At 36.7% G+C, this 72089-nt stretch overlaps 2 protein-coding genes and 1 long non-coding RNA gene across 4 annotated transcripts; all 3 read left to right on the forward strand.

The window, feature by feature from the left end:
* Positions 1 to 27051: 27051 nt before the first annotated feature.
* LOC145109311 (uncharacterized protein At4g17910-like) lies at positions 27052 to 31189 on the forward strand. Of its 2 annotated transcripts, XM_079046456.1 has the most exons (17): positions 27054 to 27253; positions 28167 to 28251; positions 28382 to 28445; positions 28524 to 28569; positions 28705 to 28820; positions 28903 to 28982; positions 29078 to 29156; positions 29264 to 29353; positions 29439 to 29512; positions 29591 to 29684; positions 29754 to 29880; positions 29955 to 30059; positions 30131 to 30239; positions 30473 to 30524; positions 30608 to 30652; positions 30773 to 30862; positions 30939 to 31189. In XM_079046456.1, exons 2-17 carry the CDS (start codon positions 28202 to 28204, stop codon positions 31089 to 31091), a joined length of 1374 nt encoding a protein of 457 aa, XP_078902582.1. In that variant the 5' UTR covers positions 27054 to 27253; positions 28167 to 28201; the 3' UTR covers positions 31092 to 31189. The 2 variants fall into 2 exon arrangements, with proteins under 2 accessions (XP_078902584.1, XP_078902582.1); XM_079046458.1 differs by lacking the exon at positions 30608 to 30652 and having other exon boundaries at positions 27052 to 27253.
* Positions 31190 to 33710: 2521 nt separating this feature from the next.
* Positions 33711 to 34494, forward strand: LOC145169392 (uncharacterized). The gene is made up of 3 exons (XR_013742466.1): positions 33711 to 33906; positions 34044 to 34276; positions 34362 to 34494. It is a non-coding gene; the product is annotated as an uncharacterized LOC145169392 (long non-coding RNA).
* A 20167-nt stretch (positions 34495 to 54661) lies between these two features.
* RPK2 (receptor-like protein kinase 2) lies at positions 54662 to 58355 on the forward strand. Its single transcript, XM_079046459.1, has one exon. It carries the CDS (start codon positions 54856 to 54858, stop codon positions 58186 to 58188), a length of 3333 nt encoding a protein of 1110 aa, XP_078902585.1. The 5' UTR covers positions 54662 to 54855; the 3' UTR covers positions 58189 to 58355.
* Positions 58356 to 72089: the final 13734 nt, after the last annotated feature.

A 72089-nucleotide genomic window follows, 5' to 3' on the forward strand; every position in this document is an offset into this window, starting at 1 on the left:
GATTGTGAGACGATAATATCTTATATTCTTGAAACAAAGATATATGAGTTACAGTTTGCAAATCGGTTGCACATTGATAATACGTAAACGCACCAGTAACTTGGTGTTATAAAATGTATTGTTGTGTGTGATTTGATGAGTAAATAGAGCAAGCATATGAGTCGATGTTTATCCGTTCCTTTTACCCAAAGTTGGATAAAAGCGATATCTATGGGCCCCTCGATGATTTAGTGATGACACCATAAAGTGCTTGGCCAAGCCGGGACTGATTTGATTTGTTCAATTAGTCAGTCGTCATAAATCGGAAATCGGGAAACAGAACATAGACAGAGAGAATGATTAAAATCCATGTCTCGTGTCTATACGATATCTAGAATGAAGGAATATATGATCCCTTATCTAAGGACACGTCACTGACTAGGTCAGAGTTCGACAACGGCTTTTGGTAGCTAAAATTTGATAGTCAATTTTTGAAGTTATACTTGTAATTATAGTTATTAGACTTATCCAAGTGGGAGACTGTTGGATTAGGTGTCTAAGCCCATAACTATAATTGTTATGTACTTGAATTGATAGTAGCAATGTCCTTTTGGGTTGCATTCAAACCTGGCAATTGAATAGGATAATTGTTGGAGAGAGAAGAATGATTTATTAATTTATTGCTTGGTTAATAAATTAATAATCAAGATAAATGATTTATTAATGTATTATGGATATAATATATTAATTAGAAATCATATTGTTTAATTAATATTTAATCAGAAATTAATTTGGAATTAATTTTGGGATTAAAGTAATTAATTGAAACTGCAGGGACTAAAGGTGACAATGTTCAAAAGTTGTGCATTGAGCATTCTAGAACCTCCCTTAGAGGTGGGGAACGAAATCTAGAGTGTCCTAGGGTTTTCTTGGGCTCTAAGGGTGCCTTGGAAGCCTTAGGGAGGAAGTTAAGGGATTAGGGTTATCTAAGATACACCTGCCTTATCCTAAACCTTCCTTATCACCTATATAATCCCTATAGGGTTGGATTTCGTCCAAGGCACTCCAAGAAAGTCTAAGGTCCGAAATTCTACTCTACTTCTCTCTCTCCATAGTAATCCTTGGTTGCTAGGTTTGTTTGTGAGCCATTAGAGGCGCGACACTTGTGGCGCTTGCTACCAAAGTTCAAGATCTTCAAGGATTTGATTGTTATTACAATATAACAATCAAGGTATGTATCTTAACCCTAATTATATGTTAATTTCGAAAATTACATGTGCCTCCTAGGGTTTCTAGTTTTTGTGTTCAATGCTTGTATGTCTAATAGTGAAAACATAGATCCTCACCTTAGGGTTGCATGCACACATAGGATTGTTTGTTATGTACAAAACCCATCAAGATATTCATCACTTTCCTCACACTGATCTGAATTGTCTGGTTCACTGATGTGCTTCATTGCTTCCTTTCGAGACACTAGATTAATATACTTTTTCTTGCTTGATTCCTTCGTGATTTCTTTACGAAGAGCTTTAGTCTTTTCATAATTTCACAGATTACCAAACAAGGAGTTCAGATCCATGGTGTCGATCTTTTCACCATTCTTAAGAACATTAACATGATGTTCCCAACTTTCCCAAAGAGAATCGAGAAACTTTAGAACTAACTGAGATGAATGCTTGACGATTTACAACTTGCGTATATCATTACCAAGCAGTTAAACCTATTGAAGGTTTGGGTAAGTGACTCACCTTGTTGAGCAAAGAAATTCTCATATATCCGATTGAGGTTGTTGATGGTTGTGACCTGGACTTCCACGATGCCTTCATAAGCCACTGTCAACGTATCCATCATCTCTTGAGTTGACTCACAATTTTGTACGAGATGATACATGTGGTAGGGAAAAGAGTTTCCAACAGCAGCCCTAGCTTTCACATCAAGACTAAGCAGTCTATTGTCATCGTCATCATAACTCGTCTCTGACTTTTGCTTCAGGGGGCCAACGAGAGTGTTTTTGGCCATGGGTTGGTACATAGGAACATGGGGACGTTTTTTAACAATATTTCTCATCTCATAGTCAATGGTTTCAAGAACTAGGGGTGAGCAAAAACCGAACCCCAAACCGAAAAAACCGAGAAAACCGCATTAACCGAAACCGAAAAACCGAAACCGAAATGAAAACCGATGGTGTGGTTTTTAGTTTTGCGAAAACCGTAAATTTTCGGTGCGGTGCGGTTTTTAGTTTTACAAAAACCGCAAAAAACCGAACCGCACTGCATATATATATATATATATATATATATATATATATATATATATATATATATATATATATATATATATATATATTCTACATAAGTATTAATCAACTATTTATTTACTATTCCTTTGAAATTTTAGATAAGTATTAATCATATATTATTGTTGTTTTCTGTTTAGTTCATGCATATGAATTTTTTCTTCATTGTTTTTATAGTGATAAAAAGATACATACGGGATTCAAGAAGTTATCCCACATCGTGATGTACTGAGAGATATATTTGTGCTATGTCTATATAAAAGAAACCATATTGAAGCTTATCGTACTTTGTGGTATCCCTTTCCGGACAATGTAATTTTTTTAAGCTTCTTAACAAAAATAAAATGGACAAATATAGTGATAAGTTGCAACAAAAGTCTCAAAATAAATAAAAGGCAATACAATTATGCGCTATTTTAAATGAAATTCAACAAAAATCCGATTTGGACATGAAAAATCGTATTATTTTAACCGCAAAACCGCACCAACTCGTTTTTTGGTTAAAAACCGAAACCGCACCGAAATAACCGCAAAAAAACCGGAAAACCGCACCAAATAAAAACCGCAAGTTTTGGTTTTTCAATATAAATAACCGCAAGTTGCGGTTTGCGGTTCGGTTTTATGCAAAAACCACACCGTACCGCACCATGCTCACCCCTATCAAGAACAACCATGGCCTTTGTTTTCCACATAGTGAAATTGTGTTCATAAAGTGGAGGAATTTTATTGAGACCACAGGATTTAGGATTTGACATGATTACTTGAGTGTATCACAAACCTGCTCTGATACCAATGAAGGTTTGTATCGATCAGATACACTTCAAGTATAAAGCGAAAATAAGAAAACAAAGAACAAAAAGTAAATAACACAGAGAGTTCTCCAAATTGTTCTTTCACCAAGAAAGAGTTTTTGTCTTCACCAAGAAGACGGGTTGTCACAAAGACTATTGACACAAAGCCGAACTCTCTACATTATGGTTTACCCAAATGCAAATTATATACTAATCTATACATGTGTATCCCATGATTTAAGGGATTGTATCTTATCTATACTAAGAACTAATCTTCATAACAAAGATACCATATCTGTTATATATTATATACTTATCTATATCATTACCTAATATACAAAAGATTACATAGAATAACTATACTATGCGCTGACGCTAATAAGCTTGATACATTGGCGCTGGTAGTTGAGAAGATGCTGACGCTGAAAGATAGCTTGTATGAGTGTTTGACTCATCAGATCATAAGATGTGACCTTACAGGTTCGTTCCATGATGAGTCAAGCTACTCTTCACATTTCCTTCTAGGGGTATGCCTTAGAGACAGTCGCCCATATCCTCAGTCTTGTCCCAACTAAAAAAGTTGCCAAAACACCTCATGAGATGTGGACATAGAAGGTTCCGTCGTTAGCACATATCAAAGTCTAGGGTTATGAAGCTTTCATTAGACGAGAGACTCATAACAAGATAGAATCCATAAGTGAAAGGTGTATTTTCATTGGCTACCCACAAAAGTCTTTTGGATATTTTTTCTACAGACCTAGTGAAAAAGTTGTCTTTATAGCACGAAGAGGAGTCTTTCACGAGAGAGAGCTCATATGCAAAAAGGACAGTGGGAACACAATTAACCTTGATGAAATTCAAGAGCCAACCAATGGAGGAACCTTATATGATACTAGCGGTCAACCAGAGGACGAGACTCCTGTTGAACCCATTGACAATTCGTTACCTCTTAGACGTTCTAGTAGAGTTATCATGACACCAACGTTCTATGGTTTCCATATAACGTCAGATAGTGACACGTTTATCATCAAACACTGGTAAATTTAGATGATCCAGATAGCTACAAGGAAGCGATGGCAGGTCCAGAGGCTGCCAAGTAGAAAGAGGCAATGGGGAGCAAGATCAAGTCCATGTATGACAACCAAGTTTGGAATTTGGTTGATCAAGAACCTGGTCGAAAGACAATTGGTTGCAAATGGATCCTCAAGAAGAAGACTGACATGGATGGAAATGTGCACACATTCAAGGCACGACTGTTTGCGATGGGTGTAACGCCTGTAGATTTGGGCTAGACAATTTAGAGATAATAAGCATTAAAAATGACTTTTTGATAGAAGATTATTTAGGACAAATAATCTTAAAAAGTTATAGTATATGTGACAAGGATTCCGTACATATAAATAACGCTAAAATCCAACTTCGAATGAAGAAGTTATGTTTCTTCAAAGTTTCACGATTAAACCGGCACGACTCTGCGTATCGTAAAAAGTGAATTTTTGATAAATTACTTTTTAGCCTTAGTAATGTAAACAAAAGTCATAGTATTCATTAAACCGAGAGTGTGCATATAGAACACTTTTCCACCGAACAACAAGACAAGGTCACGACTCACGACCACCTTTACCGTCTTCTGTCGCCCACAAAACGAACCGAATCAAAGTCACCCACTTTGACGTCTTCCCGTCCATTTATTCTGTGCCTCCGGTTAGTCTCTCTCTACCTTAGAACATGCCCGATCAAGAGAAATTGGGGCTGCTGTTGAGATGCTTCAACGCGCGCTAAAAAAACAATCCACGCACCCTTAAACTGAACCTGGTTCCCGTTGCGTCTGCCCTGCAACAAAGGGGTACACTTTTCTTAAAACCGACTCTCAAACCGGACCTTTTCAACCTTCGCGAGCCCTAGGCTTAGGCTCTGATACCAAGTGTAGGTATACCACCTAATATTACCTTGGTGCCCAAGGTATGAACTGAACAAAAAAGAAGAAAAAAACAAGAACAAGGAATTACTTGGTGAACTTTATTGCTGGAAAAAGTTAACTTAAGCATTCTAAACATTAACCTTATTTATACTAATAAAACTAGACTCTACTCTAATACAAAAACTGCATAAAAGGAATGTTTCCGAAAATATCCCTAGAACTAAAATTGTCCCAAATTTCCTCTTATGATAAACCGATTAATCGAACAATCATCCCCTTAATCGGTTTATCCACGCCTATCACTTACAACTGTGTTTCTCTGCCATTAACCACCGACGAACACCACCATATTTACAACCTTTGTTCACCGTCTTCCCGAACCATTCCGACCTCCACCTCGGTCACGTCCAAAGTCCTCCATACCGTTTTGATTGTTCATAACACACGTAACATGTAACATGACATCCCGTTGGATACGTTCATTACCATCTATACTTTTCCCGGATTTACGTCCTCTCCCCAGCCAGATCCAAAGCATCCGGTTTGAACTTCCACCGCCATAATGTCCACACAGTGTTGTTTCTCTAATCTCTTCCTCTGTTTTGATTACCATTTTTCAAAGAGGCATCTCCATCGACTAAGAACACAAAGCCATCCGCTCCACCATTTTCTTTTAATCTGGCAAACGAACTGAATCCAAAGCTACCTGCTTTGACGGATCCTTCCCGCCCGCTTTTCACGCACCTACGTCGGTATCCCCTTATCATGAACAAACCTATCAAGACCTATGCAATCCCTTTGACTTTTATGTCTTTTGATTTTAATCGATCAACATCCTATTATCTCTTTTCACCACCCCGACCTCTATAATCAAGCTTGTTCCGAGAGCACTTTTCCACCGAACAACAAGACAAGGCCACGACTCACGACTCACGACCACCTTTACCATCTTCCGTCACCCGCAAAACAAACCGCATCAAATTCACTCGCTTTAACCTCTTCCCATCCGTTTATTTCGCGCCTCCGGTTAGTCTCTCTCTACCTTAGAACAAGCCCAATCAAGAGAAATCGGGGCTGCTGTTGAGATGCTTCAACTCGCGCTCAAAAAACAATCCACACCCCCTTAAACCAAACCCGGTTCCCGCTGCGTTTGCCCTACAACAAAGGGGTACACTTTTCTTAAAACCGACTCTCAAACCGGCACTCTTCAACCTTCGCGAGCCCTAGGCTTAGGCTCTGATACCAAGTGTAGGTATACCACCTGATATTGCCTTGGTGCCCAAGGTATGAACTGAAGAAAAAAACAAGAACAAGGAATTACTTGGTGAACTTTATTGCTGGAAAAAGTTAACTTAAACATTCTAAACATTAACCTTATGTATACTAATAAAACTAGACTTCCACTCTAACACAAAAACTGCATAAAAGAATGTTTCCTAAAATACCCCTAGAACTAAAATTGTCCCAGATTTCCACTTAGGATAAACCGATTAATCCAACTAGGGATGCAAGTTTTACCCACGGATTCGGGTACCCGCGGATACCCGAACCGAACGGGGCGGGTGTTCTCCGTCTTATACTCTTGTGCCTTTACCTGTAATGCAAAGAAAACTACTGATCTATAATCCAAAATCTCTCATCAAGTCCACCAACTTATACTCTTGTGCCATTACCTGTAATGCAAAGAAAACTGAGTGGGTCAGGCTTGGGGGCCTGGTGAGCATATAGGGTTTTCAACCCACAATAATATAATTATTATATTTAATCATCAAACAATCAACCCAATTACCCATCCCCATTATCTTCTTTAATTCTTAAGGTTTTACCCTAAGAATCAACTATCCTTCATTCATTCATTCCTAAGGATTGACCTAAGGAATTGGCACAAAGTCCATTGCTACCACGGTTTACACAACAGGCACTACGTCTCATAGTCACCAGGGTTTATACAATAGGCACTACGTCGCATAGTCACCAGGGTTTACACAATAGGCACTACGTCGCATAGTCACCAGGGTTTATACAATAGGCACTACGTCGCACAGTCACCAGGGTTTATACAATAGGCACTACGTCGCATAGTCACCAGGGTTTACACAATAGGCACTACGTCGCATAGTCACCAGGGTTTACACAATAGTCGCTAACTCCATAATCACCAAGGTTTATACAATAGACGCTAACTCCATAGTCACCAACTATCCCATCTACCCATGTTCTACCCAAAATTTTCGTAGATATAAATACTTACACAGTTTTAAATCATTTAACACCTGTATAAAACATCCATTCCATGCCCATTTCAAATAGACAAATAATATATAAACACATAGCACGTATTTCATAGCAAATACTTCTATTTATGTGTTAGAAGAAAGTAACTACACACTCACACCAAACGTATACTTAATACATTCAAACAATACTTGTATTAAAATCGTGTTTATGAAAGGGACTATACACTTACTTGATAAGAAAATGATCGGACAACACCTCGTCTCTTAAAATAAACTTTTCCGATAAAACCGGGATGTTTTCCTTGAAAACCGGGCCTTTCGCGGGCAGAGTTTCGGCTCGGAAACTTCGCTTCTCGGGATCTTCGGGGCTTCGGGACTTGCTTCGGGGCTCGGGAATGATACCGGGGCTTTGGGATATCTCTTGCACGAAAATCGATGCAAAATGGGAGAGAGAGATGAGAAAATGAGCAAAGGAATCGGCTGCCCTCGCATTCTATTTATAGGGTGAATTTTCTGAGTTCACCTCGTGAATTTCTAATATTCACCTCGTGAACTGGCTCACCTCGTGAGTTTCTAATATTCACCTCGTGAGCTCGATACGTCATTGAGTTCGTCATGGCCACTTGCCCTGGAAGACGTCCATCATCTGTTCACATCGTGAGTCACTAATGCTCACCTCGTGAACTGACACAGCCTTGGGGTTCACGCCCCGAACTTCAGAAATTCATAACTTTCGCATACGAGCTCCATTTAACGTATTCTACGACTTTCGTTTAGATCGCTAAATCCAAATATCGCTCTATCGTAAATTCATATTTTACGTCACTCAGCGTCGTGCCGGTTCTGTCGCGAAACTTCGACAGGTCATAACTTCTTCGTTATAACTCGGATTTCAACGTTCTTTATATGTACGGAATCCTTGTAACATATACTACAACTTAGTTAAGATTATTCATTCTAAATAATATTCTATCAAAAGTCATTTTTGACGCTTAACGTCTCTAAATTGACTAGCCCGGATCTACGGGCGTTACAATTATCTCCCCCTTAGGATGATTACGTCCCGGAATCATCAACGAAATAAGGCTTGTATAATGATTCCATACGTTATTTCTTCATCCTAGGTAATAATCGTAGCTCCTATGTTTCCTCGAAAGAGCATCTAACTCTAGGGCTTCTTGACTGCAGACGATGCTCAATCTTGCATCTGCTTTTCGTACTATGTTGGACTTTCAACCATAACCTTCAGGTTACAAAATAAGTCCTTATTGTGGGCTCCTTCTTCTTCTTAGGATAAGTGCTTCCCCTTATCTATTGTAATAGATCGATGGGTCATGTTCTAATGACCTCTCATCGTATGATGCAACGCTTTGACTCAAGTCTCTTAGAGTCAAATTCCAAAATGGAATATACCTTCCTTCATATTCTAATGTGATATGATCACATTTTAGCATGTAGCATTTCAATCTTCTGACTTAAGTCAAATGCTACATCGAACTTGGTCCTCTGAACCATGTAACAAACTCATCGTAGTCGGACTCAATTTGATATGACCACTAGGGTCGGAATAACAACCATCTTACTAGTCATTACCGAAACAAGGGTAATGACAGACTTGAATAAAACGGAATCAATTACTAGTTTCTTGGTAACCTTGTGACTTTCCCTGATCCAAGTGTGAGTCCTGTGCTTCCAGTAGTATAGATCTCTACTACTATTCACACCTACTCATACTCGTCCCAAGTATTGTCTCGCAGTCCCCAAGTCCTAAAATCACAAAACAATTTAACACATACGAATGTTTTCAATTAATCATAAAAATTTTCCTAGACTCTACTAGGACTTCTTCGATGCGTATCTTCAATGATCAATTCTACTTCGACTCGGTTGGTGATGGAAATTCCAGACGATGGGACAACTTCAAGAATTACACCAATCGTTCCACCATCCTGCCAACCGGAGGTGTACCTCAGACGTACCGTACTCCCCTAAACGTTCCGTTATTTTATCAGACATATTCTAAAGGCAAGATACCACTCTTAAGATATCTTCCGATAGGTGTCATTCACTATCATAAGCCTTTCATTTCCTCCATTTACTCAATTCTCTACGAGTCTCCACCATAACATTTTTTACACCCAAGCAGACGTTCGGTGTACCGGGCGAGAATTTAAGACAAGAAAGCTTTATTTACGATAGATGTATAAATCTCCTTATCACTCCGAAACGTTTACATGCTAGTTCTAATGCCGTCGTCATACGCTTAGAATCCTAAACACATAAGGTTTCCAGATCCGGTCGGCAACAGACCATAGATCCGAAAAGATAACATCATATATCGCAAACATATAACATTTAGCACATAAAAGCATTTTAGGCATCATTCCTAAAATATACTAGTGCTTGTATCAATTTAGGTGTACTACCTAACATATTTTGGACACACTCCTCACAATCATTACTTAGCATTCTAAGTTTAAGTCTAGAAATTTCCTACAAATTCCTAGTTCGCTTAAACTAATGCTTTGATACCAACAGAAAACAGTTGCGGAATTTGTTCCCAAAACAAAATGTGATAAGAATTTATCAAAGCATTTCTTTAAAGAAATGTATTTTCATTAAATAACAAAATATCGGGATGTCATGTTCCGATACAGACCAAAAGCATAAACAGTATAAAATAGACCTTACAACAGTTATTTATAACTACTGATCTATAATCCAAAATCTCTCGTCAAGTCCACCAACTTATACTCTTGTGCCATTACCTGTAATGCAAAGAAAACTGAGTGGGTCAGGCTTGGGGGCCTGGTGAGCATATAGGGTTTTCAACCCACAATAATATAATAATTATATTTAATCATCAAACAATCAACCCAATTACCCATCCCCATTATCTTCTTTAATTCTTAAGGTTTACCCTAAGAATCAACTATCCTTCATTCATTCATTCCTAAGGATTGACCTAAGGAATTGGCACAAAGTCCATTGCTACCACGGTTTACACAACAGTCACTACGTCTCATAGTCACCAGGGTTTATACAATAGGCACTACGTCGCATAGTCACCAGGGTTTACACAATAGGCACTACGTCGCATAGTCACCAGGGTTTATACAATAGGCACTACGTCGCATAGTCACCAGGGTTTATACAATAGGCACTACGTCGCATAGTCACCAGGGTTTACACAATAGGCACTACGTCGCATAGTCACCAGGGTTTACACAATAGGCGCTAACTCCATAGTCACCAAGGTTTATACAATAGGCGCTAACTCCATAGTCACCAACTATCCCATCTACCCATGTTCTACCCAACATTTTCGTAGATATAAATACTTACACAGTTTTAAATCATTTAACACTTGTATAAAACATCAATTCCATGCCCATTTCAAATAGACAAATAATATATAAACACATAGCACGTATTTCATAGCAAATACTTCATATTTATGTGTTAGAAGAAAGTAACTACACACTCACACCAAACGTATACTTAATACATTCAAACAATACTTGTATTAAAATCGTGTTTATGAAAGGGACTATACACTTACTTGATAAGAAAATGATCGGACAACACCTCGTCTCTTAAAATAAACTTTTCCGATAAAACCGTGATGTTTTCCTTGAAAACCGGGCCTTTCGCGGGCATAGTTTCGGCTCGGAAACTTCGCTTCTCGGGATCTTCGGGGCTTCGGGACTTGCTTCGGGGCTCGGGAATGATACCGGGGCTTCGGGATATCTCTTGCACGAAAATCGATGCAAAATGGGAGAGAGAGATGAGAAAATGAGCAAAGGAATCGGCTGCCCTCGCATTCTATTTATAGGGTGAATTTTCTGAGTTCACCTCGTGAGTTTCTAATATTCACCTCGTGAGTTTCTAATATTCACCTCGTGAGCTCGATACGTCATTGCGTTCGTCATGGCCACTTGCCCTAGAAGACGTCCATCATCTGTTCACTTCGTGAGTCACTAATGCTCACCTCGTGAACTGACACAGCCTTGGGGTTCACGCCCCGAACTTCAGAAAATCATAACTTTCGCACACGAGCTCCGTTTCGACGTTCTTTATATCCACGCGTAGGTTAGATTATGCTCTACAACTCTCGTTTAGACTCCGTTGGCTAATTTTGACTTTATTTTTAATATATTATAAATATATTATTTTTAGTGGCCGGGACAGGAAAACTCCGTTATAAATTCATAACTTCTTCATCCGACGTCCGTTTTCGTCTGTCTTTTTACCGTTGCACTACCATTGACGAGATCTTCGATTCTCGTTTAGATTGTTTCGGCTAAAAAGCGCTCGATCTCAAATCGAGTATTCGGGCTGCACACTGCTAAGTCGAAACTTCGGAAAATCATAACTTCCTCATACGAAGTCAGATTTGGGCGTTCTTTTCATGCACGCTCTCGGTTTAACGTATTATACGACTTTCGTTTAGATTGCTAAATCCAAATATCGCTCTATCGTAAATTCATATTTTACGTCACTCAGCGTCGTGCCGGTTCTGTCGCGAAACTTCGACAGGTCATAACTTTTTCGTTATAACTCGGATTTCAACGTTCTTTATATGTACGGAATCCTTGTAAACTATACTACAACTTAGTTAAGATTATTCACTCTAAATAATCTTCTATCAAAAAGTCATTTTTGACGCTTAACGTCTCTAAATTGACTAGCCCGGATCTACGGGCGTTACAGTTATCTCCCCCTTAGGATGATTACGTCCCGGAATCATCAACGAAATAAGGCTTGTATAATGATTCCATACGTTATTTCTTCATCCTAGGTAATAATCGTAGCTCCTCTGTTTCCTCGAAAGAGCATCTAACTCTAGGGCTTCTTGACTGCAGACGATGCTCAATCTTGAATCTGCTTTTCGTACTATGTTGGACTTTCAACCATAACCTTCAGGTTACAAAATAAGTCCTTATTGTGGGCTCCTTCTTCTTCTTAGGATAAGTGCTTCCCCTTATCTATTGTAATAGATCGATGGGTCATGTTCTAATGACCTCTCATCGTATGATGCAACGCTTTGACTCAAGTCTCTTAGAGTCAAATTCCAAAATGGAATATACCTTCCTTCATATTCTAATGTGATATGATCACATTTTAGCATGTAGCATTTCAATCTTCTGACTTAAGTAAAATGCTACATCGAACTTGGTCCTCTGAACCATGTAACAAACTCATCGTAGTCGGACTCAATTTGATATGACCACTAGGGTCGGAATAACAACCATCTTACTAGTCATTACCGAAACAAGGGTAATGACATACTTGAATAAAACGGAATCCATTACTAGTTTCTTGGTAACCTTGTGACTTTCTCTGATCCAAGTGTGAGTCCTGTGCTTCCAGTAGTATAGATCTCTACTACTATTCACACCTACTCATACTCGTCCCAAGTATTGTCTCGCAGTCCCCAAGTCCTAAAATCACAAAACAATTTAACACATACGAATGTGTTCAATTAATCATAAAAATTTTCCTAGACTCTACTAGGACTTCTTCTATGCGTATCTTCAATGATCAATTCTACTTCGACTCGGTTGGTGATGGAAATTCCAGACAATAGGACAACTTCAAGAATTACACCAATCGTTCCACCATCCTGCCAACCGGAGGTGTACCTCAGACGTACCGTACTCCCCTAAACGTTCCGTTATTTTATCAGACATATTCTAAAGGCAAGATACCACTCTTAAGATATCTTCTGATAGGTGTCATTCACTATCATAAGCCTTTCATTTCCTCCATTTACTCAATTCTCTACGAGTCTCCACCATAACATTTTTTACACCCAAGCAGACGTTCGGTGTACCGGGCGAGAATTTAAGACAAGAAAGCTTTATTTACGATAGACGTATAAATCTCCTTATCACTCCGAAACGTTTACATGCTAGTTCTAATGCCGTCGTCATACGCTTAGAATCCTAAACACATAAGGTTTCCAGATCCGGTCGGCAACAGACCATAGATCCGAACAAATAACATCATATATGGCAAACATATAACATTTAGCACATAAAAGCATTTTAGGCATCATTCCTAAAATATACTAGTGCTTGTGTCAATTTAGGTGTACTACCTAACATATTTTGGACACACTCCTCACAATCATTACTTAGCATTCTAAGTTTAAGTCTAGAAATTTCCTACAAATTCCTAGTTCGCTTAAACTAATGCTCTGATACCAACTGTGACATCCCCAAAATCACGGCTAGAAAAGACCGATTTGTTTATGCTTTGTTTTATAAATCAGAGTAATCGTTTACAGAAAACAGTTGCGGAATTTGTTCCCAAAACAAAATGTGATAAGAATTTATCAAAGCATTTCTTTAAAGAAATGTATTTTCATTAAATAACAAAATCTCGGGATGTCATGTTCCGATACAGACCGAAAGCATAAACAGTATAAAATAGACCTTACAACAGTTATTTATAACTACTGATCTATAATCCAAAATCTCTCGTCAAGTCCACCAACTTATACTCTTGTGCCATTACCTGTAATGCAAAGAAAACTGAGTGGGTCAGGCTTGGGGGCCTGGTGAGCATATAGGGTTTTCAACCCACAATAATATAATTATTATATTTAATCATCAAACAATCAACCCAATTACCCATCCCCATTATCTTCTTTAATTCTTAAGGTTTTACCCTAAGAATCAACTATCCTTCATTCATTCATTCCTAAGGATTGACCTAAGGAATTGGCACAAAGTCCATTGCTACCACGGTTTACACAACAGGCACTACGTCTCATAGTCACCAGGGTTTATACAATAGGCACTACGTCGCATAGTCACCAGGGTTTACACAATAGGCACTACGTCGCATAGTCACCAGGGTTTATACAATAGGCACTACGTCGCATAGTCACCAGGGTTTATACAATAGGCACTAAGTCGCATAGTCACCAGGGTTTACACAATAGGCGCTAACTCCATAGTCACCAAGGTTTATACAATAGGCGCTAACTCCATAGTCACCAAGGTTTATACAATAGGCGCTAACTCCATAGTCACCAACTATCCCATCTACCCATGTTCTACCCAACATTTTCGTAGATATAAATACTTACATAGTTTTAAATCATTTAACACCTGTATAAAACATCAATTCCATGCCCATTTCAAATAGACAAATAATATATACACACATAGCACGTATTTCATAGCAAATACTTCATATTTATGTGTTAGAAGAAAGTAACTACACACTCACACCAAACTTATACTTAATACATTCAAATAATACTTGTATTAAAATCGTGTTTATGAAAGGGACTATACACTTACTTGATAAGAAAATGATCGGACAACACCTCGTCTCTTAAAATAAACTTTTCCGATAAAACCGTGATGTTTTCCTTGAAAACCGGGCCTTTCGCGGGCATAGTTTCGGCTCGGAAACTTCGCTTCTCGGGATCTTCGGGGTTTCGGGACTTGCTTCGGGGCTCGGGAATGATACCGGGGCTTTGGGATATCTCTTGCACGAAAATCGACGCAAAATGGGAGAGAGAGATGAGAAAATGAGCAAAGGAATCGGCTGCCCTCGCATTCTATTTATAGGGTGAATTTTCTGAGTTCACCTCGTGAGTTTCTAATATTCACCTCGTGAGTTTCTAATATTCACCTCGTGAGCTCGATACGTCATTGCGTTCGTCATGGCCACTTGCCCTGGAAGACGTCCATCATCTGTTCACCTCGTGAGTCACTAATGCTCACCTCGTGAACTGACACAGCCTTGGGGTTCACGCCCCGAACTTCAGAAATTCATAACTTTCGCATACGAGCTCCGTTTTCGACGTTCTTTATATCCACGCGTAGGTTAGATTATGATCTACAACTCTCGTTTAGACTCCGTTGGCTAATTTTGACTTTATTTTTAATATATTATAAATATATTATTTTTAGTAGGCCGGGACAGGAAAACTCCGTTATAAATTCATAACTTCTTCATCCGACGTCCGTTTTCGTTTGTCTTTTTACCGTTGCACTACCATTGACGAGATCTTCGATTCTCGTTTAGATTGTTTCGGCTAAAAAGCGCTCGATCTCAAATCGAGTATTCGGGCTGCACACTGCTAAGTCGAAACTTCGGAAAATCATAACTTCCTCATACGAAGTCAGATTTGGGCGTTCTTTTCATGCACGATCTCGGTTTAACGTATTCTACGACTTTCGTTTAGATCGCTAAAGCCAAATATCGCTCTATCGTAAATTCATATTTTACGTCACTCAGCGTCGTGCCGGTTTTGTCGCGAAACTTCGACAGGTCATAACTTCTTCGTTATAACTCGGATTTCAACGTTCTTTATATGTACGGAATCCTTGTAACATATACTACAACTTAGTTAAGATTATTCATTCTAAATAATCTTCTATCAAAAAGTCATTTTTGACGCTTAACGTCTGTAAATTGACTAGCCCGGATCTACGGGCGTTACAATTATCTCCCCCTTAGGATGATTACGTCCCGGAATCATCAACGAAATAAGGCTTGTATAATGATTCCATACGTTATTTCTTCATCCTAGGTAATAATCGTAGCTCCTATGTTTCCTCGAAAGAGCATCTAACTCTAGGGCTTCTTGACTGCAGACGATGCTCAATCTTGCATCTGCTTTTCGTACTATGTTGGACTTTCAACCATAACCTTCAGGTTACAAAATAAGTCCTTATTGTGGGCTCCTTCTTCTTCTTAGGATAAGTGCTTCCCCTTATCTATTGTAATAGATCGATGGGTCATGTTCTAATGACCTCTCATCGTATGATGCAACGCTTTGACTCAAGTCTCTTAGAGTCAAATTCCAAAATGGAGTATACCTTCCTTCATATTCTAATGTGATATGATCACATTTTAGCATGTAGCATTTCAATCTTCTGACTTAAGTAAAATGCTACATCGAACTTGGTCCTCTGAACCATGTAACAAACTCATCGTAGTCGGACTCAATTTGATATGACCACTAGGGTCGGAATAACAACCATCTTACTAGTCATTACCGAAACAAGGGTAATGACATACTTGAATAAAACGGAATCAATTACTAGTTTCTCGGTAACCTTGTGACTTTCCCTGATCCAAGTGTGAGTCCTGTGCTTCCAGTAGTATAGATCTCTACTACTATTCACACCTACTCATACTCGTCCCAAGTATTGTCTCGCAGTCCCCAAGTCCTAAAATCACAAAACAATTTAACACATACGAATGTGTTCAATTAATCATAAAAATTTTCCTAGACTCTACTAGGACTTCTTCTATGCGTATCTTCAATGATCAATTCTACTTCGACTCGGTTGGTGATGGAAATTCCAGACGATGGGACAACTTCAAGAATTACACCAATCGTTCCACCATCCTGCCAACCGGAGGTGTACCTCAGACGTACCGTACTCCCCTAAACGTTCCGTTATTTTATCAGACATATTCTAAAGGCAAGATACCACTCTTAAGATATCTTCCGATAGGTGTCATTCACTATCATAAGCCTTTCATTTCCTCCATTTACTCAATTCTCTACGAGTCTCCACCATAACATTTTTTACACCCAAGCAGACGTTCGGTGTACCGGGCGAGAATTTAAGACAAGAAAGCTTTATTTACGATAGACGTATAAATCTCCTTATCACTCCGAAACGTTTACATGCTACTTCTAATGCCGTCGTCATACGCTTAGAATCCTAAACACATAAGGTTTCCAGATCCGGTCGGCAACAAACCATAGATCCGAACAAATAACATCATATATGGCAAACATATAACATTTAGCGCATAAAAGGATTTTAGGCATCATTCCTAAAATATACTAGTGCTTGTGTCAATTTCGGTGTACTACCTAACATATTTAGGACACACTCCTCACAATCATTACTTAGCATTCTAAGTTTAAGTCTAGAAATTTCCTACAAATTCCTAGTTCGCTTAAACTAATGCTCTGATACCAACTGTGACATCCCCAAAATCACGGCCAGAAAAGACCGATTTGTTTATGCTTTGTTTTATAAATCAGAGTAATCGTTTACAGAAAACAGTTGCGGAATTTGTTCCCAAAACAAAATGTGATAAGAATTTATCAAAGCATTTCTTTAAAGAAATGTATTTTCATTAAATAACAAAATCTCGGGATGTCATGTTCCGATACAGACCAAAAGCATAAACAGTATAAAATAGACCTTACAACAGTTATTTATAACTACTGATCTATAATCCAAAATCTCTCGTCAAGTCCACCAACTTATACTCTTGTGCCATTACCTGTAATGCAAAGAAAACTGAGTGGGTCAGGCTTGGGGGCCTGGTGAGCATATAGGGTTTTCAACCCACAATAATATAATTATTATATTTAATCATCAAACAATCAACCCAATTACCCATCCCCATTATCTTCTTTAATTCTTAAGGTTTTACCCTAAGAATCAATTATCCTTCATTCATTCATTCCTAAGGATTGACCTAAGGAATTGGCACAAATCCATTGCTACCACAGTTTACACAACAGGCACTATGTCTCATAGTCACCAGGGTTTATACAATAGGCACTACGTCGCATAGTCACCAGGGTTTACACTATAGGCACTACGTCGCATAGTCACCAGGGTTTATACAATAGGCACTACGTCGCATAGTCACCAGGGTTTATACAATAGGCACTACGTCGCAAGTCACCAGGGTTTACACAATAGGCACTACGTCGCATAGTCACCAGGGTTTACACAATAGGCGCTAACTCCATAGTCACCAAGGTTTACACAATAGGCGCTAACTCCATAGTCACCAACTATCCCATCTACCCATGTTCTACCCAACATTTTCGTAGATATAAATACTTACACAGTTTTAATTCATTTAACACCTGTATAAAACATCAATTCCATGCCCATTTCAAATAGACAAATAATATATAAACACATAGCACGTATTTCATAGCAAATACTTTATATTTATGTGTTAGAAGAAAGTAACTACACACTCACACCAAACGTATACTTAATACATTCAAACAATACTTGTATTAAAATCGCGTTTATGAAAGGGACTATACACTTACTTGATAAGAAAATGATCTGACAACACCTCGTCTCTTAAAATAAACTTTTCCGATAAAACCGGGATGTTTTCCTTGAAAACCGGGCCTTTCGCGGGCATAGTTTCGGCTCGGAAACTTCGCTTCTCGGGATCTTCGGGGCTTCGGGACTTGTTTCGGGGCTCGGGAATGATACCGGGGCTTCGGGATATCTCTGGCACGAAAATCGACGCAAAATGGGAGAGAGAGATGAGAAAATGAGCAAAGGAATCGGCTGCCCTCGCATTCTATTTATAGGGTGAATTTTCTGAGTTCACCTCGTGGGTTTCTAATATTCACCTCGTGAACTGGCTCACCTCGTGAGTTTCTAATATTCACCTCGTGAGCTCGATACGTCATGGCGTTCGTCATGGCCACTTGCCCTGGAAGACGTCCATCATCTGTTCACCTCGTGAGTCACTAATGCTCACCTCGTGAACTGACACAGCCTTGGGGTTCACGCCCCGAACTTCAGAAATTCATAACTTTCGCATACGAGCTCCGTTTTCGACGTTCTTTATATCCACGCGCAGGTGAGATTATGCTCTACAACTCTCGTTTAGACTCCGTTGGCTAATTTTGACTTTATTTTTAATATATTATAAATATATTATTTTTAGTAGGCCGGGACAGGAAAACTCCGTTATAAATTCATAACTTCTTCATCCGACGTCCGTTTTCGTCTGTCTTTTTACCGTTGCACTACCATTGACGAGATCTTCGATTCTCGTTTAGATTGTTTCGGCTAAAAAGCGCTCGATCTCAAATCAAGTATTCGGGCTGCACACTGCTAAGTCGAAACTTCGGAAAATCATAACTTCCTCATACGAAGTCAGATTTGGGCGTTCTTTTCATGCACGCTCTCGGTTTAACGTATTCTACGACTTTCGTTTAGATAGCTAAATCCAAATATCGCTCTATCGTAAATTCATATTTTACATCACTCAGTGTCGTCCCGGTTCTGTCGCGAAACTTCGACAGGTCATAACTTCTTCGTTATAACTCGGATTTCAACGTTCTTTATATGTACGGAATCCTTGTAACATATACTACAACTTAGTTAAGATTATTCATTCTAAATAATCTTCTATCCAAAAGTCATTTTTGACGCTTAACGTCTCTAAATTGACTAGCCCGGATCTACGGGCGTTACAGTTATCTCCCCCTTAGGATGATTACGTCCCGGAATCATCAACGAAATAAGGCTTGTATAATGATTCCATACGTTATTTCTTCATCCTAGGTAATAATCGTAGCTCCTATGTTTCCTCGAAAGAGCATCTAACTCTAGGGCTTCTTGACTGCAGACGATGCTCAATCTTGCATCTGCTTTTCGTACTATGTTGGACTTTCAACCATAACCTTCAGGTTACAAAATAAGTCCTTATTGTGGGCTCCTTCTTCTTCTTAGGATAAGTGCTTCCCCTTATCTATTGTAATAGATCGATGGGTCATGTTCTATTGACCTCTCATCGTATGATGCAATGCTTTGACTCAAGTCTCTTAGAGTCAAATTCCAAAATGGAATATACCTTCCTTCATATTCTAATGTGATATGATCACATTTTAGCATGTAGCATTTCAATCTTCTGACTTAAGTCAAATGCTACATCAAACTTGGTCCTCTGAACCATGTAACAAACTCATCGTAGTCGGACTCAATTTGATATGACCACTAGGGTCGGAATAACAACCATCTTACTAGTCATTATCGAAACAAGGGTAATGACATACTTGAATAAAACGGAATCGATTACTAGTTTCTTGGTAACCTTGTGACTTTCCCTGATCCAAGTGTGAGTCCTGTGCTTCTAGTAGTATAGATCTCTACTACTATTCACACATACTCATACTCGTCCCAAGTATTGTCTCGCAGTCCCCAAGTCCTAAAATCACAAAACAATTTAACACATACGAATGTGTTCAATTAATCATAAAAATTTTCCTAGACTCTACTAGGACTTCTTCTATGCGTATCTTCAATGATCAATTCTACTTCGACTCGGTTGGTGATGGAAATTCCAGACGATGGGACAACTTCAAGAATTACACCAATCGTTCCACCATCCTGCCAACCGGAGGTGTACCTCAGACGTACCGTACTCCCCTAAACGTTCCGTTATTTTATCAGACATATTCTAAAGGCAAGATACCACTATTAAGATATCTTCCGATAGGTGTCATTCACTATCATAAGCCTTTCATTTCCTCCATTTACTCAATTCTCTACGAGTCTCCACCATAACATTTTTTACACCCAAGCAGACGTTCGGTGTACCGGGCGAGAATTTAAGACAAGAAAGCTTTATTTACGATAGACGTATAAATCTCCTTATCACTCCGAAACGTTTACATGCTAGTTCTAATGCCGTCGTCATACGCTTAGAATCCTAAACACATAAGGTTTCCAGATCCGGTCGGCAACAGACCATAGATCCGAACAAATAACATCATATATGGCAAACATATAACATTTAGCACATAAAAGCATTTTAGGCATCATTCCTAAAATATACTAGTGCTTGTGTCAATTTAGGTGTACTACCTAACATATTTTGGACACACTCCTCACAATCATTACTTAGCATTCTAAGTTTAAGTCTAGAAATTTCCTACAAATTCCTAGTTCGCTTAAACTAATGCTCTGATACCAACTGTGACATCCCCAAAATCACGGCTAGAAAAGACCGATTTGTTTATGCTTTGTTTTATAAATCAGAGTAATCGTTTACAGAAAACAGTTGCGGAATTTGTTCCCAAAACAAAATGTGATAAGAATTTATCAAAGCATTTCTTTAAAGAAATGTATTTTCATTAAATAACAAAATCTCGGGATGTCATGTTCCGATACAGACCGAAAGCATAAACAGTATAAAATAGACCTTACAACAGTTATTTATAACTACTGATCTATAATCCAAAATCTCTCGTCAAGTCCACCAACTTATACTCTTGTGCCATTACCTGTAATGCAAAGAAAACTGAGTGGGTCAGGCTTGGGGGCCTGGTGAGCATATAGGGTTTTCAACCCACAATAATATAATTATTATATTTAATCATCAAACAATCAACCCAATTACCCATCCCCATTATCTTCTTTAATTCTTAAGGTTTTACCCTAAGAATCAACTATCCTTCATTCATTCATTCCTAAGGATTGACCTAAGGAATTGGCACAAAGTCCATTGCTACCACGGTTTACACAACAGGCACTACGTCTCATAGTCACCAGGGTTTATACAATAGGCACTACGTCGCATAGTCACCAGGGTTTACACAATAGGCACTACGTCGCATAGTCACCAGGGTTTATACAATAGGCACTACGTCGCATAGTCATAAGGGTTTATACAATAGGCACTACGTCGCATAGTCACCAGGGTTTACATAATAGGCACTACGTCGCATAGTCACCAGGGTTTACACAATAGGCGCTAACTCCATAGTCACCAAGGTTTATACAATAGGCGCTAACTCCATAGTCACCAACTATCCCATCTACCCATGTTCTACCCAACATTTTCGTAGATATAAATACTTACATAGTTTTAAATCATTTAACACCTGTATAAAACATCAATTCCATGCCCATTTCAAATAGACAAATAATATATACACACATAGCACGTATTTCATAGCAAATACTTCATATTTATGTGTTAGAAGAAAGTAACTACACACTCACACCAAACGTATACTTAATACATTCAAACAATACTTGTATTAAAATCGTGTTTATGAAAGGGACTATACACTTACTTGATAAGAAAATGATCGGACAACACCTCGTCTCTTAAAATAAATTTTTCCGATAAAACCGTGATGTTTTCCTTGAAAACCGGGCCTTTCGCGGGCATAGTTTCGGCTCGGAAACTTCGCTTATCGGGATCTTCGGGGCTTCGGGACTTGCTTCGGGGCTCGGGAATGATACCGGGGCTTCGGGATATCTCTTGCACGAAAATCGATGCAAAATGGGAGAGAGAGATGAGAAAATGAGCAAAGGAATCGACTGCCCTCGCATTCTATTTATAGGGTGAATTTTCTGAGTTCACCTCGTGAGTTTCTAATATTCACCTCGTGAACTGGCTCACCTCGTGAGTTTCTAATATTCACCTCGTGAGATCGATACGTCATTGCGTTCGTCATGGCCACTTGCCCTGGAAGACGTCCATCATCTGTTCACCTCGTGAGTCACAAATGCTCACCTCGTGAATTGACACAGCCTTGGGGTTCACGCCCCGAACTTCAGAAAATCATAACTTTCGCATACGAGCTCCGTTTTCGACGTTCTTTATATCCACGCGTAGGTTAGATTATGCTCTACAACTCTCGTTTAGACTCCGTTGGCTAATTTTGATTTTATTTTTAATATATTATAAATATATTATTTTTAGTAGGCCGGGACAGGAAAACTCCGTTATAAATTCATAACTTCTTCATCCGACGTCCGTTTTCGTCTGTCTTTTTACCGTTGCACTACCATTGACGAGATCTTCGATTCTCGTTTAGATTGTTTCGGCTAAAAAGCGCTCGATCTCAAATCGAGTATTCGGGCTGCACACTGCTAAGTCGAAACTTCGGAAAATCATAACTTCCTCATACGAAGTCAGATTTGGGCGTTCTTTTCATGCACGCTCTCGGTTTAACGTATTCTACGACTTTCGTTTAGATCGCTAAATCCAAATATCGCTCTATCGTAAATTCATATTTTACGTCACTCAGCGTCGTGCCGGTTCTGTCGCGAAACTTCGACAGGTCATAACTTCTTCGTTATAACTCGGATTTCAACGTTCTTTATATGTACAGAATCCTTGTAACATATACTACAACTTAGTTAAGATTATTCATTCTAAATAATTTTCTATCAAAAAGTCATTTTTGACGCTTAACGTCTCTAAATTGACTAGCCCGGATCTACGGGCGTTACAACGGGTATGACACTATCTGCCCCGTTTAATACCCGATTATATATATACATATATATATATATATATATATATATATATATATATATATATATATATATATATATAAACTATTAGGATATTTTATTTTTATTAGTGTTGCATTTAAAACTTAAGAAGATGATCAATATAGTATCAACCTAACATTTTTTTAAACGCTCGACACTTCGGCTTATATTTATTTCATAGCCTGTATATGATAGTTTACCCAATTCCTACTTAATAGCCTTTTAGATAATTTTGATATTTCGATTTATGTATGTTCAGGAAGAAGATTTATTATGGAAGTCTCAAATGTTAAAATATAATATCCAATAGAATAGAAAGACTGGAGTCGGCTATTTTTAACGTATACAACAGTGAGCAGCTTGGGTGCCTGTGTCACCAATGTGCCTGCTTGCTTGCTTACCATCATCTTCCAATTAGAGGGTTGCTGCCGCCCATAGTTTCCATCATACTCTTCCGATCATTTACAAAAGACTTACGGGGGTTTTTTCTCCTAGACTTGCCACCTCCTGGTTTATAGCCTTGCCACTTTGCCAGAGATGCTTTAACGTATGCTATGTTCTTCCGTTATGCCCAACATCATCCTACATTCCTATCGTTAGGTGCTTGGCTGCCTGCATCACTTGCCTGTTTGTCATCCTTGCATTGACACAACAGACTTCAAATGCGGGTTTGCTTAATTGCTTCTCTGCCAGCGTTTCCCCCAAAGCTGTTTGCCGCCTTAATTTACCATCTTAAGGTGAGTCACTCTCTCTTTTCTTTGGCGCCACCTCCTGCTTCGTTTTGGCGCCTCCATATGTTCCCTCGGTACAGCTGACGTTGTGGATGGACGTCCCTGATTCAGCCACCGCTGACGTTTCCGGTCCAGGTAATAGGTTCTTTCTTTTTAGTTCTTATTTGTAGCAGAAATGATCAATTGAAAGTAACTCAATACATTTGTTTTTGTTTTTGGTTTCATGGGTTTTAAATTTTTAAGGTTCTAGCTCTAATTTTTTACTCTTGAAATTGATTTTGGATTTTTTTTTCTTTGTATACGTTTCAAATTAATGGTGAATGATCAATAAAAGATCTCTCCTGATTTGTTTTTGCTCTTATTTGTCGCTCCTTGTCTGATACAGATCACGTCTTCCCGTCTTCCCTGTTCTTTCTCTCCTACAAATCGCAGGTATGCTTCTGGTTTCTCTACTGTTACTTACTTCTGGTCTCAGTCTCACTCTCACTCTACTTTATAAAAATAAACGACAATGATGTAAAGAGGGTTTAATCGAAGGGTAATGATGTAAAAAAAAAAAAGAGGATAACAATCTCGTGTTCTTCATTTCTTGTGGGCTTGGTTGGTTTTGAAATAATATCAGATGATATGGCTAATGCTTCTTGTACATAGTAAGTGTTTGACTGTGATTTTGTTTGAATTTGCACGATTTTAAAGTTTTCCATTTTATGATCTACCAACCTTTTATTTTATGGGTTTATGGTGTTCTATTTAACTGTTATAAAAGTCTTTATTTTGAAAATGTTGAATCATCCCAATATAATGAATCTGATGGATGTTATTCAATAAAAGTTCTTTATGATTGATTGGGTTAACTCGGACAGCTGACCAAACCATGTATCAACACAAAAGGTGGTGTTCGTTCAGGGGAGATGATGGGAGTATGAAATCTACAATCATATTTGAGAATCTTAATTTTAAAATTCAACCACATGATACATGTGAGTATATTATATTTTTTTTTTAGATCAGTTGATCAGAGGGACAAGTTTTATAGTGTACAAGTGTGTGTAAAATTATTAAATGGGGATGATGCTACTTCTATGAACAGAGAAATAAGCAAATCTCACTTCTTTGTGATTTTTCACTACGCCTTCTCCCCTCTTTGCTGGAGAAATGATACCAGTTATTAGGAGGCGATTTCTTTTTTCCCAGATGAAATTAAATAATTTCATCTGTTTCATATATAACTGAACCTTAACTACTTGTGTTTATTTTGCTTAATATCTTTGATTGTATCAATTTCTTACTGTCTGTAGTTTGTCTTGGATTTTCATTTTCCAACCAACTGTTTGATAAGTTGCTTGACTGAATATCATAGAGGTAATTTCTGATTTTTTATAGTTGATGTCAGTTAACTAAGAGTCTTTTACTTGATCTGATTTGTGTCTTTTAGGTGCTACTGGAATTGCAAGAGTTAGGGATGGTTTTTGTTTTGTAAATTCTGTGGATTATTTCAGGATTTGGGATCGTAAGTGCTTTATATGCCTTAAATCATTTTATTCCCATCAAATTGTTGACCAATAAACTTGGATTTTAATACAAGTGTTTATGACTTGATGTACAAGACTAACAAGTAAATATACGTTTTCAGTTCATCGGATTTTGGCAATATTTTTGGGGTTTTAAACTTAATTGGCTAATATTTCCATATGAAAAGTCCATTTTGTTCCAAGTTCTTTTATTATTATCAAAAAATTGTTGTTAGATATACAAAAACTATGTCCATTAAAATTTAATATTGGATTACTGGTATATAAATAACAAATGTGCTGTTTTATGTAGTCATCTTATTTTGGCAGTTTTCAAATGATGCTTTGTTTTTTTTAGAAGTTTGATTTTGTATGACCATATAGAAACATAGTTTTCTTCTCTGTCATGCTTCAACAATAGAAATTGTTGACATGAAACTTCTTGCTCAACATAGTATACTTATTAAATGACCTACAAACTAAATAAACATAAATTGACTGCATCATATTCAGAAGAGTTATGTGAGTGTGCTTTTTGAACAAATATTTACATTAATGCCCTTTAACTAAAAATATTCTTGTTCTTCAACAATAGAAATTGTTGACATGAAACTTCTTGCTCAACATAGTATACTTATTAAATGACCTACAAACTAAATAAACATAAATTGACTGCATCATATTCAGAAGAGTTATGTGAGTGTGCTTTTTGAACAAATATTTACATTAATGCCCTTTAACTAAAAATATTCTTGCTTTTTCCTTTCAAATGTAGTTAGTTTATCTATATTTCAATAAATATATATACCTGAAGTATAATATTTTCTTTTCAAATTACCTGAATATGGATATTACTTTAAATATAATGTTTCTTTTGAATAAATGTTAAAAATGTATTTTATCTAAAAAAATCATGTAAAAATAGCTTACTGATTAATTGACTAGGGGCGTGATTATCACGACCCCATTAAGTTTCCTAGTATATATATATATATATATATATATATATATATATATATATATATATATATATATATATATATATATATATATATATATATATCATACATTAGTGATAATGTCATGCTTATTGTATTCAAGTTATGCTTCTAAATGGAAGAATGCAAAAAACACATTATGTTTGTTTCATAAGACTCGTATTTTTTATTCAACAATTGTTTGAATTAAAAGATATATATATATATATATATATATATATATATATATATATATATATATATATTGAAAAACAAACAGTGAGAATAGACGGAAAAAAAAAAAAAAAAAAAAAAAAAAAAAAAAAAAAACAAACGCATTGGGCTTGGCTCTTCTAACCTGATAAACAAAAAAAACGCCCTAAACAAAAAAAAAAAGAAACACGGAAGATCGCTCCAGCCGTTCTCCTTCTTCGTTCTCAGCTCTATATATTATATAATATTGAAAAACAAACAGTGAGAATAGACGGAAAAAAAAAAAAAAAAAAAAAAAAAAAAAAAAAAAAACAAACGCATTGGGCTTGGCTCTTCTAACCTGATAAACAAAAAAAACGCCCTAAACAAAAAAAAAAAGAAACACGGAAGATCGCTCCAGCCGTTCTCCTTCTTCGTTCTCAGCTCTCTCTCGTCGATCGCCGACTCCAGCCGCTCGTCGGTCGCCGCTGCCCCTCGCCGGTCGCCGCTGCTACTGTCCGGTGCTCGTTCTTTGCTGCCATCGTCTTCAACATCGACAGGTTAGGTTTTTTTTTTTTTTTTTTTTTTCTGATTTCTTATTTTAGTACCGATTTTATGCTGTGTAGTACCAAATTTCTGCTTTGAGTACCAATATTGTTGCTGAGATGTGAAGAATCTTTGCTAAAATCTTTGTTGAATGTTGATTTATGATATAATTGTTCTTATAACAAATTTTCTGCTAAAATTTATGTTTTGGTTTATGAATTTTTGTGCTGAATTGGTATGAATGTTTGGTAAAATCATAAATCTTTGCTGAAATCATATATTTATATGCTGAAATCATAAACTTATATGCAAGTTTATATGCTGAAATCATAAATCTTTGCTGAATATGTTAAAGTCTTTGCTGAAATGAGTTTTCTTAAACTTATTTGCTGAATTGTTATCACTTGTAGTGCTTGAATGGAGATCATGTTTATGCTTATATGCAAGTTTGTGCTTAAATCGTTGAATATGCTAAACTTATTTGTTGATGGTGTTGTATAATCTTTGCTTATATGGTTTTTTTTGTTCATTCATGATGTGTTGTTGTTGATGATGCATATGTATGTGATTATTCTGTGTTGTGTAACCAATATGTATGTGTTTATGACTAATGACTTTATGTGCTTCTTAGTTTGTTTAAAGTGTAAACTTGTACATTCTGAGTTTATTTGTTTCCTGGATGGATTTATTGTAGTTTATGTGCTTCTTGATCATGCATTATTCTAGAAATGTTGAAAACTTGGAAGATGATTTGGATTTAGAAGAGAGAGAGATTAGATAGCATTTGACAATTTGGTATGACCAATGTTTTAAACTTATAAGTGTCATTTTTGTATGCACCTTACCTATTTAGGAGTAGGTAGTTAGGTGATGGAAATTTATTTTTTCATGTTTTAAAAATATAACTGTCATTTTCATTTTTGTTAGGATCTTGCAAAGGCAAAAACGATCTTGACTCAGCAATGGATTCTTCTGCGAAATCTTTCAATCCAAACAAGCATTTGAAAGAAGAGTAAAATCCTCTCTCTTCTTCTTCTTCTTCTTCTTCTTCTTAGTATATATATAAAAAAAAAAACAGAAGTATCATTTTTTAGGTTTACGAAACTGTAAGAAATGACATGTGTGTAATTAATGTTTATCAGATTTGTGAGCAACCTAACTGGATCTTCCATGGCTGAAGTTTTTGTACTTTCAGCAATATTTTCTGTACGTATGTTTTCTTATTCTTCCTCAATCAAATTAAATAAAATGGTAATTGAGCTTCTAACATTTTGCTTGATTCAGATGCTTATTCTCCTGCGACATACCATCGGCATCTACAACAAAATAGGTTAACATTATTTCAGGAAATATGTTAATGTTATTCAGTTGTTGAACAAATAGCATTTACTAAATTCTTGTTTGCGTTTTCCTGTTTCTTTTTCTTTTAGTAAAATGGATTGATTAATTTGGTTTGCATCTCCAGATGAAGAAACTTCATCAAAGAAAAAAACAAAAACAGTTGGGTCATGGGGGGCTTACATCATCAGAATGATAGTAGATTTCCTCTCCATTGTTCTTCCTATCACTCTCGTTTCTACAGTAAGTAAGCCTGTTCTAGATCTTCTCTTGTGTAATTGTGTTAGAATAGAAAGACTTGTATAATAAATAAAATTCTTGACAGGTTCTATCAGAATGGAATTACATCATTGGGGTTGTATTTGTATTTGTATTGGTGTTGTTTTTGTATTTTGCATATAAGAGGTAATAATATGTCTTCTTAAATCTTTCTTCTGTTATGTTATTTTTCCAATAAATCATTATCCGACACAAATCTTCCATTCCATATGATGCAACAGAGATGGATGTTGGTATCAGGAAGAAGGGGTTCATATTCATTCTCTTAGGGAATGTGTATCATCATACAGGGTTTCATTGGTAACATCAAAAATCATTATATATATATATATATATATATATATATATATATATATATTTCATTTTTCTGTTGCTCTAAAATAAAATTTTGATTGTGTTTTGTGCAGATGCTTATCACATGTGTTTGTATTTTGGCTGTTGACTTCAACATATTCCCTAGAAGATATGCTAAAACCGAGACTTATGGGACTAGTTTGGTAAGGTAATTATTATATATTTATAACAATATATTTTTATCTTTTTATTGATAAATAAAAAAAATCTATATATTTATATTTTTAGATGGATGTTGGGGTAGGTGCATTTGTTTTTGCAAATTCATTGGTTTCACGTCAAGCTCGGGGAGTTTCTACAATGTGAGTGAGTCAGAGTCATCAATTAAATTATGTTTCTGAAACAAATACTTATTTATTTATTTATTTTTGGTATTTTAGGGGTTTAAACTTAAAAAGTGCACTCTCCTCTACTAGCCCACTACTAGTGCTAGGTTTTGCTAGACTTGTTTTTACATCTGGTGTTGACTATCAGGTACATAATAAAGTCTGTTTCTGTTTCTAGACTGAATAATAAATAAATGACTATTCTACCCCCTTATAGGTTCATGTGGGAGAATATGGTGTTCACTGGAACTTCTTCTTCACACTTGCTGGTGTCGCGGTGCTGACATCACTTGTCAATGTCTCTCCAAACTATTGTGGGCTTTTAGGTTCATTGGTACTAATAGGTATAATTTTATTTTCTTAATTAATAATTATCTTCTTTTTATAAATTATAATTATATTTTCCATTTGCTTTTAGGCTACCAAATTTGCCTAATGACTGGATTGAACGTGTATCTGCTATCTGCTGAAAGAGGAACAGACATCATCAGTCAAAACAAACAAGGAATCTACAGCATATTCGGTGAGGTATTTTTGGAACAGGGGTAAAATTGTCTTTTTGGTAATCATTTAGCTGTTTTGTTTCCTGTTCAGGATATTGGGGGCTACATCTTATTGGTGTTTGGTTAGGCAACAATCTTTTGTTTGGGAAGAATAATGATTGGGCAAGAAAGAGAGTTTGGATTCTATTTCTTTTCTTCTGGTATATATAATATAAATTTTTTAGAGTAAATTACAATTTTGGTCCTTGAGTTTGTTCAAAAGTTTCAGTTTTGGTCCCAAATAGTTTTCTTTTGCATTTTTGGTGCCTAATTTCAACTGTTGTAACGATTTTGGTACGAAAATATCAAATTGGGACAAAAACTGCAATTTTTGAACCCAACCAAAATGTAATTTTTTTTTAATAACAAAATACGTTTATTCTCATCTTCCCAGGTGTTTGACCTTGATTCTGGATAGTTATGTTGAAAGACCTTCGCGTAGAATGGTTTCACTTTTCCATGATTTATTATTTATTATCTGTACTATTTTTTACAAAAAAAATGTAATTGATTTTTTATTACTTTTCAGTGCAACCTGACATATGTCACCTTCGTATTGGCTACAAACCTACAGGTGATTTTTCTTTATATATATATATATATATATATATATATATATATATATATATATATATATATTAATTTGGCTTTTTTGTATCATTTAAAAAATTTAAAAAGTTATTTTTTTTTTCAGACCTTGGGAATAATAATGCTCTCTGGTGGTAAAAAGGTGTCACTGCTGGAACAAGCAATCAACCGAAACTTGCTAGCGGTTTTCATTGTGGTAAATATTTTGAGCTTCAAAGTTTTTTATAATTAAAAAAAAAAAAAAGTAACAATTTGACATGAAATTTATGCAGGCAAATTTATTAACAGGATTAGTGAATTTATCGATGAATACCCTGTTTGTGTCTCCACTCACAGCACTATTTATATTAGTTGCATATGGTTTTATTATTTGTTGTGTTGCTGGATTTGCAGATTATAATGGTATTAAGTTAAAGTTTTGGTAAAATAGTTGTAATAAACCAATTTTCTTTTTGTTGTGTTAACTATACCTTGAAGATTTGAAGCCAAATGCCATCTTGAAACCCCTTTCATTTGGGCTAAAGTATTTTAAAATAGTTTTTAAAACCATTTAAGACCTCCCAAAACATCAAAATCTTTCAACAAGCAAAGTGAATATACAATCAATAGCATACTCTACTATTTCAACAATTGACCTCACATATAGGCCTTAGGACAGGTATTCAGATGGTGCAGTTTATCAAATTTGTTTTTTAAATTACACTTTATTTTTTAACCAACAAAGGTTATAAGTATCAAAGATTGATTGCTTAAAATCTCAATGAACATTTACAATATACTTTCCTAAAGAAATTATTCGACCCTTGAGGGATAGTTACATACCAATTCACTAACGAATAAAAACATCACATGTAACAAATCAAGGCTAATCAACGGTACATTTAGATGTTACTTACAAGATGTGGCATTTGAAAATTTTCAACTTGTTTATGATCAAAACATCTGTGTAATCAACTAATCATTCATTCATATAATCTCTCAACTACCGAAAAACTTATCCTTGGTTTTCAACAAACTATGATTCAGCCAGCAGGTTGTTCGTTAGAAGCATTATCTTCTTCGGTTTCACTTTTATCAGCATCTTTTTTACTAAACGCTAAAGTAATCGCCCTATCCATCAACTCCTGCATTACATATTTACAAGTTCATGAATCATGCCATTAAACATAAAGTCTCTTTTTCCAAAATAAAAAATGAAAACTTAAATCTAAAAACAGAAGGAGTTGGTGAAGAAGCTTTGTTGGAGCTTTAGCTTGTGGATCCAGAGACTAGGCACATTCCTCAGTTGCAAGAAGGTATAAAGCCTCAACCTTGATCATTGTATGCTTAGATCTCTTCATGTTATGGTTTTATGCTTTTTGGTCCCTTTTGGGTTGGTTTGGTGAGCTAAAGTCGTTTTTGGAGCTTATCCTTGTATATATGGGCATATTAAGAGTTTCTTAAGCATAAATGTGCAAACTTTATGGTGGTTTTGGTCTCATGCATGTGTTAAGTCATTTATTAAGCTCTTTTGAGCTCTAGAGCCTCATTAATCCATGCATGCACGTAAAGTTGGCAACTTTACGTGATAAACCACCTTAAGGAAGTCAGATCTAAGTGTTGGAGTGAAGTCTTAACCGTTTAAGAGTTGAATGAGGAAGTTGGCCAATCAGGGGGAGTACGATGGGCATACAAGCTGGTACGTGCCGCATACATGCTCTAAAGCGAGTACGCTTAGCATACAAGTTGAGTACGCCCCGCGTACTCAGCACTGGGCTCCGGAAGTTGGGTTTTTGGGTGTTGGGCCTATTCTTGGACCTTAGGAGTCTAGGGCTTCATTTTGGGTCATCAAAATATTGTTTTAGGCTAAGAATATTTTTGGACCTTGGATTAAGGCCCATGAAGGGGTTTGGGCCCAATTTGGAAAATTGGGCCATAGTTGGGCATTGGGTGATTATTTTGGAATTTGGGCCTTTGGACAATTTGGATTGGGCTTGGGCCTTGGGCCAAGTATAGGGAAGGGTAAAAAGGTCTTTTACCCTAGTTTGGACTCGTAGGGTGAGTCAAGATCCAATTATTAATTGGATGATGTTTTATGTGATTATAGCGGGGATTCTTAGCGGGCCAGCAGCCAGAAATTTATCCATGAGATTCAGCAGTGCGAGGCGAGTTTCCTCACTGTGTTTAGCGAGTCGAAGGCACCAATGTCGGCCCATGGTTTTGTTATGTTAGGATGCTAGATGTTTGCGTGACTCTTGCATTTGTTATGTGCGTGTATGCTTACCGGGCGGGGCCCGATGATTATTCTGTATGCTATGTATCTTTGTGATTATTGCATGTGTTATGTGTTTATATGTTTATATGTATACCAGGCGGGGCCCGATGATTAACAAATCTGTATACCGAGAGGGGCTCGATGACGGGCGGGGCCTATTATGTGTTTATTTATGTATTTATGGTATGTAGTATTTTGGGGAACTCACTAAGCTTTGTGCGTACGGTTTTTAGTTTATATTTCAGGTACTTCCAGTTCCAAAGGGAAGAGCTCGAGATGATTGTAGAGCACACACCATTCGATTCCACATTTTGTGATTTACTCTGACGATTGTTGATGTATTGATACGGTTTGTTTACCTTGGTTTTATGACAATGATATGGTTTACTATTTTATTAATCTAAAAATGAAAAAATTCCGTGTCTTATTTTTGGGACGTTTCATCTCTCACCACGTTCTTTATGAACTGTTCATCACCCCACAACTGTCACCTTATCTCTCCAAACTCTGCATATAAATAGTGAGGTATTGAGGGAGAACGACTGGCCGGTTGTACCTTCATTATCCCCATTCAAATCATGATGGAGCATCAATGGAGCAAGCAGATCAATCTCCAAGAAGAGCACCACCACTTGATTTGTTTGGATTTCTTAAATCTTCTTCACAAGATTCATCGATCTTTCTCTTATCCTTTTTCTGCTTTATTTATTGTTAACATAAATGCTTCTATCCAGTGTTCATCTTGGTCTAGATGATAGTCTTTTTGGATTATTTGCTTCCGTTTCTTCATCTATTTCTCTTTTCTCCTGCATATGCGGTAGAAGGTGTAAGGAACGATTCAAAACCACAGAATGCGACTGCAAAAAATGAGAAGCCCCAATTTTCAAATCGTTGAGATCTATCTGTCAGAATCCGAGCTCATTGCTTTCTAGGTTACAATGACTTTTACCATGGTGGATCAATGAAGTTAGTTATTATTGGGGGAGGTAATTTCCCTGTTACAAATACAGAAAAGAACCATTTTGAATAAATCTTCTTATTATATTGAACTATATAAAATTGTCATGTAAGTTAACTAAATTATGTTATGGTAAGACTCATGAAGTCATTTTTGGTGGTGCAGAAACTCTTGATGTGCTTGAAAGTTGGGTTCTTGAGCTATTTAGCACAGTCAAAAGCAACAATGCTTTAAAGTCAGAAGTCAAACAAGACTCCTCATTTGGAGTCCAGGAAAAATTTGTCGTTTAGAAGTTGTTAAAGATGTTCATATTCTTGATCTATCATGGACATTGCCATGTCTTCGAAAAGACTACACAAAGAAAGAAAAAGACTATTTGGAACATCTCGTAGGGCATGGTAAACCACTATACTTCCTTAAGATAATAAATTTGCTTTCAATTTAAAAAATGTGAATCTACTAAGAGCACACTTATGTTTACAGAGGGCAGAGGAAGCTTACTTTTCTTTTTAAAAGCAAAAGGGTGGGCAACTTCTATATTTGCTGGTGTTGGTGATGATGGAATGCATATATCTTCAATAACATATGTTTTCGGCATGTCTATTTACCTCACTGACTCTGGTCTTGAAAAGGTAATAATTAAAATCACAATCTTCTAATTAATTGTTATTGTACACTGATATGAGGGATTAAACTTCATACATTTTACTTAGGTTTTTATGATTACTTTTGTTTTATTGTTTTATTTTTCAGAGTGTTCACAACAATGGAACATGAAGATCATCATACAGTGGTCTAAAACACAGAGGTGGTAAGTTTAAGGTTTGAATTTGTTTATTTGTGTGTATTTGCATGTAAGTGTGTATTTTTGTTTATTTGTGTGTATCAATATCTATAGGTGAGTACCTAATATTTTCTATCTTTTAAACTCTTGATTTTAGTCCTATATCTTTAATTTTGACTTTCTTTTTTTCTTTTTGCAGTTTCAACATTTGGAATCAGATGTCCTGCTTTGAGACCACCACTCCGCACCGACCCCTTTATATGTAAAATTATGACATCTATTTCTTGCATATATGTAGTTTTGTACATCAAATTTTATTTCATTTAAAATTTTGAATTGGCATACATGTTTTTAGATTTTATCTCTAAAATTCTTAATTCCCTAAACCCAATTGAATTTATCAGTTGAGGGGTTGTTTGGATTTGCTTTTAAAGTTAAATACGTGATTAGAAAAATCCAATTTTTATGTGAATTAAATTAATTGATTGAAGCTTTTTCAGTAGCTAAAATTCCAGTTCTAATAAGTTGAAGTGCATACAAGTTTTTGAACTTATGTATGATAAAAACATGTGACATTAAAATCAAATATAAGTATAATAATTGCTTCTATTTGTACTTGGTCCCATAAGTTTATAATTATATATATATATATATATATATATATATTTAAACGACATTTATTAGAAAAAAACAAACAAAAAGCTAGCAAGGAGCTAGCAAAAACCAATTACAAGTTCATAGGAAATTGAAGCCAAACATTCCAATCCCTAGACATTTTACGATTCCTAACACAATACCAATTAAAGGAATACAATTTAATGGTATCAACAAGAGTATCTTTTCGATACTTTTTAGTGCGAAAGACCATCGCATTTCTATAACCCCATAAGACCCATAACATAGTCATAACAATTGCAAGAGTCTTTTCTTTCTGCATCCCTTGCATCGATAAAGCATCCAACCAATCATAAACCTCTTGTAGCGAACTAAACGAAGGCATATGTAAATCCGTCCACCCCGCAATTCAACTCCATAGTTGTTTCGCTAACTCACATTTAAAAAACACATGATTTGAATACTCTAAGTCCTTATCGCAGATAGGACATGTAGTAGAGGGAATATCAACCCCTCTAATCTCCAAATTAACCTGAGTAGGTAACCTATCCAAAGCAATCCTCCAAACCAAAACATTCACTTTAATTGGCACAAACCTATTCCATCTATACAACACATGACCCATGGGAAGCAAAACATCATCTAAATGATTACGAAGAGATCTAACAGTAAACTAATCCAGGTTACCTAACTCCCATCTCTAAGCATCCCTGTTATTCGAACATTTTACTTGCTGTAACTCCTCCAACAACATTTGTAGTTGTTCCGCCTCAATTCCTCCCCTAACGTCCCTGCGCCATTGCAAGACCCAGTCTTCTCCACTCCAGTAGTCTCTCACCACCCCTTCTTTAGCCAACGAGAGCGCATAAAGTCTATCATATTTGATTTTAAGACTTAAATCATCCCTCCATTTATCCCACCAGAACCGAATATCCATACCATTACCAAGTTGTCTTCTCATCCAAGAATCACTAACATTACCAATACTATGAATTTTGAAAATAGCATCAGTAATGTTCCTCCAAACTCCCATGCCACGCACCCGACTATCAACTCCAAAAGTCTGAAATTGACTACCATGACACGCTTTTATAACGCTAACCCATAAAGTGACAGGATTAGTGCAAAATCTCCATCTCCATTTATACAAAAGGGCATTGTTAAGGGCTGCTAAAGAACCCACTCCCAAACCACCATTATCCTTTGAATTCAGAATTAAGTCCCATTTCACCCAACTTATCTTCTTCTCATTGGAATCCGCCCCCAGAAAAATTTTTCTCTGATTTGTTCCAACATTTTGACAATCTGAAATGGAATTTTAAACAAAGACATGTAATATATACCCAAACTACCTAACACAGACTTTAATAACGTTAACCGCCCACCAATTGAAAGTAATCGAAGCTTCCATCTAGACAACCTTTTCATGATTCGATCCACAATTACCCTCCAACCAGCAACTCGATTCATATTCTCACCAATAGGTAACCCTAAGTAAACAAAAGGTAAGGAAGTCGAACTACAACCTATCAAATTCGATAAAGCCTCACAAGTTTGGCTCTCAACACCTATCCCCACCAAATTCGACTTAGAAAGATTTAATTGTAAACCTGGCATCATATAAAAGCAATTTATAATGCGAAACAAATTAGTAATATTTTCAGCATCCTACTCTCCCATAAATAAAACATCATCAACATAAAATAAATATGACACTTGCATCCCAAGATTACCCAATTTAGCAGCTCTAAACATCCCATTCGCCACCACATCTTCCAAAATGACATGCAACCCCTCCATAGCAATGATGAAAAGAAACGGGGATAGAGGATCACCTTGTCTAAGCCCTCTTTCCAAATTGAACTCTTGTGTGGCCGAACTGTTAATTAAAACAGAAGATCTCGCCGACACCAAACAAGCCCGTATCCAACTACGCCATTTATCTGGAAAAACCAAAAAATACATCACTCGATCAAGGTACTCCCAACTAAGAGAATCAAACGCCTTTTCGAAATCCACTTTAAAAATCATTAACTTCTGCTTTTTCCTCTTATACCAATTGACATATTCACTTACCATTAAAGGGCCATCAAGGATTTGCCTTCCTTTAATAAAAGCGGATTGTTCCGGACTAACAATACCATCCACTACCTTTGCTAGCCTATTAGCTAGTAATTTGGCAATAATTTTATACTGAACTCCAATAAGACTAATTGGACGATAATCCTTTACTAAAAGTGAATTATCGACCTTTGGAATTAGAGTTATAAAAGCTGAATTGCATCCTATAGGAAAGAACCCATTATCAAAAAACTCCTGAACAAATCCAAACACATCGAATTTAAGAATTTCCTAATACTTTTTAATAAACCTGAAAGAAAATCCATCGGGTCCTGGAGCACAGGACCAAACCGCCTCCCGAATCCCCATCTCTGTGACTTGACTTGACTTTGAATGAAATCAGCCTCAACATTACTCAACGTATTATATCTATGACTTCTCTCTATAATCGGAATAACACCAAAAAACTTAAACTTGGTAGCATAGAAATCGAAGAAAATATTTTTAACACTTGATGGTTCATCGATCCATTCCCCGTTTGACAACATCCCTCGAATTTGCATATGTTTACGCCTTCTTTTTAACATCCCATGGAAAATTTTTGATTTTTCATCTCCTTCAATTCCCCATTTAATCTTCGCCTTTTGAACATAGTCAAGACCTTCCACAGCCTTTATGTCAGACATCTTTTTTAGTACCTCCCGTCTTTCACCGACCAACATGCTTTGCTTTTGCATTTAAATGAAAAACATAGAACTCATAAGCATTGCCAACTCAACTGGAAGGTGCACATAAATAAGAATGTCTCAATCAAACACGACCGGTTATCAACCTCAGGTTGCGTTCTAGTGATAACTAAAAGGTTTATTGTCGATTGAATCTTGAAACTCTTAAGATCAATACGACTCCTACTGACTTCTTGGCATATGAGTTTTTCTCTCAAGGAACATTCCTTGACGAGCTAAAAAAATATTCAAAAGTTCATGTGGATTCCCGACAAGAAAACACTTCATAGAATAGGTCTCAGTTTATCTTTTGTTTCTCGATTAACGAAAAACATCACAACTCTAATTTTGTATGTGCTAGAGTAAGAAAACATCTTTACTCTACATATTTCAAGGTGTTTTCAACCTTCTTAGTTTTGAAATAAGTTTCAAGATATGACTCACAGTTACTAGAGCATGGCTCTAAAACTTGATTTGGAATGAAGTATGACTCATCACTTGATCGAACTATTTCCACCAATATTTGATTCCTATTCTTAGTCATACAATTGCAGTAAGATATTCTTTGAGGATCAATTGTGATATAAATCCGCAATCACTAAGATGATCATAAAACATGATACTAAAGTATTCTCCTTTCCTTTCATATTGAAGAAACTTTTATCTTTCAGCCTAATAAATTCTTTTATTCATTCTGCTACTCTTTGAATCTTTTCAAAATATCAAAGTTATGCTTAATCTTATAAACACAACCATATTTACTGAAGCATTAGTAAATTATGATGAATGAAGTTATCATCCTTTGTGGTGGATCTGAATAGTACATATCAACATGTACTAGATCCATTAGTCATTCACTTGACTCACATAAACATGTAATCGATGAATTAGTCATACTTTTCCAATGAATAAGATTCTCATATACTATACAATGCAACTTGTACAACACCGGGCATCTGTCCAATTGGTGATGGGATTTCTTTTCAGTTGGTCAATTATGACAATACCACAAGCGATATTATAAGAATCAAATCCAAAATTAATATTGTTAATATTGGAAATGTAACCAACACTTTCATAAATTTCCTAAGAGTAATAACAATCTATTAAATTATCCCAACTCCTTAGTAGTAGCTCTAAAATATGATCTTTGAAACCTGTTGACTAAAGTCCATTTCTCATGATCAGATTTATCTCACCTTGCTCAATCTTCCTTCGTTCTCTTCGATCCTATCAAAATGTGATCATCACATCATGTATTAAGAGTCTAGGAACTTATAAAACAATGGAGTCAGATAATGGATGTACCTGAAGTAGAGTCACACGACTTGACTTTTACTATCTCCAAGATCTTTCAGGTATTTTGGGCAGCTTTGTTTCCAATGTCCCTTCAATTGGTAGTAGAAACAAATGGACTCTTTGAGGTCAACACATGGAAGGATCCCAGAACTATCCTTTCTCTTTACCATACAATCAAACAGTTTGATCTTGGATGACTCCTTTCCATTAGGTAGAGAAATCTTTTCTGGAAAACCATTGTCACAATTTTCAATATCCATGGAAACCTTGGAAATAGACCCAATAAGCATTTCTACTTTAGATGTGATCTTAAGAATTTTGCTTCAGCAACAATCAACAGTTGAGTCAAATCATTTAGGGTCACATCAAGATTCCTCACATGTAAGTTTTTAAAAAACTAACCATATGACTTAGGAAGCAAGAGGAAAAACAAATCAATGGCTTTCTTCCTTGGGAAAACGACACCTAATTTATCCAACTCGTCAATGTACGATTTCTTTTCAAAACATGTGTACATACAAAGTTTCCATCTTGATGTTTACATGCCAATAGGGATTGACTAGTCTCGTATCTTTCAACTTGAGGAAAAACATGACGTTGGGAGAGTCACAGGAGTAGGAGGTGTAAGAGAGATGATATCTAGTTCCACTATTTCCTAAGGAATGGAAAATCAATTTAACCTTGACTTGAAATTGGAAGACCATCTCTGGAAGATTGAGGAAAACTATTCCCATAAGAATGAGGAAGACCATTTCTATCTTCATAAGATATTTGAAAAATAGGAGAAAAAGAGAATTCGAGTTAGTTGATTTTATTCCTTAATTATTAACCCATAAATTTAAATTAAGGCTAGGATCTATATTTTCGATTCGAACTTTGAAAAGTGATGTCGTAATCAAATTCGAATCTTTTTTAGGTAGGTAAGGCTTTTACCAATTCTAATCTTATGAAACTCCTAAATCTTTTGAGATTCATTGATTCCTATCAATGACATGTTTAATCTCGGATTATGTTTTCACTTTTGTGACTGGGATGTCGAGGATCACAAACGAGATATGCATAACCATGCAAACCTGCTTGACAACCTCGATGTCATTTATCATCTCACATTGATGTGTCGGTTAACTACACATGCTCCATCAACAATGATACTTTACGAGATGACCATCATATCTCTTTATAGTCCCTATTAGTGTGTCGGTTAACCACACACGCTCCACTAACGACATAGAAATCATGATGTGCGTTTTCATGGATTAGCATACTTTTCACATTTTCCTAAAGTAATTAAGAGTGGGATTTAAAATGGTTTAGTTACTTTATATGACTATACTTATTAATGAAAATATGTCCTATCAAATATGTTAGGGCGCTTCCTTATACCCTATTTATAGCATGGTTTCGTGAATGAGGCATACTAACGATTTGACTGACTTTTCTTATACATATGTATTAAGCTTTTAATAGTATATATATATATATATATATATATATATATATATATATATATATATATATATATATATATATATATATAAGGTGTATTTTAAAACATTTCAACATACAAGGTTTAATCCTTTATAAATTAGACATTTTAATTTAATTTAATTTAAACCAATTTATGGATTTATTAATTATCTTTTAATTACTCATTTAATTAAATTAATAATAAAATCCATAAGGATAATATTTATTAATCTTATAATCAATCATTATCTTATCTAAGAATATCTCTTAACATTTAGGATTTTTATTTAATTATCTTTTAATTAATAATTAATTAAATTAAAGGATAATTCACAAATACAAGATATAGGATATCAGATTACCAAGTTGAATATGCAGGTTTTAAACAATTGAAATAATATTAACTAGAGTAATTATCCTAATCAATTGTGAATTAAGCAAACAAATTCGTTGAACAGTGGCTTCACCTCGTCGTGGCAGACAATTGCCACGTTGTGACAGAACAAGAAAAATGCGGATTCGAAGATCTCCACGTCATGGCAGAAGAACACCACGGCATGGAACTGCGATAGAATGATGATTCTGTCTTTCCTCCAAGACATGTTTTATTTAAGTTCAAGCAATGTACATTCAATTGTTAGACAACCATACACGCATATACCACTGATAGGTTTTACATGCAATAACACAGATAAATCCTTATACACTTAAGGGTACATGCAACCTATTGAACATCAAGAACCCTACAAGCCCTAGTTATTTTCGAAATTAATAAACAAGTTAGGGATTACATACCTTTTTGATTGTTGTAGTAAACAATCAAACCTATCCTACTTGAAATACTATTGGAAGAAAACACCATAAATCTTGTGCCTCTGATGGTTCACACCCAAACTCTAGCAACCAAAGAGACTTGAAGAGAGAGAGGGAGAGAGAGAGAGAGAAAAAAAAAAGTAGTAGAAGAAAAATTTTGGATTTCTCTTCTTGGAATAAGGCGAAGAACGAAAATCAAACCCAATAAGGGTTTATGTAGGTGATAGGAAGGTAGTGGATAAGGCAGATTCCTTTTAGATGACCCTAATCCTCTTGCTTCCTCCCTAAGGCATCTAGGCTTCCTTAGAGCCTAAGAATACTTCCAATAATGATCTAGAATTCGTCTCCCTCTATAGGAGGTTCTAGAATTAGTCAACGAACATTGTCACATTTAGTCCTTATACTTTTGGTTAGGGATGAGCATAACCGGGTACCCGCCTATTTTAGTCGGAACCGGAACCGCTCCCGGAACCGGCGGTTCTGAAATTATTGGTATTGGAACCGGAACCGCTTACACCGGTTCCTAGATTTTTGGAACCGCTCCCGGAACCGCCAAGACCGGTTCCGGTTCCGGGTACCCAGTTTTTTGAATATTAAATTTTTTTATTTTATACATGCCATTGAAATTAACTTTTATAAGTAATTGGAATTCAAGATATAAACGAAAACAATTAAAAAAAACTTGATCTCAAAACAGGAAAACAGCAACAAATGGAATTTAACAAGTCCAAATCAAACTACAAAACAACAAAACATAAAGTCTCAAAACAGCAAAAAAAAAAACAATAGCAAAACATCACAAAACAGCAACAACAACATCATCTAACTCTGCAATCACAAAACCAGTCACATTAGCAAACTAATCAATCATATAACTTCTGGAATGACGAAAAAGATTTGAAGCTTCAATAAGAGTTGATACAGAAACCAAATTATCAACAATAGTCATCATGATCTGAAGCTTCTTGATCACATACCCAACCAGAACAAATTTTGCTGCAATCATAAAAAAATATTGCCAAAATAAATCAAAGTCATATAATTAATCAAAACTGAAGACTTTCCAGCTGATAATCATAAAATTTAAACAAAAAACAATGTTAGTAAATAACTAAATGGTAAAATGAAAGAGTAAAATGAGATATCATAATGTGTTAAACTCACTACTGTATATATCAGCATTTCACTAGCATCAAATTACCGATTTTTAGAGGAGCATATGTGCTTTTATTTTAATTTTAGAACCTTAAAACTTTTAGGATTTTTGTTCAGCAGGCATGACGTGTCAACAACAGACACTGCCTTCATTTCATGTTCATCCAAGCATCTCCAATTCTCATTCCTGCAAACCAACATTCAAAACAATCAATCAACATCACTTAAACTATTTATAAAAAAGATTATATATTTAGATATACTCACATCACCATCAGAACTTTGTGGTAATGGGATTCTTGAGTCAGTTTTCCCACAGGAGAAACACTTTTTGGAGGAGGTGACCGATCTTTCTCAATACGCCTTGCTGGACTTCTGCTCCTTGAAAGTGTTCTTCTTGGAGATGCACTCCTACTCCTTCGAGGGCTCACACTATTTCGAGTGGGGGAAGCACTTCTACATACTTCCATTACACACTATCTATTGTCAGCCTATAAACATTTTATCTAACTGCAACATAGAAATATAAAGATATGTATATACCTGATTGGAGATCGGCTTCTGATGGGAGATCAACTTCGACTTCTACCCTTTTCATCTTCATATCTTCCTCTTCTGCTGGATTCTTTTTGATAATCAGGGTTTCTTCTTCGGCTTCGACTTCTGCTTCTGTAACGATCCACCACACATTTAACATTTGGGGCTTCTTCCTCGGGAAGCCTTTTTCTTCATTGTGTAGACAATTAGGAAAATGCATCAACATAAGCAGCATATAAGGGGACCACGTTAATAATATACCGTCTAAACTGGAGATGAAAAGCAACTAGAAAAAGAGGTAGAAAGAAGAACATACTCTTTGGATTGAGCGGGTTTGAAACTTCGATTGAGCTTACTGAACAGATATGAGTACCGACTGAACAGAGATTGATGAGAGTGACAACGAATGACATTTGATGTTGGGCGGATGACGATTGAGAGTGACAACGTTGTGGTATTTCTGGTTAATCTGTAATGGGAGCGACGAGTAGACGACGATGACTGTTTGAAACTTAAGAGGGGAGAGTGACGAGAAGAAGAGAGTGTATGGTGTCGGCGTTTTTTTTGTAAGAATGAATATCAGAAACCCTAAAAACGCTTAGGTCTATTCTTTTTCACTATTTTTTTAAAAACAAAATTACCAAAATATAAAAATTTAATATATATATTTTTTAGAAAAAGGCGGGTACTCGTCGGTACCGGTTCCGGTTAACCGCCGGTTCTGGGTACCCGGTATTGGAACCGGAACCGACGGGTAACCAACGGGTATCGGTTTTGTAAAAATAAGAATTGGAACCGGAACCGCCTTACTTTAGGAACCGGAACCGGAACCGCTTAAGGCAGTTCCAGTTCCAGAACCAGCAGTTCCGAGGCAGTTCCGGTTCCGAAAGCAGGTACCCGCTTCCGCTGCTCATCCCTACTTTTGGTTAATCCAATTAATCCCAAAATTAATTACATTAATTTCTTATTAATTTTTAATTAAATAATATTATTTCTAATTAATATATTATTTTCTAATATATTAACAAATCATTTTTTGCTATTTATTAATTACATAATAAATCAATAAATCAATCTCTCTCTCTCTCTCTCTCTCTCTAAAAGTCATATTTTTCAATTACTAGGTTTGAGGGCAAACCAAAAGGACTTTATCAATAGTTCATGTGTATACCAATTTAGTTATTGGCTTAGACACCTAATCCAACAAATCCCCATTCTCCCCTTCAGGGAAGAAGCTCGTCCGCTGAGCATTCTCCATGTCAGCGATCCAGCGGCGGCTAGCAATGACATCATTAGCCCTAAAGAACTATGGAGCTCCACAAGCCTTGAACTCTCGAAATGAGGGAGTTCGTGTTCCCAACTGTCTTGCCGTGATTTCGTCCCGAAAATCCCTGAGTCGCTCATCCGACAACTCCATAATCCCAGTGTGGTATGTTTCATGATGCTCCTGCGTAATCTCCATGATCCCCTCCTTGATCGTACCAAAGATCACAGGAGCCTGCTCCAAAATACCGCAGGTGATCTCCGACGAGATGAACTCCTGTATCCGCATTTCTATCGGCTTAATACCAATGCCTGAGCCTGAACCAGATCCTCCTCCACGAGTGCTCATCACCACACAGAAAAGAAACCATACAATAATTATACCATAACCAAATAATCCTCATCCCATAGGCTTCCTAGATTCTTTGTGACCCCCCGCGATTCTAGTATTGATCCTATGCTTTCAGTAGTACGGGCCCAATACAACCTTCCATACCTATCCATAATTTCCTCAAGAGTTATCCCGAATCTTCCAAGTCACCTTATGAAATCGGTACCCCAAGTACCTGCTAAACAGCACAACCAAACCCATTACAACACTTCCTAGGCTCTCCTACGTTCCTGACCTCACCCTGCCATCAGCTGTTGAAGAACTCCTACTAATTTCAGCTAATCACTTTATTAATACAATCACATGCAACAAAGTTTAGATAATGCTTCGAGTAAAAGACTCACCCCTACAATGGTTAGACTCAAAAAAGAGTTGCGCAATAGGGACAAATCTGTCACTCTAAGATTATTTAACCTTTACAACATGTGACTTAACATACTCACTTAATATTTAACTCACATCACTAAGAGTTCCACAAAGCACAAACAACATTCATTCAGTAACACTCTAGGCTACAGAACAAACAAAGAACATCCCAAGCTCACTTACTACAACCCATGCTAGGTACTCCCACTCTCACTTCCGGTTGCCTTATGCATTCAAATTATACACAATACATGATAATATAGACTGTCGAATAAAACACTCTACCCTAGGACCACAACCAAACAAGGAACATGTAATAAAGCTAAATCAGTCATTATGGGCTATATGATCCTAATCGTATACAATTTTTAAAGCATACACTTAGCAATCACTTCTATCAATACATATTCCAATTCTAACATAGCATCCAATTCTTCTTAGGCTACGAGGCATCACATATCAGACAAATCTATCATGCAATTCCTGAAGGTATCCTTAGCCTTATCCTAGCATGCAAAATTACATATCATATATGATATAACATATCAACATGTATGGATATTTTGGGAAGCACTTACTTGAGCTCGGCCGATTGCACACATCATACCCCTTTATTCTTTACAAAAGTCTTTTTAGAATTTATTTTCTTTTTAAAATATTACTAACTCCTCCGTTTTAGTTCAGTCACACCCGAGAGTATGCCCGAATCCCTCAAACCAAGGCTCTGATACCAACTCGTATCATCCCAAAAATTATAAAGTAAAACTTTCATTTTAGTTCAACACAAAACATCATTTATTCTTATCACCATTCAGAAGTACGTCAAAGTAAAATACTTATCAGAGTACAAATCCTAAAATCATCAAGTGTGGAAACATGGGTGGATGCGTTGCGATCAAGTCGGACCCTTCCCTTTCGAACTGGAAGTACATGAAACCATAACCATAAAAAACAGTAAGCACAAATCTTAGTGAGTTCCCCAAAATACCACATACCATACATACATTGCCATGGGCTACCCCCATGATCTTGCATACAATTGCCATGGGCTACCCCTATGGTCTTTTCCCTGGAATGCCAGGAGCTACCCCCCAGGGTCTTACAACTAAGTGTCATGGGCTACCCCCATGGTCTTTTCCCTGGAATGACATGGGCTACCCCCAGGGTCTTACAACCAAGTTCCATGGGCTACCCCATGGTCTTTCCTTGAAATGCTAAGGGCTACCCCCATGGTCTAACATCCAAGTTCCATGGGCTACCCCCATGGTCTTTTCATGCAAGTATCACAAAGACAACTAGCACATAACACAATCCAGTGGGTTGGCATTGGTGCCTTCGACCCACAAGTACAATGAGGAGACTCACCTCAAATCGAGATAACCAAAACACACACGCGTTGTTGTTACTGGGCTCCTCACATTGAACACATCCAAAATATCCCTAGTTAATAATTACGGCAATTTCCAAAACCCAAGGTCTAATTCATTTTCTGTCATTATAATGGGTAAAAGACCATTTTACCCTTCCCATATCTGACCCAACAACTCATGGCCCAAATCCTAAAAGACCCAAGGCCCAAAAGGCCCAAAAGCAGGACCTTACGAGTACGCCCCGCGTACCAGACTTGTACGCCCCACGTACTGCTCGATGATGCTTAAGGTACAACTCGCCATAACGTGAAATCGGGAAGACATGCATTACGCTGAGCGTACGCATATGTACGTCCAACGCACCCCCTTGGTGACCATTTCTCATAATTTTAGGACTTAATGGTTAAGACTAAAACGTCAAAACTCATATCTAACCTCTAAGGGATGTCTTAAGTCATAAAGTTTCTGACTTTCTAACTTTACATGGCTTAATGGGGTCCAACCCAAAGCCCTAAGTCTCAAACTTCTTCAAAAGACCACCAATTCATGCATGGAATGATTATACTTATCAAGATCCGATTTTTATGACTAAATGACCTCAACAAAGACCAAATATGAGGCTCAAAGGTTCTGGAGAAACTTCTACTCACAAGAACCACAACCATGGGACCAAAACATGACAAATCATAACCCAAAACTAGATCTACATGAGAAAGCGATCAACATTAAAACTTTATACCTCTAGAAGCTAGATCAAGATGAACAAGGCCTGGGCCACTTTTAGAATTGGGCTCTTGTTGGGCCATTAGTATTGTTGAGATGAGCCATTGTTAGGACTTGGGCCCTTATGGAATTGGGCCCATATTAGGCTTTAAGTGTCTTTTGGATTTGGGCCATCATTGGGCTGTAAGTGTCATTGAGTTTGGGCTACGGTTAATTGGGCCAATTAAGAGGAAGGGTAAAATGGTCATTTACCCTAGGAGTCGGCTTTAGTAAATTAAAGTCCCGGATATGGGTTATGATTCAATTATTGATTTTGGTTGTATTTGATTAGTTAGCACGGGGATTCTTCGGTCCAGTAGGCCAAACATTTGTTGGATTTTCAACGGACTGAGGTGAATTTGCTCACTATACTGTAAGACATTAGGGATTGTATGTGTTTGTAGTCTTTGTGACTCCTGTTGTATGTATTGTATGTCTGTGAGCCTGTTTGCTATATGTATGTGGTGTGAAATAGACCCGATATAGCCTTGTGATGACATATGAGTTGAAATAGACTCGGGGGTGAAATAGACCCGAGGGTGAAATAGACCCAGTACAGCCTTGTGTTGACATATGAGTTGAAATAGACTCGAGGGTTATATAGGCCCGGGGTGAAATAGACCCGGTACAACCTTGAACTGATGTATTTGTATGGTATGCGGTATTTTGGGGAACTCACTAAGCTTTGTGCTTACGGTTTATGTTTATGGTTTCAGGTATTTCCGGTTCGAAAGGGAAGGGTCTGACGTGATCGCAGCACATCCACCTATGTTTCCGCAACTTTATGATTTTGGGATTGTACTCTGATAACTATTTTTACTATGACATACTTTTGAATGATTGAAAAGGATAAATGGTGTTTATGGTTGAATTAAAAATGAAATTTTTACCTTATAAAATTTGGGACGTTACACTTTTATTTTGGCTATAAGTGTAAAAGCATAAACTTTTCCATGAAATTTAAAGAAATTAGAAAGGAAAAGAAGGTGTAATGGTTAGGTAGTTAAAATATTTCAATTAATCAATCCATTATATTAGGTCTGACAATTGTGTCGTGTTCGGGTTGGCGGGTCAAAATACACCAACCCAAACACGACCCATTTAACTGTACATGTTGCGGGTTGACGGGTTTGAAACGTAAGCCCCGTATACGACCCGTCAACCATTTAGTTATACGGGTTGACGGTTAGATTCGGGTACGTGGGTTAGATTCGAGTTCATGAGTTCGTGGGTTAGATTCGGGTTCAGGGTTCAACCCGGATGTTATTTATTAAAACTTTAAAAGAGAATTATTCATATCAATATCTAAAGTTTGACGTGCAACATTACTCTTTGAAAATGACATACACATTCTAGCACTCGATTTTTCTTTACAAAAACGCTTCAATTTATAATTTGATTTTAAATGACTTATGATACAAAAATGAAAATTCAACTTCAACAAAGTTAAAAACTAAGAAGATACAATAATTCAACCATAGACATATTACACAAACAATTCTGAAAGTCAATATCAACTATGACGTCATATTCTGTTTAGAGGATTTTTATGTAGATCTCAACGTTTTGCATCTCATATTTATTTCGAAAGCCAAGTTCTGTAGTCTACATGTGTTATTAATTTTCTATATATTAATATATAATTTTTTTATTAAAATGTTAAACGGGTTTGCGGGTCAACCCGTGTGTTTTTTGGCGAACTCATATACGACCCGTTTAATAAACATGTTGGCAGGTTGAAAAACTCAACTCAAATCTATTTATCTTCGTGTCGGGTCACAGGTCGTGTCGAGAATTATCATACCTACATTAAATATCATAAGGTGGAAAGTTGTGGGAGTTTAAAATTAATGTGGTTCAAGATAGATGATTTATCTTGAACAATATGTATTTAGATAATTTTTTTTATAAGATTTATAAATATAAAGATTAATACATAATCTAATAACATAAATATAAATTTAATTTAATGATAAATCAATTTTTTCATTTAATTATAATTATAAACTTATTAATTATAAATTTAATTTATATATATATATATATATATATATATATATATATATATATATTATTAAAAGAGAACCCTTAATTCACCAATGAAGCAATCATGGCCCTTGATTGTATTTCAATCCTATGTTTTTCACCATTAGATCAAATTGCTGACATCATCTTCCCCAAATAAAATTCAAACACAATTACATTTAATTATAGAATCTTTAATAATTATAGAATCTTTAAATTCAACAATTATGTTATCTATTGAAACATATCATTCTATTTATATACGAGAGATGAGTTTATCTAATTAATATTGTTCCTAATTTAACTTCCTTATTTATAGCTTTTGGCTTTAAAATTAAAATCCGTTTAACTTTTTTTTTTTGAAAAAACTCATTAAATAAGCATATCAATAATTTAGTTATTAACCTATAAAATCTAATCAGATCCCATTAAATCAACAAAATATTTTAGTGTCAAAATTATTTTTAATTTATCTCCCAATATATCCCACATAAAATAAATCAATTTGAGATATTGGTTTGAATTTTAAAACTCATTAAATAAGCAAGTCAATTAATTTAAAATTTTGAATCGGCATAACTGATATCTTCCTTATTTTTCCAAATGAATAGCCAAAAATCTCCAAGATGATATCTTAGGATCCCAATTTTTTTGGAAGATAATGATTTTTTTATTCAAAAACACCCTATATATACGATTACATTGAAGTTGTTATTCTTAGGATTTTGGATTGTGTCCTACGATTTATAGTGTTTTCTTCAGCAGTCTTCTTCTCCAATTCCTTTTACCATGTTCTTTCTTTACTTTGTTCTCCTTCTTCTTCTCCAATTTCTTGCATTTACTTTGTTCTTATTACCTGTTATTACTGTATTTATGTTGAGAGGTCATAAAAAAAATTAATCAATCTACTTTAAGCATATTAGTTTCATTCATTTAGTTACAAAAACAAAATTATATCCTTTATATCGATTTTTAATGTGTTCACCTATGTTTGTTTACGAGTCTGTGTATAATCAATGCTATATTCTCTGTTTGCAACATTCCTGAAACTTGTGTAATCGATGTTCTTAATATGCGAGGGTTACCGAATGTAATCATGAATCAAATACAATGGTATATATCAATGAATGGAACTGGTATATTTCTATACACCATATAATAAAATACTCCTCTACATTGAATTTTATTTGCATGATGAATGAGGGAAGAACAACATCTATGTATACATTCTCTTTACTTGAAATACCCCTACCCCTACCACTGATGCCCCCTTCTACTGCTTGATATGTTTTCTGATGAGCATCAACAAAAACTATTTATACTTACTTTATTGTCAAGTTTGCATTATGAGGTTTTTTAAAAGTATATATAACATCATTCATATTTGGATGATAAGAATTTTATTTTATTTTTATAATTTTGATTTTGATTACATACAAAAGACTTTCTACATTATATGTTTTAGACTAAATTGCATTCGGCGTCCTTGAGTTATGTCAAAAGTTATAAATTCCGTCCCTAAAACTATATTTTCACTCCGATCCTATGATTTTGAATTGTTCTTGTTTTGCCTATTTTACCCGGTCCATATCAATTACTTGGTTGGGTCATATGTGTTTAACAATCATTAGTTTTTTCACAAACAGAAACATGGCTCAAAGCAACATTACCTTCATAGACCAACTTGATGTTTCAAAAAGTCAATTTACCATGAGAGTAAGAATAATTCGTCTCATGAAACATCTTGCTTATGGATCTTCAACAAAGACTTACAAAACTAATATGATTCTCATTGATGAACAGGTAATAACATTTTTTTTATGAATTTTCTTACAATTTCATTCGAACCACATATAACAAAATATAAACTGATTTGTTTTTGTGCATTTAGGGAAGGAAGATCGAGACAGAGGTTACTAATAGATAGGTTGAAAGAATTTAAAGTTTGTTTCATGAGGATGGTTGTTACTACATCCAAAATCCATAACTTGGTATTAATAAAAACGAAATTAGTTTTGTTGATAATGAAAACAAAATCAATATTTATATCACAACCAAAGTTACACCATGCAGTCAGTGGACTGGATTACTTTATGGATTCTCTTTTGCAAATTTCAACGCCATTTTGGATGGTGTTTTTATTGAGAACACACCTGTTGGTTAGTTTATATGTTACAATCTAACGATCTATATAACAATATTTTGTTATTTACCATCACTCACCATAACGAAACTTATACTAATCTTCCATTTTTTTTATCTTATATAATACATGTTATTGGAGATGTTGTGACATGCTTCCCAATGGAAACCCTTATGAACAAGAAAAATAATTTATCAAAGAGAGTCAATTTGAGCTTGGAAGATCTATAGTATGTTTACTTTTCGAAATTTTGTGTCAAATTTTACTTTATAATGTCATTTTATATTGTATATTTATTATGTTTTTGGCTTTTGTAGAAGCAAACAAATAAATGTAACACTCTGGAATGGGTATGCACAACAGTTTGCTGACTATTTGGAAAATAAGAAACAAACCCGAATGATAGTTGTTATTCAATGCGGAAAAAATATCTTATTATAGAGGTTTGTTCATACTATGATTAACAACTTACACCTTAAAAAAATTTCAAAATATTATTATTCCTTTTACTATAAATGAATATAAATTTATACCAACTTCATTATGCATCGTTTCATAACGTTTCTCCGTCACAAATTGCTTCACTACGACTAGGATCTTTATCAATGATCCTATTTTAAAGGAACAAAAATAACATCTTCTTTATTGTTAAGATTTCTTGTCAAATCCAGTCCAGAAAGCACATCTGCTAATTGTAGAAACGCTTCGTCCTCCATCATCTACTCTGCAAATGACGATTTTCCTTCATAAGCTTGATCTCCAACAAGTAGATGGGGTTTATATACTTAACTTTCATTTATGAAATATACATTATGTCAAATAGTTTTTGGATTATTTTTACCCTCATATTTCATTTTACTTTTTTTATTATATAATTTAAACTGACATCAATATTTCTCAGAAAAAACATTGATTGTTGTCGGTACGATTAACCATGTGTGTACTCTATAGTTATTTTGTGTCACAACAATATGACAGAAAGAGGTGTTAATGACCATTAAAGATGAAAAGGTAAGATATAATTTAAGAATATTATATAAAGTGTAAATTGTAGATTTGTGATATTTATTTTCTATAAAAAATATGTTGTTTGATTGCTAGGTTACATATTTGAGTTTTTTTTTTTTTTTTTTTTTTTTTTTTTTTTTTTGTAATTTGATTTTGACAAGTTTGATCTAAATTTGATAATTGAAGTAGGTAGGAAAGATATGTGCTAACGATTTTCAATTTGTATTTCCCTCCAGAAACCAACCGTAGTCTCACAGACCGTTCCCTCATATCTCAGTAGGTCTTAGCATTTCCCCAAATTCAGCTACAAGAAGTCATGGATGCACTTCTTGAATCAATCCTCTAAATTGAATTTCATTTGTTAGTTGGATCCAGTGACCAAAATGCAAGATTTCTGAAAGTTCATTATTATTTATTAGTGTTAACCTTTGGCAAATTATGAAACTAATGATATATTTATGTTCATAACATGTTTTTTTTTGTAATAATTTTTTTGATCGAAAGATATGTATATGTGATAGGGTGTAGCTTGAAAAATCATATTTTAATTCTTATAAGGAAAAAATACTTTAGAAATTGACCAAATTACAATGTCTGAATTTGATGTTTATGGTTATAGCAATGCACTTTAATTATAATGTTTATCGAATTTCTTTGTAGAATTTAACGTTGCTGGTACATATAACAACTTATTGTTGCATTTGGTTTTACATGACCAATATGAAAAAGAACCATATGAGCCTCCATAGAGGTTGGTACACCGAACAAAATCAATTCATAAAGCTACTATACAACATGTTTTAATCAATGAGTCGCATCATGTTGTGATAAAACAAAGATCATGTGGATCATTTATATTAGAAATTATTATATTAAAAAACCAAATTGCTCTAATATAAATATTAAATATTTTTATTTAACAAGTTTGGTTCAAAAACTCTAAAACGAATCTAACATTTTTTATTAAAATTTCACCTAAGACAATGCCACCTATTAGTATGATATGTATTTAATTTATGTTCCCTGCGTTTAACGCGGATCATAATCTAGTATATATATTAGAAGAGAATGTTGGTGGATGTTGATAATTTGCACATTTTACTTTAGGAAATGATATTTTTCACCCTCTAACTTTTAAAATGTCATTTTGACCATCTAGATTTTTACCATCGATAATTCGCACCCCTCTACTTTGTAAGAGGACATTTTCTTTGCAACCTTCTACTTTGAAAAATGACTATTTACACATCTTTACTTTTTAAAATAAAACTTTGACACCTTCTGCTTTTACTATCGACAATATACACCATTTACTTTATAAGATGAAATTTTCCACCCCTCTATTTTTTAAAATGTCATTTTGACTCCTTCGACTTTGAACTTTGTAAATCATAAGTTTCACCATCTGTTTTCTAAACTTTCGTGTTTATCCCTAGCAGTATACATAATCTGATTTTCCTTAATAACTGTCATTCGTTAACTTAAAAAAATAATCTTTTATGTATGTGTCGGTATAATTCGATGTATTCAACGTTTCAATGTAAATTTATAACTCCCGTTCAATATTATTATTTTTTTAAAAAAACTTACTTTATTTTTTTATGTATGTATCGATAAATTCGAGTTTGTCTATTTTTCACTTTACAAACAGAAACTATATTTTCGTCTATTTTCAACATGTAGCAACTTACTGTTTAGTACTTCTTAAATCTATTACTGCCACAACAATACACGTTAACAGATAAAATCATAGTTATTATTATTTTGAAAACAAATAACACACTTATATAATCATATTCATATTTGCATCTTTTATCAGCTACAAAAAACCTCAACTATTTAAATAAAAAGATATTTTTTTCCTGCTAATTATAAATTTATAATATACATTTCAAATAATGAATTATATATCTTTTTTTATCATAAATCTTACATTGCAAAAATATATGTAAAAGTTGTTATTTAAAATTGGAAAAGTGGAAACAAATTGAATGCTAAAAACAAATTTACAAACGCGTTTTCTCAATGAACTCCCACTGTTCAATCTCTCTCCATGTTCTCTCTTCTCTCTCCCCAAACACCAATTTTAGGGTTAGGGTTTTGAACAAAACCCGTTTTCCACACATCAGATCTTTAAACTAACCCCTTCTTACCAAGATTCAATTCTTTTCGAACCCTCAAAAGGGTTCAGTAATGGGTCGTCTTCACAAACCATTTAACTTCTTGTTAATTACCTTGTTGGTATTCACTACGTCTTACTTCCATGCTGTTTCTGGCGATGATTCCGACAAATCGGCGCTTCTGGAGTTCAAGGCTGCTGTTTCGGATCTTTCAGGAGTGCTAATGAGCTGGAATTTAAGCAGTTCGGATCACTGTTCGTGGATCGGAGTCACTTGCGGGTCAGATTCTAGGGTTGTGGCGATTAACATCACAGGTGGAGGTAACTCCGGAGACTTTACCTGTTCTAAATATAATCAGTTTCCCTTGTATGGATTTGGAATTGTAAAGAATTGTTTGGATCTTAACGCCAAATTAGTGGGCAATTTGTCATCCGCGATCTCTAAGCTTTCAGAACTCCGAATTTTATCACTTCCTTTCAACGATTTGAGTGGTGAAATCCCTTCTGAAATTTGGGGTATGGAGAAATTAGAAGTGATTGATCTTGAAGGGAATTCGATTCACGGCAACTTACAGTCTCACTTCACTGGTCTAAAAAGCCTCCGAGTTCTCAATTTGGGGTTTAATCAGATATCCGGCGAGATACCAAATTCAGTATCCCAATTCAAGAATTTACAGGTCTTGAATCTCGCAGGGAATTACATCAACGGTTCAATTCCAATATTTCTCGACAAATTTGGGGATTTAAGAGGATTATACCTCTCGTTTAACCAATTATCCGGGAACATTCCGATTGAAATCGGCTACAATTGTGGTAATCTCGAGAATCTAGAACTTGCCGGAAATCTTTTGGTCGGTGGGATTCCACCAAGCTTAGGGAACTGTACCAAGTTACAATCCCTCTTATTGTACTCGAATTTACTTCAAGAAGAAATCCCGATTGAACTCGGTAGACTTAAAATGCTTCAAGTTTTGGATATTTCAAGAAATAGTCTCAGTGGCCCAATCCCACGGGAACTCGGAAGCTGTTTGAACTTATCAATCGTCGTCTTCTCCAACTTGTTCAATCCAATTCCCACTTTTTCCATTCCCGACAACAATTTCCTGCAATTAGCCCCAGAAGACGAGTTCAATTACTTTGAAGGTACAATCCCCTCTGAAATCACCACTCTCCCAAATCTAAAACTTTTATGGGCACCAAGAGCGACATTAGAGGGCAAGTTTCCCGACAATTGGGGGACATGTGGCAGCTTGGAAATGATCAACCTGGCCCAGAATCTTTTCTCCGGTGAAATCCCCAAAGGATTCAATATCTGCAAAAACCTAAATTTTCTTGATTTGAGCTCCAACAAGCTAACCGGTGAAATCAGTGACAAACTTCGTGTCCCTTGTATGACAGTGTTCGATGTCAGTAGCAATCACCTCTCAGGGTCAATTCCGTCTTTTCACAACACCACCTGCGAACCATTGAATCCTTCATCAACCTACCTTCAGTTTTTCGCATCCAAAACGGTAAATTCTTTGTTTTTACCAACAGATAACAGGAATCTTGCAGTAATTCATAACATCGGTAACAACAATTTCACGGGCGGGTTATCTTCCATACCCATTTCAAGAACAGGGGAAAACACGGTTTATGCATTTTTAGCAGGCGAAAACGCGCTCACCGGTGAATTTCCAGGGGTGCTATTTGAAAACTGTGCGAAATTGAAAGGGTTGGTTGTGAATGTTAGCTCGAACGGGTTATCGGGTCAAATCCCGGTCAACATCGGTCAAACTTGCCGGATTTTGACTTTCTTGGACTTATCTGGTAACCGCATCTCCGGGACAATTCCGGTTGGATTTGGTGATCTGGATTCTCTCGTTTCGGTTAATTTGAGCCGGAATATGTTATCCGGCGAGATTCCGGGCAGTTTTGACAAGATTAAGGATCTCAAGAATCTTTCTTTATCCGGAAACAACCTCACGGGTCGAATTCCATCGGGTTTAGGAGATGTCAAATCTCTAGAAGTTCTAGAACTTTCATCGAATTCATTATCCGGTGAGATTCCGGAAGATCTCGTGAATCTCAAGAATCTAACTGTTCTCTTACTCAACAACAACAAACTATCCGGAAAGATTCCATCGGGTTTAGCAAACGTGAAAACTCTACAAAAATTCAACGTCTCATTCAACAACTTATCGGGCCCACTACCCTCAAACGAAAACCTAATGAAATGCAGCAGTCTTCTCGGAAACCCGTATCTACAATCATGTAAAATCTCTCCGGCGACATCCTCGCCGGAGCAACCTGTCTCCAGCGACTTCGCAAATCTCTCCGGGAGCCCGATTCCCGGCCCGAAGGACCGGAACCGAAACGGTTTCAATTCAATCGAAATCGCCTCGATCACATCCGCATCTGCTATCTTCTCAGTCATGATCGCGCTTTTTGTCTTGTTTTGTTGTACAAAATGGCGACCGAAATCCGCGGGTCGCGGGCACGGGTCGACCCGTAAGGAGGTTACGGTTTTTACCGATATCGGTGTCCCGGTTACTTTCGAGAACGTGGTTCGGGCAACGGGCAGTTTCAACGCAAGCAATTGTATTGGGAACGGCGGGTTCGGAGCGACTTACAAGGCGGAGATTTCCCCGGGGTTTTTGGTGGCGATAAAGCGGTTGGCGGTGGGTCGGTTTCAAGGCGTGCAACAATTCGACGCGGAAATCAAGACCCTCGGGCGGCTCCGCCACCCGAATCTCGTAACCCTAATCGGATACCACGCGAGCGAGACCGAAATGTTCTTGATTTACAACTATTTACCGGGCGGGAACCTCGAAAGATTCATCCAAGAACGATCGATTCGCGCCGTCGATTGGCGCGTCCTACACAAGATCGCGTTAGACATTGCACGGGCCCTCGCGTATCTACACGACCAATGCGTGCCACGTGTCCTCCACCGCGATGTGAAGCCGAGTAACATTTTATTGGACGAAGATTTCAACGCGTATTTATCGGATTTCGGGCTCGCGAGGCTTTTGGGGACGTCGGAGACACATGCCACCACCGGAGTCGCCGGAACTTTTGGTTACGTGGCGCCGGAGTATGCGATGACGTGTCGGGTGTCGGATAAGGCGGATGTGTATAGTTACGGGGTGGTGCTTTTGGAGTTGATAAGTGATAAGAAGGCGTTGGATCCGAGTTTTTCGAGCTATGGGAATGGGTTTAATATTGTGGGGTGGGCGTGTATGTTGTTGAGACAGGGTCGGGCGAAGGAGTTTTTTACGGGCGGGTTGTGGGATGCGGGCCCGCATGATGATTTGGTGGAGGTGTTGCATTTGGCGGTGGTGTGTACGGTGGATTCGTTGTCGACACGGCCTACGATGAAGCAGGTTGTACGGCGGTTGAAACAGTTGCAACCGCCGTCGTGTTAGGAAAGATTGTTGTTATTTTTTTTTTTTTTGGTTGTAGGGGTTAAGGTTGTATATTGTAGGAATAGGTTTTGTTGGTGGAGATGATTTTATACGTGTAACGATTTTATGGTATTGTTCTCTATTGTTTTTGTTTAATAAAAGCAAAAAGTAGAGAGATCTTGCAGTCATTTGCTGTTATAATTCTATCTTTTTATATAATCAAGAAAATCTTGTATTAACTTATGGTTCTTGGTTTTGGTATATTTTTGACTAAATTTCTTCTAAATTTTGTATCCAGTTTTTAGAAAACGAAGAGAAACTACATACAATGAGTTGGAAAAACCAACTAACAAAAAACTCATTTCATGATTTCTAAAATTTGCAATCTCATATGAATTCATTAGACGGAAACATATATAAACACTACTTGGATCATTCATGGAAGGGAGTGTTTACCAAGTCATCCTACGCAACTAATAGATCTGTCAGTTGCCATGAGGTGATTGTAGGACATCAGGTGTGAGTATGTTGTATTACAGTATTGGTCAGGTTATTGTAGGAAATGTTAAGTTTTGGAAATTGACAAGTTGTTGAAAGATGAAGCGTCAAAGGGGATGTTCTTGAAACTTAAGGACTGAAGCGCTGCAGGTGAGGAAGCTGAAGGTGTATCGTGGGAAGGAGCTGGGTCCGAGTATTTTTCCAAAAAAAAAAAAAAAAAAAGAGAAAAAAACTTGTAAGTTTACATAGTTTAATTAATTTTTATCCGAATGTTAATTTTTAGTGATTATACTAAGAATTTACACACACAAAAAAAATATATATATACCAAAAATACAGGTTGCAACGTAAAATGTCATGCCATTTGTGCCGATGACATGGGGACCAGTGAGTGTAGGGTAGTTTCGAACTTGAGTTCTCCCGAGAAGTGGAGACGACAACACTAACCTTAAGGCAAGGGTATATTTGCGCTTTGTCCTTTGGTAAAATGTTAAATCATGTATTAATTTTTTGATAAACTGAAAAAAAAAAACAAGATAAATTGTTATACCTTGTATTTTTTTTATAAACATGATCGAACATGGGACCTTACGTATGTTGGGTGAGTTTTCATCACCATTGATGCCGAAGCAAACTAACTCCTCCATTTGTCAAACTTTGAGGAGTTGGGCACGAGCCTTGGGGGAATAGAATAAAGAGAGTATGACATAACTAACGATCCGCTACGTGTGATCTACAACGAAGAAGACATTAAAGAAAAATCGTTCTTCCAGTTTAACCAAAAGCATAGATGTTCAAACTCCTTTTTGAAGAGCATTAGTAATATTTCATTGGAATCTCCTAAAGCCTCGATGAAGTTAAGAAAGAAATCCTTCGTCGGATTGGATGGTTGTTTGATGTCCGAAGATTTTTCAGCCATTGTTGGATGAGTTGGTCCTAGGACTTCAGCCATTGTTAGTATGAGCCTTAGGTGGAAGTGAATTGAGTGTCCTGCCGGAAGATTAGTAGCCAGATGAATGTGTTAGATTCAACATAATGGGTCAGAGGGAGTTGCAGTGTAAATTCATTCGGTCAGTGGATTTCAAGATGGTTGGGATCCTTCATGATTGAGAAGTGTAACAGATTGATCACAACGTGTGTGGCGTAGAGTGGTGCATAGGTTAGGATAGCCTTACCTGTTGGACTCTCAGGAACCTGGTGGCTGGACCAGGTGTGAGACTAGTAGTCTTAGTGGTGGTTTGGAGATTTTATATCCCGGTCTAGTGAATGGATGCAGTGGATCAGAAAATTTCAGGTGAAATGCAAGTGTAAATCCGTGGATCTCCGGTTATGAGTGATGTACCGAGTTGGCTTTTGGTCGAGAATCTTGTGATTATGTTTTGGATTGGTTCCACCTATGTGGAGGTTAGGCAAGTGATGGGATTTCGGGATTTTAGCAGTATTGTAACATCCCGAAATTTAAGACCAAAAATTTCATTTTTAATTTAAGATTCATAAAACAGATTATTGAAAATATTGTCAAGTCATCTCATTTCATAAAAATCCATAAGTCTTATATCACAAAACATGTCATAAGATAATAATGTTAGAGTACAAATCCCAAGAATCTCATGTGCGGAAAATCATGTGTGTGATGCGTTGCAGTCATGCTGGTTCCTTTCCCTTCGAAGAAGAGGTACCTGAAACCAAAATTGTAAACCGTAAGCACGAAGCTTAGTGAGTTCCCCCATCATACCACATGCCATACAATACACATACTGCCTAGCATATCCGGGTGCTGGCTTACCCCTTCGGTCTCTTTCAACCGGTAACCGCCTAGCATATCAGGGTGCTGGCCTACCCCTTCGGTCTCTTTCAACCGGAAACTGCCTAACATATCAGGGTGCTGGCCTACCCCTTCGACCCTTTCGACCGGTATCGGGGACTATTTCACCCCCACTACTACCATATATCATGTTAATACATAAACACATAGATCACATACTGCCTAGCATATCAGGGTGCTGGCCTACCCCTTCGGTCCTTTCGACCGGTAACGGGGTCTGTCCTACCCCTCCCACCACTATCACATAATATCATAGCATAATAGCACATAAAACATAACAGATAGTGGCAAACCAGATAATGATCACAAAGACAATCATCTCTACTATATCTCCTACTAGTGGGCCGACATTGGTGTCTTAGACCCACTTCTACTGGAAGGTAACTCACTTCAAATTTCGTGAAGTAACTGAACTGTCCTCGGCTCTGCAATCAAATCTCCTCAAACTCCTACACATAAAAATCTCCTTTAATTACCCTTTCATACTCATACCCCCCCACAAAGGGTCATTTATGGTCAAAGTCAACGTTCTGGGTTGACTCAAATCGCCGAGTTGGTCCATCAACTCGCTGAGTTCCATAAATCATAAACCCTGAAATCGTGACTAAACTCGTGGAGTTCTTTCATGAACTCGTCGAGTTCTTCCCTATAATATAGTCGGGACTTCTTCAATCAACTCGTCGAGTTTTGCCATTTACAGACTCGGGATACTTCGACCCAATTCGTCGAGTTCCTCTATGGAATCGACGAGTTCTTCAGTATGATGAGTCATCTTAATAGATTAAGCTCTTATCCTTCAGATCTAAGCCCCATACTTAATCTACATTCTGAAAGTGTCCTTCTAAGGGTAAAGTTTCCAACTTTACCCGTTAATATCCCTACTTAATGGGTTTAGCTCAACCCTATGTTGGAACCTGAAAGTGAACCTCTAGCAATCCTGAATCCGTTTGTCAATTCCGAAGGCAGCTGTAGTTCCGAAATGAAGTCTGCTCCGGAATCTGTTTGTGTCCGGACCTGATGTCAAGTTGGTGATGTGAAGAAAAGTGAGTGATGACATTCTGAAATGAATCTTATGTCCGTAATGATTAATGTTCCGGAATATGCATTTTGTCTTTATGCATTAAATGTGTTTGTCTTTTGTTTGATGTAACTAGTCATAGGACTTAGCTTTATTTGTCAACACGGATATTCAGAGTGTCAGATGTAACTCTTTTATCCAATCCTATGTTTGTAATCGGTTAGTACAATGTTTCATTTACTCCTATTTACAGGAGCTTTCAATGTTAAATCAACAGACGAATCATTCACTCAAATATAGTAATATTCCAGTTTACTTCACTTGTTCTCTCAAACATTCTTCTTGTTCTTCATTTATTATCTTTACTTTGATTATTATCTTCTCTCTTCATTTATGTCTTGAATATTTTGTTGATTGCATTAACTCAGACTTGACTGGTTTTACCAGACTTGACTGGAATCTCTTTTAGTAAGCAGACATTGATCTTAAGCATTCATTCAAGGTTTGAGTTTTCAAACCTTGTCCCTGCGCATCTGATCGTCCTTGAACTCACAATTGGTATAAGAGCTTGAGTGGTTGTCCTTTGAATCCATAAGGTCAGATTATAGTTGATTTGAAATTACCTTGGTATTTCAATCATTTCTGTGTTAAGGATAAAAGTTCTTCTATATACCACTTTTGGTCAAAGATATCTTAACTTCAATGGCTGCTTCTAATACTCAACAAATGTATTCAATGCAAATAGCAAATAACGTGGGTTGCCCTACACGTGCCCCACTGCTAGTTGTTGAAGAATATGATCATTGGAAAGTTAGAATGGAAAGATTTTTACTTGGAAAAGAGAAAGGTGAATCTATCTGGAGATCCGTCACTGAAGGTCCTCATGTTCCAATTCGAACCGTGGTTAGAGATGCTGCTGCAACTCTTTTGGGACAAAATCAACAACGTCAAGCACCTCTCACTGCTGATGACCTCGAAAAATTGCATGCTGATCAAGTTTCCTTTTCCGAAATGGTCTTTGGTGTTCCACCATCTCTCTTTGAGCATATCAAACTATGCAAGTCCACAAAAGAGATCTGGGACACACTTCAAGATTTATTTGAAGGGTCAGAGAACATGAAGGACAAGCGCCTGACTTTGGTTGTCAATGAGTTCGACACTTTCACTACCACACCTGGTGAATCTGTTGCCTCAGCTTCAAACAGATACCGAATCGTTGTCAACAACATGACAGCTCATGAGATTGTCTGAACTCCTCTTGAGTACAATCTCAAGTTCATCAACAGTCTAGGAAAGGGATGGGGAAATGTGAAATCATGTCTTCAGAGCAATGGATCTTTGAAAAAGCTCAAGCTCTATCAACTTTTTGTGAGCTTCAAGGTCATGAGTCAAATGTTGCTCAAAATCTTCGTGAACTCACTGGAGGTCCTCTTGCCTTGGTTAGTTCCTATGATCCACAAACCTCAAACCCAATTGTTTCGGACCCTCTTACTGCTGTTGTTACATACATTCCTCCTGTTCAACCTTCACCTCCTAACATTCTAAAACCTGCTCTCACCAACTCGAACTTTCAATCTATGGGTGACCTCAGTCCTGATGAAATGGACTCCGAACTTCGCTTTCAACAAGAGTTCGCCCTACTCTCTATGAGATAAAATCGTCCTTTCAACAAGTCTCACAACAATCGATTCCAAGCTTCTTACCAAAATAACCGCTTTCAAGCTCCTCACCAAAACAAGCATCAACCTTTCAACAAACCTTCCGAAAACCCTCCTGCTTACAAGCCAAATCTTCCCACTTAGAATCACACTTAGGAACCATCTCAGCTTTCGAAATCTGAGAAACCAAAAATTGTGTGTCACAAGTGCGGACATGCAAATCACTTTGCTAAAGATTGCCTAGCTGAAGTCCCACAAAAACCGAAGATCAAAGACTCTGCTTACTATGCACGTCGTGCTCAAGAATTGGCTGAAAGTGAAAAGGCTTTTGTTACAACCGTGTCAAGGGATGCGGAAGGATATTGGTCGTCTGGAGATGATGATGATGTAACCACTGGCAGAAACATGTGTCTCATGGCTCGACAAGAAATTGAATGTGACGAAGGCTATTGGTCGTCCAGATCCGAAGAAGATGATGAAGTTGCTGAACCACACTATTGCTACATGGCTACCAACGATCCACCAGGCCAAAGCATCGTTCAGCAGGTAAGAACTATGATTACTGATAATAATTTTGATTTATCTCTTTGTGAACCGTATCTAACCCAGATCCAATCAGATATGACCATCATTTACAAAGCGTATGAGTCAGCCATATAAGCTAGTGAGAAGAAGGATAGTGAATTGAGTCGTCTTAGGTTACGTTTCGAGGATAAGAAGTTGAAAATTGAGTCTTTAGAACATGAACTTGTAAATGAATGTATCATTCTTAAAGACAAATGTGAAATCACTTATTCTGAAAGAAATATTTTAATTTCCGATAACAAACATCTTAATGCTAAGATTGATGCCATGCACCATGCCATAGACATTCTTGAAGCAAATGAACGGATGACTCATGATTTTCGTCATCCTTGGTCAAAAGCTCCTGGTCTCGGAAGCGAGTTTCCGAATCCGGTTGTTCGTCCCTTAAAGGAGTTACAAAATCTGACTTTCATGGGAGATGTTTTGAACTCTAAACATTCGGATACACCTGTTTCTCCCATGTCACCCCTTAATGAGACTTCTGACCATTTTGCATCCTTGATTCCTAAGTTTAAGCCCACAGTTATCAAGAGTCCCGATTCCACGAAATTTCCGCCTCTGATAAACCTGGACCTGAATTGGAACTCTGAACTCAACTCTAGTACTCCAATGTCTGTTGTTCAAAATCCGAACAACTGTGTTATTGAGGAAATCCTTCCAGAATCAATTGAGTCTGAAACTTCGGAGTGTGTCTGGGCATCCTTAGAAAGTGATGTTGATGAGTCAACCTCATGTGACTCTGAATCCCAAGTGATTTCAAAAACAAATATGGTTCCCATTAAACCTGTGTTCAATGATCCTTCCGTAGGACAGACTTCCACATCATCACCTCATTCTAAAAGAAAGCCAATGTTAAATAGGAAGGATGTTGTAGATCCCAAAGTGGAAGCTCGGAATGCTCACAAAAAGGAAGTTAAGACTAGACAAAATTCAAGATTCCTTGAGAACTCCAAAAAGAGTGTATCTCGGAATTCTCCTTCATCAACCTATAGTCAAAAATCCTTCACACCCACTAAGATCCTAAAAAGACCTTCAAATACTTCAAGTCGTGTAGAACAAAAGAAAGTGGTTAATCCCACTCAGGAAAAGTCGAAAGTAAGCACCACATCTGTCCAAAACACCTCTCCTCGAACTGTTTCATCTGTTTTCATTGCAAAATCTGATGGCATAATTTTTAGACCTAAACTTTCGAAATCAAATGTGCCATCAAACAAATCAAAAGGTGTTAAGAAAACAAATCTTTCAAAATCTTCAAAACAAAACCTTGTGTGGAAAGTTAAAACTTACATTGATGAAACAATCACTCCGGAAGCCAAAGTAGTAACCACTACTCTGGAAGTTAAAAGTTTGAAGAAAGCTGTTCCGAACTCTCCTGTCATTGAATATGACTATTGGATAGATGAAAGAACCATGTCATTCTGTTTGTTCCCTAAGGAGTCTCGAAACAAACTCTCCTATCATTGAATATGACTATTGGATAGATGAAAGAACCATGTCATTTTGTTTGTTCCCTAAGGAGTCTCGAAACAAACCTTCCAAACCAACTGTTGCTTAAAAGTCACTTCCAAAACCCAAGACTCAGACCTTTGTCCCAAAACCTAACATGGAGCCTAAAAACTCCATCTCTCACTAATTTTGCAGGCACTCCGTGCTTCGGAGCAAGAGACAATATGGTATATTGATAGTGCTTGCTCCATGCACATGACGGGGCAGAAGGACTTTCTGCGTGATCTCAAACTTGCACCAAATGCTGGCTATGTGACGTATGACAACAACTCCAATTCTCAGATCCGAGGTTATGGCATCCTTACCAATGGAAACTTCTCCATTTCAAACGTGGCCTATGTAGCTGAATTGAAGCACAACTTGATAAGTGTGGCTCAACTCACTGATGCAAATCGCCGAGTTGAATTTTGTAAGAAACATAGCTACATCATGACCGAAGATAGAAAGGAATGCTTGATCAAGTCCAATCGCAACAAGAACATGTATCCTCTTGACATCAACATGATCATTGGCAAGCCCCAACTCTGCATACTCTCAAAAGCTATTCCTGACTTCAGTTGGTTATGGCATAGGAGGCTTTCTCACTTGAACTTCAGATTTATGAATGATCTTGTTTCGGGTGAAATGGTTAGAGGTTTGCCACTCCTAAAATTCGAAAACGACCATCTATGTGCTGCATGTGAGTGTGGAAAGCAGTCAAAGAAAGGTCATCCCATCCTCATTGAAAAATCAATCTCGGAACCATTAGAACTTCTGCACATTGATCTTTGTGGACCATCCACTGTAGAGAGTCTTCATCATAAGAAATACATTCTCGTGATTGTTGACGACTTTACAAGGTTCACATGGGTTTTCTTCCTAAGGATGAAGTCAGAAACAACCTCTGAGCTCATCAAGTTTATCAAAGGAATAAAAGTTCTCATCAAACTCCCAGTAAGGAGAATCCGAAGTGACAATGGTTCGAAATTCACTAACTCCACCATGGAAAGCTTCCTTACCGAGAAGGGAATCGACCATAATTTCTCTGATCCATACACTCCTCAACAAAATGGCGTAGTAGAACGACGAAACAGAACACTTGTTGAAGCTGCTTGATCCATGCTCAATTTTGCAAATTTACCACTCTATCTTTGGGCCGAAGCTGTTTCTACTGCATGCTTTACCCAGAATAGAAGCATCATCAATCGATGCCTCAACAAAACGCCATATGAAGCCATGAACGGTCGGAAGCCAACCATCTCATTTCTTCATGTTTTCGGATGCAGATGCTTCATCAAGAACAACCGTGATCAGCTTACCAAGTTTCAACTTAAAGCTGATGAAGCCATCTTCCTTGGATACTCTTCAAAATCAAAGGCTTACAGAGTTCTTAATCGGAGAACTCATGTTTTAGAAGAAAGATTTGATGTTACCTTTGATGACAATTTCGTTCAGAATTCTGGCCCAACTCATGTTACAACTCACATTATGGAGTCCGATGCTCCAGCGCCAGGATGTCCGAACCATCAAACAATCCTTGAAGTTGATTTTGAGACCTTGTTCGGACCCTCAGAAACGGCTCTTGATTCGGAATCTCGATCAAGACTAACCATGTCCTGTTGGGTCAAAAATATGGTTTATACTTTGCTTTTCTAAGCATTTATTGTTTTTATTATTTGGGCCGAAAATAGTATAAGATTAATTGTAGCTTGGACCGAAAACCCATGTGTTTTCGGTCTAGCATTGGATTATTTGTATTTTGGGCTTGGCCTTAGGTCCATATATATATATATATATATATATATATATATATATATATATATATATATATATATATATATATATATATATATATATAGGGTGAGGAGTGCATGTGAGGATATAGCCAAGGAGCTTAAGTGTGTGCATTTGAAGGTGTTCTAGAGAGAGAGAAAAGAGAGTGTGTGTTAGTGTGTGTGAATCTTGTATCCGGATCTTCATTCATATCAATACATACAAGATTCATCATCTTCTTATTCTCCTTCTCTTCTATTTGATCTGACATCATCCAATTGATTGAGATTCCGCACCATCAATTGGATCTGATTGATACACAAACAGATTTGGGGACTTACAAGTGGTATCAAAGCTTGGTTGTATCAATCACTTTTTTCAGATCTGGAGCTTATTTGATCTTATTTTCGAAGGATTTTTGCGTTTTTGAATAGATCTCTGAAAAATAAGGGGGGTTTGTTCTTCGCGTTTTTCATAAAAACGAGTTTTTGATCGAGTTTTGGAGCAAAAAGAGGTGAAAAACGCTGTTTTTCACGTAATCTGCGATGAGTTTTCGGTATTTGAAGGGTTTTCGGTCGGGTTTTCGGCCGAAGTTTTCGGTCGGGTTTTCGGTCAGTCTCGGTCACGTGTTCGGTCCGACGTTTTCGGTCTGAGCTTTCGGTCCGAGGTTCGCACGTGTTCGGTCTGGTGGGTTTGCGGTGCACGTGTTCGGTTCACACACGTTTTCGGTCTCGCCTCGGGTTCACGGTTCAGCAGCTTCGCTCTCGGCTCAGCAGCGTTTCCGGCTTCGCACCTTCGTCCTCGCGTCAGCTTCATATAAAAAAAGGGAAAGCAGAATTGGAGGGTGCCGGGGATTGAACCCGGGACCTCTAGTTGATCAAGTCTGCGCTTTACCAACTCGACTAGCAGACCCTTTGTGTCATCCCTTCGAAATTTAAATCATAAGCTGTCCTTCTCGGTTTCAACTTTCGAAAATTGGCACTTTTAACCCCAAAAATTAAATTTCCTTTATTTTTAAATTTCATTTTCACCCAAAAATTTTAGTTTTTAATTTTAGACTTTATTTTTAACTTTTGACTTTAAAATTTTGACTTTGACTTTTAAAGTTTGACCTTTGACTTTAAACTTTGACTTTCTCGTTTAACCTTTAAATTTTCAAATTTAGCTTTTCGGTTTGACTTTTAAGTTTGACTTTTAAGTTTGACTTTTAGGGTTGACTTTTGAGGTTTATAGTCAAAGGGCATTTTTGATAAAAATGAGTTCCTCAAACATTCCGGTCAATGAAGTTTCTTGTTCTCAAACTTGCATTGAAACTATTAAATTTCTCCGAGATCAAATCGATTTATTAAAAAGAGAAAATGAGGACCTCAAATACGAAGGCTATACTCTTAGGAAAGGTCAGAAACCTCTGAAAGCTCAATTAGAGGACAAGACTAAGGACTTTAGGAAATTACAAGAAGATTACAGCAACAAGTGTGAAAAGTACGATCACATTAAGAAAAAACTTGTTGCTGTAACTGAAGAACTTGACGCTTTGAAAATTAAGTGTGGAAAAACAGATGTTAGTTTCAAAAATTATACTGCGTCAAGTAAGACAGTTGAGTCCTTATTTGAAACCCAATTAAAATTCAAAGATAATCAAAACAAGGGTCTAGGGTATGATAGTGTTCCTCCACCTTTCAATCATAACTACACATCCATCCCTACGACACAGAAAGAAATTGACAGGGAGGCACATCTTCAATATGGCAAACCAGCTGGTTTTGTTTCAGGAGGTATTTAGGTTGAAAATTCTAATGCTTCTACTTCATGTGCAGGTAAAGTAGCAGAGGATGAGAAAAAGGAGAAAACCATTGAACAAATCAACATCTCCTTGAACTCTGAATCTGTTGCTTCGAACTCAGCTGTTTCTGATCAACCTGCTGTTGAGAAATACAGGCCACCAATTCCAGTGAAACAGAGTGCCTGTTGTAATTGTGCTTGTGGGAACAATAAGAGACAAGGCAAGGATACGCCACCAGGGGCAGGAAGAAACAACTTCACAGTAAAGAAAAAGACATGTTTTCACTGTGGAACACCTGTACACATTGCCCGAAACTGTCCAAATCGCGCATACGTTCCTTACTACGCACGCGGCTGACAGAACGTGCCAAGAGGGAGATACTACAAAAGTAACCCCTCAAGGTCACGTTCAGACAATGGCGATTGGAATGCCCAGAAGGCCAAGAATCAAAATCCCAAGGGCAAGAAGGGAATGTCGGCCAAGAAGCCCAATCCAAAAGATGCTCCAGTGAAACAAAGACCGGTTAGGTCAAAGTCATCTCAACGGCCGACATCAAGATCAAAAGCAAGTACTGAATCACCCATCAGATCGAAAAAAAAATGGGTTAAACCCAACTACAAATGGGTTCCAAAGGCTCACTCTCCCAAATTTTCTAACGATTCTAATATTTCTTCATCTTCTGTTTGTGATAAACAGGATATGTCATGGGAGAGAGTACCGTGCAAGGATGAAAAAGGTCAACCCGGTTTCAAAATGGACTGGGTTCCAAAGACCAACTAATCCCGCTCTGTGTCGGAACAGCTATGGAGGCATATCATCATACTTCGGTTTGTTGGTAGTGGCTGTTCCAGGCACATGATAGGGGACATCTCTCAACTGTACAACATTCAGACCTTTGTTTGAGAGTATGTGTCCTTTGCGGGAAAAGAAGAAAAGAAGGAATCACATGGGATTTGTGCTTAATGACATGAAGAATTTTCGGATCTGTTCTGAGATTATGCGTGCTGTTCTCAGACCTTCTGGATGCAAATTCAATCGATGAATTACGGTTTGCATTTTCCTCTCTATACTCCTGAGTTTTTCTTAAACTGATTCATTTTGAAGACAATTTTTTATTTCCTTATATGTCTTTCTTTGGTAGATTGTTTTGGGAAGTGATAGGAAGTCTAGTGCTAAAGGGCAATATGCAATTCGTGTAATGCACCAAAGCTGAATTGTCTAGGCTCTGTGTTCGATGCGCTGGTAGGCACGAAAGATTTTAAATGGACTTGACTAGGCTCAGATGAACTTAAGGAATCTAGAGACTTGATCAATCTTGACCTAGATAGTTACGTTTAGCCTGACAATATGACGCTTGGGTAGGTTGAGCAGGGAGATATACATGAAAATCTACCGGTCACATTAAAAGAACCTGTATCTAGAACTGTGGTTTAACTTTTCCTTGATGTACGGACTCATGTCCTTAATTCTGGTATTGACGGGGCGACTGGGAATTCCGATAAATTAGGTTTGTAGAAAGTTACTTTCTTTCTTTCCTACTGTTAGTCATATGTTGCCTCCTCTGTGTGATCGAAAGATCCAACCTGGACTGCAACATATGCAAATCTGTCTCTCTGCATCTTCTATCTATGCTATTCTTTCTACCTGTTAGCCATATGCTGTCTCCTTTGCGTGATTAATAATCCGACCTGGTACATAACATATGCAACCTTCTACTTCTCTATCCCACTAAAACTCTAGTCAGTCATATGTTTCACCCTCTGCGTGATTGGAAGAGATCCGACTTGGGTGTACAACATATGCATTCTAAATCTATCCTCTCTCCTAATAATTGTCTGTTCACCAGAAATAAGGAGTATCTCGGAAGTCCTTGATTATTGGGGTATATCAGGAAGCGGGAAACATGTTCTAGTACATCTAAAAATTGAACAATTATAGATTGTCTGTAGATCTCGCTGCTTAATTTAAGTGGACAACAATATCCTTGGTCGTCATCAGCTAAATGTCCATTTAGGAATATATATCACAATGACTTGTCACCTATAATATGTCCAAATTGTCAACATCCTTTGTGTTTAAGTGGACCACAATACCGATGATTGACCAGATCTAGACATGCAGGCGTGTGCTGATAAACGATATTGGATTGCTTGACAACTTTGATCCCAAATATTTTTGTTTTTGTTAAATTTGTTCATAGTTTTCCTCTATGCACAAATTTAGGGGGAAAATTAAAAAAAAATCAAACAAAAATCAGAAAAATTAAAAATCCAAAAATAGTGTTATTTCTGTTTTATTTCTTGTTCAGAAAAATCAGAAAATCCAAAAATATTTTTGTTTCTGTTTTATTTTTTTCAGAAAATATGAAAAATCCAAAAATATTGTGTGCTAAGTTTTCTTTTAGCTTTTGCTTTGTCTTGAAAAGTAAATTCAGATGTAGATGAAACTCATGGAGTTTGTGTCGAAAATTTTCTGAGCCAAGGCTTCGTCCGTGATTATCGAAGAATTCTCATTCGAAGGAGCAAGAAATGAAGATTATTCTTCCAACATTCAATCTTTCAACCCCAGAAGCAAGGTCAAGTTGTACTTGAAGATTATGTGACGGATTGCATTGAAGCCTCCTCAATCAATCTACCGCTATCTATGAACCTGCTGAAGTGATCCAGAAGATTCGTTCTCTTTGATTTTCTCTCTGAAGATTCTCAAGCTGAAAGCGCCATCTTTCAAGAATCTTTTCAAGAAGCCTCCTCACCCAATGTGCGTTCAATGTCAAATTTTGAAGATAAGCCTAACCGCTCAAGATGAGGTCATTCATGGAAGATTCATATGTTCATCTTGATGCTGTGAAGAAGTTGAAGATTAATGCTGAAGCCAAGCTCCCGATGAAGATTAACAAGAAAAGTCAGCTTCTTTTTAGGGGGAGTTTGTTGGGTCAGTTAGAAAATAAAGCTATAAACCAAGGGGGAGATTGTTGGGTCAAAATATGGTTTATACTTTGCTTTTCTAAGCATTTATTGTTTTAATTATTTGGGCCAAAAATAGTATAGGATTAATTGTAGCTTGGACCGAAAACCCATGTGTTTTCGGTCTAGCATTGGATTATTTGTATTTTGGGCTTGGCCTTAGGTCCATATATATATATATATATATATATATATATATATATATATATATATATATATATATAGGGTGAGGAGTGCATGAGAGGGATATAGCCAAGGAGCTTAAGTGTGTGCATTTTGAAGGTTTTCTAGAGAGAGAGAGAAGAAAGTGTGTGTGAATCTTGTGTATTGTTCA

The sequence above is a fragment of the Lactuca virosa genome, chromosome 4 (assembly GCF_052849685.1).
Source record: "Lactuca virosa cultivar CGN04683 chromosome 4, Lactuca_virosa_CGN04683_v6, whole genome shotgun sequence".
Classification (NCBI taxonomy): domain Eukaryota; kingdom Viridiplantae; phylum Streptophyta; class Magnoliopsida; order Asterales; family Asteraceae; genus Lactuca; species Lactuca virosa.

Coding starts and splice junctions, on each gene's coding strand:
- LOC145109311 (XM_079046456.1), top strand. CDS start 28,202: ATGGATTCTTCTGCGAAATCTTTCAATCCAAACAAGCATTTGAAAGAA. Junction 28,252..28,381: donor AACAAGCATTTGAAAGAAGA/GTAAAATCCTCT, acceptor AATGTTTATCAG/ATTTGTGAGCAACCTAACTG. Junction 30,863..30,938: donor TGCTAGCGGTTTTCATTGTG/GTAAATATTTTG, acceptor AAATTTATGCAG/GCAAATTTATTAACAGGATT.
- RPK2 (XM_079046459.1), top strand. CDS start 54,856: ATGGGTCGTCTTCACAAACCATTTAACTTCTTGTTAATTACCTTGTTG.